Source organism: Anomaloglossus baeobatrachus, unplaced genomic scaffold, assembly GCF_048569485.1.
Source record: "Anomaloglossus baeobatrachus isolate aAnoBae1 unplaced genomic scaffold, aAnoBae1.hap1 Scaffold_396, whole genome shotgun sequence".
Lineage (NCBI taxonomy): Eukaryota > Metazoa > Chordata > Amphibia > Anura > Aromobatidae > Anomaloglossus > Anomaloglossus baeobatrachus.
This window is the reverse complement of record NW_027443298.1, coordinates 95902-167990: the sequence shown is the minus strand read 5'-3', so window position 1 is coordinate 167990 and position 72089 is coordinate 95902. Positions and strand designations below refer to the sequence as shown.

The 72089-nt window shown below is 47.0% G+C and overlaps 2 pseudogenes; one reads left to right on the top strand and one right to left on the bottom strand.

The window, feature by feature from the left end:
• Positions 1–46031: 46031 nt before the first annotated feature.
• On the top strand, positions 46032–46237 carry LOC142276292 (U2 spliceosomal RNA; annotated as a pseudogene).
• Positions 46238–71223: 24986 nt separating this feature from the next.
• LOC142276287 (U2 spliceosomal RNA) lies at positions 71224–71430 on the bottom strand (annotated as a pseudogene).
• Positions 71431–72089: the final 659 nt, after the last annotated feature.

Sequence of the window (72089 nt, the reverse complement as noted above, 5' to 3'; positions counted from 1 at the left end):
CCCCATCAGTGGCAGCACTTGGGCCCTAGTTGCAAACAGGATGTTTTGATTTGCATCAAGCACATTCAAAAATACGCCATAATTAACCGTCCCCAGGATGACACCGGGGTAGGTAGCAAAGTCTTTCCTGATCCCAGCTCTGTTCATCTTGGCTTCTTTTAAAAACACAGCAAGCAAGGGTTACTCCAAGCGGAGTCTCCCTTTTTTCCAAAAATTGGGCCACACAGACACCCACCCCATCAGTGGCAGCACTTGGGCCCTAGTTGCAAACAGGATGTTTTGATTTGCATCAAGCACATTCAAAAATACGCCATAATTAACCGTCCCCAGGATGACACCGGGGTAGGTAGCAAAGTCTTTCCTGATCCCAGCTCTGTTCATCTTGGCTTCTTTTAAAAACACAGCAAGCAAGGGTTACTCCAAGCGGAGTCTCCCTTTTTTCCAAAAATTGGGCCCCACACACACCCACCCCTTCAGTGGCAGCAGTTGTGCCCCAGTTGTACACTTCACAGCTACATTTGCATCAAGCACATTCAAAAATACGCTATTCTTAACCGTCCCCAGGATGACACCGGGGTAGGTAGCAAAGTCTTTCCTGATCCCAGCTCTGTTCATCTTGGCTTCTTTTAAAAACACAGCAAGCAAGGGTTACTCCAAGCGGAGTCTCCCTTTTTTCCAAAAATTGGGCCACACAGACACCCACCCCATCAGTGGCAGCACTTGGGCCCTAGTTGCAAACAGGATGTTTTGATTTGCATCAAGCACATTCAAAAATACGCCATAATTAACCGTCCCCAGGATGACACCGGGGTAGGTAGCAAAGTCTTTCCTGATCCCAGCTCTGTTCATCTTGGCTTCTTTTAAAAACACAGCAAGCAAGGGTTACTCCAAGCGGAGTCTCCCTTTTTTCCAAAAATTGGGCCACACAGACACCCACCCCATCAGTGGCAGCACTTGGGCCCTAGTTGCAAACAGGATGTTTTGATTTGCATCAAGCACATTCAAAAATACGCCATAATTAACCGTCCCCAGGATGACACCGGGGTAGGTAGCAAAGTCTTTCCTGATCCCAGCTCTGTTCATCTTGGCTTCTTTTAAAAACACAGCAAGCAAGGGTTACTCCAAGCGGAGTCTCCCTTTTTTCCAAAAATTGGGCCCCACACACACCCACCCCTTCAGTGGCAGCAGTTGTGCCCCAGTTGTACACTTCACAGCTACATTTGCATCAAGCACATTCAAAAATACGCTATTCTTAACCGTCCCCAGGATGACACCGGGGTAGGTAGCAAAGTCTTTCCTGATCCCAGCTCTGTTCATCTTGGCTTCTTTTAAAAACACAGCAAGCAAGGGTTACTCCAAGCGGAGTCTCCCTTTTTTCCAAAAATTGGGCCACACAGACACCCACCCCATCAGTGGCAGCACTTGGGCCCTAGTTGCAAACAGGATGTTTTGATTTGCATCAAGCACATTCAAAAATACGCCATAATTAACCGTCCCCAGGATGACACCGGGGTAGGTAGCAAAGTCTTTCCTGATCCCAGCTCTGTTCATCTTGGCTTCTTTTAAAAACACAGCAAGCAAGGGTTACTCCAAGCGGAGTCTCCCTTTTTTCCAAAAATTGGGCCCCACACACACCCACCCCTTCAGTGGCAGCAGTTGTGCCCCAGTTGTACACTTCACAGCTACATTTGCATCAAGCACATTCAAAAATACGCTATTCTTAACCGTCACCAGGATGACACCGGGGTAGGTAGCAAAGTCTTTCCTGATCCCAGCTCTGTTCATCTTGGCTTCTTTTAAAAACACAGCAAGCAAGGGTTACTCCAAGCGGAGTCTCCCTTTTTTCCAAAAATTGGGCCACACAGACACCCACCCCATCAGTGGCAGCACTTGGGCCCTAGTTGCAAACAGGATGTTTTGATTTGCATCAAGCACATTCAAAAATACGCCATAATTAACCGTCCCCAGGATGACACCGGGGTAGGTAGCAAAGTCTTTCCTGATCCCAGCTCTGTTCATCTTGGCTTCTTTTAAAAACACAGCGAGCAAGGGTTACTCCAAGCGGAGTCTCCCTTTTTTCCAAAAATTGGGCCACACAGACACCCACCCCATCAGTGGCAGCACTTGGGCCCTAGTTGCAAACAGGATGTTTTGATTTGCATCAAGCACATTAAAAAATACGCCATAATTAACCGTCCCCAGGATGACACCGGGGTAGGTAGCAAAGTCTTTCCTGATCCCAGCTCTGTTCATCTTGGCTTCTTTTAAAAACACAGCAAGCAAGGGTTACTCCAAGCGGAGTCTCCCTTTTTTCCAAAAATTGGGCCCCACACACACCCACCCCTTCAGTGGCAGCAGTTGTGCCCCAGTTGTACACTTCACAGCTACATTTGCATCAAGCACATTCAAAAATACGCTATTCTTAACCGTCCCCAGGATGACACCGGGGTAGGTAGCAAAGTCTTTCCTGATCCCAGCTCTGTTCATCTTGGCTTCTTTTAAAAACACAGCAAGCAAGGGTTACTCCAAGCGGAGTCTCCCTTTTTTCCAAAAATTGGGCCACACAGACACCCACCCCATCAGTGGCAGCACTTGGGCCCTAGTTGCAAACAGGATGTTTTGATTTGCATCAAGCACATTCCAAATCAACAAGCATTTACTCTCCCCAGGATGACACAGGGGTAGTAAATTCCTTCTGGATCCATGACTTGTTCATTTTGATGAACGTCAGTCTGTCCACATTGTCACTGGACAGACGCGTGCGCTTATCTGTCAGCACACACCCAGCAGCACTGAATACACGTTCAGAGACAACGCTGGCAGCTGGACACGACAAAATCTCCAAGGCGTAACTGGAGAGCTCTGGCCATTTTTCTAGGTTTGAAGCCCAAAAGGAGCAAGGCTCCAGTTGCACAGTCATGGCATCGATGTTCATTTGGAGATACTCAGATACTCCTGTATCATCCTCTCCAGCCGTTGAGTATGTGTCAGACTTGTTGTCTCTGGTGGCCTTGCAAAAGAGGGTCTAAAAAAATTATGAAAAGATTCCATAAAATTGCTGTTACCGGCACCAGATACGGTCCTACTGGTACGGGTAGACTGTTGAAGATGACGAGACCGTCCCATGTTTGTCAAGTTACAACTGGGAGATTCCCTCCCTGCACCTGCACGGTTGTTTGGTGGAAAAGCCGAGCTAAGATCGAGTAACAGCTTCTGCTGATACTCCTGCATACGTGCGTCCCTTTCTATGGCTGGAATTATGTCACAAAATTTGGACTTGTACCGGGGATCTAATAGTGTGGCAATCCAGTAGTCATCATCACTTCTAATTTTGACAATACGACTGTCATGTTGGAGGTAGTGCAACAAAAAGGCACTCATGTGTCTTGCGCAGCCATGCGGACCAAGTCCACGCTGTGTTTGTGGCATAGAGGTGCTACCCGTTCTTTCTTCCTCTGACATCTCCCCCAACCTCTTTCAACTGAAATTTGACCAAGGTCTCCCTCATCCGCTGAGTCTTCCATGTCCATGGACAGTTCGTCCTCCATTTCTTCATGTTCTCCTGCACCTTGCTCAACATTTCGCCTGCTACTATGCGCCCTTGTCGATCCCTGTTCCCCATGGTCCCATGCCTGCTGCGTTGGTGATGATGAACGTCTGGACCTTGGTGATGTTGTTGTCCCTTGCGCATATGAATCCTCCTGTAGTTCCTCCCCTTCATGTTGTCCCACCCCCTGACTCCGAATAGTGTTTAGCGTGTGCTCCAGCATGTAAATGACTGGAATCGTCATGCTGATAATGGCATTGTCAGAGCTAAACATATTCGTCGCCATGTCGAAACTGTGCAGAAGGGTGCATAGGTCCTTGATCTGAGACCACTCCATCAGGGTGATCTGCCCCACCTCTGCATCTCGTTGGCCCAGGCTATACGTCATGACGTATTGCACCAGGGCTCTGCGGTGCTGCCACAGTCGCTGTAACATGTGGAGAGTTGAATTCCAGCGTGTCGCCACATCGCATTTCAGGCGATGAACCGGCAGGCCGAAAGACTTCTGGAGCGATGCAAGTCGCTCTGCTGCGGCGCTTGAACGGCGGAAGTGAGCTGACAGTTTTCGTGCCCTGTTCAGAAGGCCATCTAGGCCGGGATAGTGTGTTAAAAATTGCTGGACGACAAGGTTCAACACGTGAGCCATACAAGGTACGTGTGTCACAATGCCCAGGCGAAGTGCCGCACCCAGGTTTGCAGCATTGTCGCACACGGCCTTACCAGGCTGCAGGTTGAGTGGAGACAACCATTTATTAAACTCGGACCGCAGAGCTGACCACAACTCCTCAGCTGTGTGACTCTTATTCCCAAGACATGTCAAGCTAAAGACCGCCTGATGCCGTTGCGCTCTGCTGCCAGCATAGTAATGAGGCGTGCGTGATTCCTTCTGCGCAGTGAGAATGCTGGTGGCCTGACCAGGCAGGCTTGGGGCGGAGGTGGAGGACCCAGATGAGGTGGAGGATGCAGAAGCTGTGGCGGAACTTGGACAGACAGAGGATTGACACACAAGTCGTGGGGACGGCAAGACTTGTGCAGCAGACCCTTCACCATCTATCACCATAGTTACCCAGTGCCCAGTTAGCGACATGTAACGTCCCTGTCCATGCTTACTGGTCCAAGTATCGGTGGTGAAATGCACCCGTTCACACACAGAGTTTCTCAAGGAAGCGGTGATGTTGTGTGCGACATGCTGGTGTAGCGCGGGCACACCTTTCTTAGAGAAGTAGTGGCGACTAGGCATCTGGTACTGGGGCACAGCGACAGACATAAGGTCTCTAAAATCCTGTGTGTCCACTAGGCGGAAAGGCAGCATTTCGGTAGCCAACAGCTTACAGAGGGATAGAGTCAACCTCTTAGCTTTGTCATGGGTCGGAGGAAGTGGCCTTTTATTTGACCACATCTGATGGACAGAGATCTGGCTGCTGTGTGTAGACGGTGTTGAGTAGGGTGTCCCTGGAAAAATGCAGGTTTGTGAGGAAAGTGCAGGCGGAGACATGATGTTGCCTTCATCCAACGTTGGTGCTATCGATGTCTGAGAGAGCTGTACACACTCACTTGTTTCCCCTTCCAAACCAACTGACGACCTTACAAGCAAACTGCCTGTTGCGGTTACAGTGGTGGAAGTTTGGCGTGGAAAAACAGGTGTGACAGCTGTCCCCACAGTCCTAGAAGATGAAGAGCGCGCGGATGCACTGGAAGGGGCGGGCGGTGGATGGTTCGCTCTTGCAGCATTGCAGCACAGTGAGCTTCCCACCGGGACCTATGATATTTATTCATGTGACGATTCATGGAAGAAGTTGTCAAACTGCTGAGGTTTTGACCTCTACTAAGAGAATCATGACAAATTTTACATATCACATGATTTGGGCGATCTTTTTCTATGTCAAAAAAGGACCAGGCTAGGCAAGGCTTAGAGGCCATGCGACCTGTTGATCCACCCCGAATAATGCTCATAGGCAGAGTGGTGGCTGAGGATGCAGTTGTAGACGTGCTACCAGTGCTCCGACTCTGTCCAGGAAGGCGCAAGGTAACTTCGTCGTCGGTTGCATCCTCCTCCACCGCCTCTGTTGACCTCCTCGAGTGCCTGACTGGGGGTTGACAGTAGGTGGAATCTAGAACTTCATCATCAATTGTTGTGTTTGCACTCCCCTCCCCCTCAGACCGAGCCTCTTCTTGCCCTGACCGAATATTTAAGTTGTCATCCCAATCGGGTATCTGCGTCTCATCTTCATCAGTATGTTCCTCATTGTCTATAACCACAGGTGTTACAGTTTGTGACAAAGGGTCAACATTATGCTCAGAAACTTGGTCCTCACGGCCTGAATCAGAGTCACAAAGGTTCTGGGCATCACTGCAGACCATTTCCTGTTCTGTACTCACTGTAGCTTGGGAGCAGACCTCTGATTCCCAGGCTATAGTGTGACTGAACAGCTCTGCAGACTCAGCCATCTCAGTTCCACCATACTGTGCAGGGCTGATGGAGACTTCAGAGCTGGGAGAAATCAAGTGTGATTGGGATGACAACTCAGAGGACTGGTGTTTTTTGGATGCGGTACTTGAAGTGGCTGAGAGGGCACTTGTTGGACCACTTGAGATCCATTCAAGCATTTTCCTTTTTTGCCCATCATCTACCTTTCTTCCTGTTGTTCGTGTCCGTAAAAAAGGGAGCACATCGGATTGTCCACGGTAAGTAGTAGACATCTTACTTTTTCTGGTAGATGGTCTATCTTCAGCAGATGATAATGGAGCTTTGCCACTTTCCCCACAGACAAAACCTTTTTTGCCTTTTCCACCACGCCTCTTCCCCTTTCCACCAGCATCTGTCATTTTGCCACTCATGTTGATTGCGACAAGATTGTGGACTGAAAATGTGGTAGTAAAAATTGAGAGGTGGTGAAGATTGCAGTGGTGGTCTAGCTTTATTAACAGCAGAATAATAAAGAATAAATATCCCTGACAATGCAACTTAGTTATAATGAGTTGGAGTGTGCAACGCAGGCAGATGCGCTCTGCAAATGTCTTGGCACTAGTGGGACTATAGCAAAGTCCAATAGCCACGTATAGGATGCCACTAGGTACACTGAGTGTTTGCTAGTATAATGGCTAAGTTAAAATTAGTTGGAGTGTGCAACGCAGACAGATGCGCTCTGCAAATGTCTTGGCACTAGTGGGACTATAGCAAAGTCCAATAGCCACGTATAGGATGCCACTAGGTACACTGAGTGTTTGCTAGTATAATGGCTTACTTATAATTAGTTGGAGTGTGCAACGCAGGCAGATGCGCTCTGAAAATGTCTTGGCACTAGTGGGACTATAGCAAAGTCCAATAGCCACGTATAGGATGCCATTAGGTACACTGAGTGTTTGCTAGTATAATGGCTAAGTTAAAATTAGTTGGAGTGTGCAACGCAGGCAGATGCGCTCTGCAAATGTCTTGGCACTAGTGGGACTATAGCAAAGTCCAATAGCCACGTATAGGATGCCACTAGGTACACTGAGTGTTTGCTAGTATAATGGCTTACTTATAATTAGTTGGAGTGTGCAACGCAGGCAGATGCGCTCTGCAAATGTCTTGGCACTAGTGGGACTATAGCAAAGTCCAATAGCCACGTATAGGATGCCACTAGGTACACTGAGTGTTTGCTAGTATAATGGCTTACTTATAATTAGTTGGAGTGTGCAACGCAGGCAGATGCGCTCTGCAAATGTCTTGGCACTAGTGGGACTATAGCAAAGTCCAATAGCCACAGATAGGATGCCACTAGGTACACTGAGTGTTTGCTAGTATAATGGCTTACTTATAATTAGTTGGAGTGTGCAACGCAGGCAGATGCGCTCTGCAAATGTCTTGGCACTAGTGGGACTATAGCAAGGTCCAATAGCCACGTATAGGATGCCACTAGGTACACTGAGTGTTTGCTAGTATAATGGCTTACTTATAATTAGTTGGAGTGTGCAACGCAGGCAGATGCGCTCTGCAAATGTCTTGGCACTAGTGGGACTATAGCAAAGTCCAATAGCCACGTATAGGATGCCACTAGGTACACTGAGTGTTTGCTAGTATAATGGCTTACTTATAATTAGTTGGAGTGTGCAACGCAGGCAGATGCGCTCTGCAAATGTCTTGGCACTAGTGGGACTATAGCAAGGTCCAATAGCCACGTATAGGATGCCACTAGGTACACTGAGTGTTTGCTAGTATAATGGCTTACTTATAATTAGTTGGAGTGTGCAACGCAGGCAGATGCGCTCTGCAAATGTCTTGGCACTAGTGGGACTATAGCAAAGTCCAATAGCCACGTATAGGATGCCACTAGGTACACTGAGTGTTTGCTAGTATAATGGCTAAGTTAAAATTAGTTGGAGTGTGCAACGCAGGCAGATGCGCTCTGCAAATGTCTTGGCACTAGTGGGACTATAGCAAAGTCCAATAGCCACGTATAGGATGCCACTAGGTACACTGAGTGTTTGCTAGTAAAATTGCTTATTTTAAAAAAGTTGGAGTGTGCAATGCAGGCAGACGTGCTCTGCAAATGTCTTTGCACTAGTGGGACTATAGCAAAGTCCAATAGCCACAGATAGGATGCCACTAGGTACACTGAGTTTTTGCTAGTATAATGGCTTACTTATAATTAGTTGGAGTGTGCAACGCAGGCAGATGCGCTCTGCAAATGTCTTGGCACTAGTGGGACTATAGCAAGGTCCAATAGCCACGTATAGGATGCCACTAGGTACACTGAGTGTTTGCTAGTATAATGGCTTACTTATAATTAGTTGGAGTGTGCAACGCAGGCAGATGCGCTCTGCAAATGTCTTGGCACTAGTGGGACTATAGCAAGGTCCAATAGCCACGTATAGGATGCCACTAGGTACACTGAGTGTTTGCTAGTATAATGGCTTACTTATAATTAGTTGGAGTGTGCAACGCAGGCAGATGCGCTCTGCAAATGTCTTGGCACTAGTGGGACTATAGCAAAGTCCAATAGCCACAGATAGGATGCCACTAGGTACACTGAGTGTTTGCTAGTATAATGGCTTACTTATAATTAGTTGGAGTGTGCAACGCAGGCAGATGCGCTCTGCAAATGTCTTGGCACTAGTGGGACTATAGCAAGGTCCAATAGCCACGTATAGGATGCCACTAGGTACACTGAGTGTTTGCTAGTATAATGGCTTACTTATAATTAGTTGGAGTGTGCAACGCAGGCAGATGCGCTCTGCAAATGTCTTGGCACTAGTGGGACTATAGCAAGGTCCAATAGCCACGTATAGGATGCCACTAGGTACACTGAGTGTTTGCTAGTATAATGGCTTACTTATAATTAGTTGGAGTGTGCAACGCAGGCAGATGCGCTCTGCAAATGTCTTGGCACTAGTGGGACTATAGCAAAGTCCAATAGCCACAGATAGGATGCCACTAGGTACACTGAGTGTTTGCTAGTATAATGGCTTACTTATAATTAGTTGGAGTGTGCAACGCAGGCAGATGCGCTCTGCAAATGTCTTGGCACTAGTGGGACTATAGCAAAGTCCAATAGCCACGTATAGGATGCCACTAGGTACACTGAGTGTTTGCTAGTAAAATTGCTTAGTTTAAAATAGTTGGAGTGTGCAATGCAGGCAGACGTGCTCTGCAAATGTCTTTGCACTAGTGGGACTATAGCAAAGTCCAATAGCCACAGATAGGATGCCACTAGGTACACTGAGTGTTTGCTAGTATAATGGCTTACTTATAATTAGTTGGAGTGTGCAACGCAGGCAGATGCGCTCTGCAAATGTCTTGGCACTAGTGGGACTATAGCAAAGTCCAATAGCCACGTATAGGATGCCACTAGGTACACTGAGTGTTTGCTAGTAAAATTGCTTAGTTTAAAAAAGTTGGAGTGTGCAATGCAGGCAGACGTGCTCTGCAAATGTCTTTGCACTAGTGGGACTATAGCAAAGTCCAATAGCCACAGATAGGATGCCACTAGGTACACTGAGTGTTTGCTAGTATAATGGCTTACTTATAATTAGTTGGAGTGTGCAACGCAGGCAGATGCGCTCTGCAAATGTCTTGGCACTAGTGGGACTATAGCAAAGTCCAATAGCCACGTATAGGATGCCACTAGGTACACTGAGTGTTTGCTAGTAAAATTGCTTAGTTTAAAAAAGTTGGAGTGTGCAATGCAGGCAGACGTGCTCTGCAAATGTCTTTGCACTAGTGGGACTATAGCAAAGTCCAATAGCCACAGATAGGATGCCACTAGGTACACTGAGTGTTTGCTAGTATAATGGCTTAGTTATAATGAGTTGGAGTGTGCAGAGGACAGGAGGGTACAGTGGCAGGATTGTGGTGCTCTGGGTAGAGGAATGGAAGCCTGCCTTTCTATTCCCTCCTAATGGTGAAATGCAGGGAGGAAATCCCTGACCTTGGCTACACAGATGCTGTTGCTGTTTGCAGGACCTGTCACCTATGGCTCTCTGACCCTGCCGGTTTGAGCCCTTAAAAGGACTGCTATAAAGTGCTCTCCCTATGCTGTCTAACGCTGTGTATGCAGCGCATACAGCTGTATCGGCTATAGGACTCAGGAGGACGGAGCTGCGACAGTGATGTCTGACACCAAAGACGCAGAAGGCAGATAATGGCGTCCGTGAAGAAAATGTCCGGTTTTATAATGCAGGGACATGTGACATGCAGATCCTATCACACATGCCGTTGCTTCTCTGGCTCAAAGTCAACTTAGCTGTGTGTGTGTCTGTGATTGGCTGACATGCTGGCCCGCCCCACAAGACGCGCGCACTTAGGGAAGGAAGACAAGAAAAAAAAAAAAAAAATGGCGATCGCCATTATAGAAACAGCAGTGATCTGAAGGCGCTGTTCACGCACACTATACACTGAAATGTGATAATAGTTTGATTCACAGAGTGACTTACACTATTACAGCAGAAACCAAGCTATGATTTAGCTGTTTTTTGGCTGCTAGAACCGTTCTCGAACGTTTCTAGAACTATCGAGCTATTGCAAAAAGCTCGAGTTCTAGTTCGATCTAGAACATGCCCCAAAATCACTCGAGCCTAGAACTGGAGAACCACGAACCACGAACCGCACTCAACTCTATCCAGGAGCTTTGGTTCCCTGAGTTTCCAATAGCAAATGTCTAGAAAAAACTCTGTCCATTGGCACAACTCAGCAAGAAAACGAGAAGACCGAGAAGATATATTTCATTTATCTTAATGCCACCTTATTAACAGCACTAAACCCTTCTATTATGTCCCTTAGCCTTTTGAGCTTATCCTCTGGTAAGCGGAAGACCATGCCTCTGGTATCGATCTCAGTGCCTAAAAACTGTATTATAGTAGCCAATCAGAATACAAAAGGATGCATAGGAAGCGTGACTTTATTTCAATATTTTAAAACAATCCAATAAAATGAAGAAAAGTCACTCATACAAGATCCACAGAAGTTGTATAATACATACATAAATCAAAACACTATAAGGCCTGTTTCACACGTCAGTGATTCTGGTACGTTTGTGCTTTTTTTTAAACATAACAGAATCACTGAGATACGCAGATCCATTATAATGAATGGGTCTGCTCACACATCAGTGATTTTTCACTGCACGTGTCTCCGTGCGGCGTACCCGCGTGTCCGTGATTGCTGCACGGAGACATGTCCATTTTTTTCTGGCATCACTGATAGGATGTCCATAAGGTGGCAGCAGAGCATAACAGAAAAAGGTGCCTATTGTGCACTGAAAAGACCCAATGTGATGCACCAGACATATAGAGCCCTAATGGATTCACAAATATAAGATATATCATGAATGACTACTGCATAATGAACGCTAGCATGAAAAAAGAAAGGAATCCATAAAAATAAATAATAAATGGTGCACATATGTTAGAGCCCCACCGAAGGACAAAAAAAGTCTGATGGAAATAGAGAGCATATAGGAACAATAAGAATGTGCAACAGAGAGGAAGGTGAGAATGCAGGATCAATCACTGCCTGTCAGATATTAATAATCAGGGAAATAACTCTGGAGCAGACGCACAAATTAGGGTCTTACCTGGTAAGGTAACAAATAATTAATAGTAGTTGCACTCACCTATTAAGGTTGTGCCAGTCACAACCCCTAAATGCACGTTACAAATGGCGACAGCCGCAGCCCCTAGTAGAAGAGCAATAACGTATAGGAGGAAAATCGGGTGCGTGCCGCGCTGTCACCAAAGGAAACTGATGTTAATTATTTCATCTCTTTATTCTTTTTTCCGGTCAATGTGTTTCAGAGATCACTGTCTCCTTCATCAGGGCAAAAAAAGAACAGTATGCAATCAAAGGAGGAAGAACCTCTATATATACACATATGGAGCTACGTCAGAGGACTGACTGCTGTATTTCAAATACTGCCGGGATGGTCAACTGTTACAATACCGGCCATAAAAGTTCTCAAGTGATATATTGAGAAACATTTATAAAATCACTGGGGTATAGTGTTTCAAATTTCATCAGCTTTTTGAGACAAAAATCAGAAAAAGAAGAAGAAGAAGGACAAAATGAAAAAAAGAAAAAAAAGAAGAAAAAAAAACCAAAAAGGGAGCATTGAGCTCCAGACCCTGTATTGAGTCTTAGAAGTGTAGTGACAAGTGCATCTGTCCACAACCCTGTAAGGGTGAACGGGATGACGGACAAGAAAAATTATGTTCGTGGCAAAAAATGGTGGTGTTGCTATATAAAATTGCATTAAGAATAAAGAAAGGAAAAATTTCTTTATAAAAGTAGTGAAGAAAAAAGTGGAAAAAAGGGGAGTGTAAGCCATTTTACTAATAAATAGTGATGAGCGAGCATGCTTGTTACTACTCGGTACTCGCACGAGTATCACTGTACTCGGTCTACTCGACGGGGACCGAGTAATCTCGCGATACTCGTGCTGTACTCGTGGTCTTCATCCCTGCATGTTGGCGCTCTTTTGAGAGCCAGCCCTCATGCAGGGATTGGCTGGCAGACCACTGCAATGCCACAGCCCTGTTAGTTGTGGAATTGCAGTGATTGGCCGGCCTGCACAGCGTGACCGAGCCTTTATACCGGCGGGCGCGCTGTGCTCTGCTCACAGCTATCCAGACAGTCAGTGCAGGGAGAGGGTCGCTGCTTCAGGGAAAGGTTTGCGGCCCTTTATAGCTATTTCCGTAGCAGGGCTGCAAACAGTGTGACCAAAAGTCCTTCTCAGGACTATTCTAGTTGTATACAGGCAGGCAGGGTATAGCCAGGTCGGAGTACAGTAGCAGAGTCCTTCTCAGGACTATTGTTGCTGTATACAGGCAGGGTATAGCCAGGTTGGAATACAGGCTAGTGACCAAAAGAGTCCTTGTCAGGACTATTGTAGCAGTATACAGGCAGGCAGGCAGGCAGGCAGGGTATATAGCCATTCCTAGTGGTGACCGTATACCAGCCTTCATCATATCTGGGGCTGGTGTACACAGTCTAAAACAGTCCTGATAGTGTCAGACTTCTCAGCAATTGTCGCTCCTAAAACCTGTTAGGTTCTTAGTGCGTCCGTGCTTGCATTTAAAAACCGCACGTGTGTGCCTGTCAGTGGCAGCGTACAGGTGCACAATTTGCACAAACTTTGATATAACGCCCAAGTCTAGTGAATACACGTCAGCACAGCATTGCAAAATGCGCAAGGGCGTTGGCAAGGAACAAGGAAGTGGACGTGATGGTGGTGCAGGCAGAGGCCGAGGTCGTGGGCAAGCTCTAATTTTGCCACAACAAAGGGCCACATCTAGTCGCTCGCACGTCCTGTCCCAAATTCTTGGGGACCGCAGCAGTACACCGCTCTTGAACCAAGACCAGTGTCAACAGGTTGTTAGTTGGATAGCGGATAATGCTTCCAGTCAGATTGGCACCACCACAAACACTCTGTCTTCCACACGGTCAAGTGTCAGTAGCCGTGATACTGCACCGCACATTTAAGAACCTGATCCTCCTTCCTACCACAAGGCTGAGTACACGTCCTCGGACATTAATGATCCCACACTTGGACACTCGGAAGAGCTGTTCACGTTTCCATTCGCACATTCTGGCCTCTCGCCAGCTCATGTTGAAGTGGGTCATGAGGAGATCGTATGTACAGATGGCCAAATATTTGAGCAGCCACGTTCTCACGAAGTTGGCAACGTGTCTCAACAAGGGGTGGACGATGATGAGACACAATTGTCAGGAAGTCAGGAGGAGGAGCAGGGTGCGGAAGAGGAAGACGACGTGGTGGATGATCCAGTAACTGACCCAACCTGGCAGGAGGATATGCAGAGCGAGGACAGCAGTGCACAGGGGGAGGGAGGCGTAGCATCCCAACAGGCAGTAAGAAGCAGGGTGGTGGCTCCAGGCAGAAGTCAGGCAACCGTTCCCCGGAACAACAACACGACACAAGGTGCCTGTACAAATGTTAGGTCTTCCCGAGTCTGGCAGTTTTTTAAGTTGGATCCAGATGATTCTAAAAAGGCCATTTGCAACACCTGCCGTGCCAGCATCAGCAGGGGTACCAAAACTAGCAGCCTGACCACCACCAGCATGATCAGGCACATGTCAGCCAAGCACCCGACTTTGTGGGAAGTACAACAGAGTCGAGGAGCAGTGCTTGCTAATGTCACTGCTACGTCTTCGCTGGTTGTGCATGCGAGCCAATCCCCTGTCCATGCTGCCTGCGAACAAGCCTCCTCCGGTCCTGCACCTGCAGTTGCCTACTCAGAAATAACACCATCATCAAGCACGTCCTTGTCCCAGCTCAGCGTTCAGTTATCCATTCAGCAAACCTTTGAACGCAGGCGCAAATACACTGCCAACACCCCACATGCCACAGTTCTAAATGCTAACATTTCGCGACTGCTTGCGCTGGAAATGTTGCCTTTTAGGCTGGTGGAGACAGAAGCATTCCGCGACCTGATGGCGGCAGCTGTCCCACGTTACTCGGTCCCCAGCCGCCACTATTTCTCCCGGTGTGCCGTCCCCGCGTTGCATAACCACGTGTCACAAAACATCACACGTGCCCTGAACAACGCTGTTTCACCCAAAGTCCACCTAACCACAGACACGTGGACAAGTGCTTGTGGGCAAGGCCGCTACATCTCGTTGACGGCACACTGGGTTAATATTGTGGAAGCTGGGACCCAGTCTGAGCGAGGGACGGAACACGTCCTTCCCACACCAAGGTTTGCAGGCCCTACCTCAGTCAGTGTTTCACCCACACTCTACAGCTCCGGAATGTCATGCTCTTCAGCCTCCTCCTCCTCCTGCGCATCCTCATCCACTGTACCCTCCACACCAGTCCCAAGCTGGAAGCACTGCAGCACTGCCTCGGCGAAGCGGCAACAGGCTGTGCTGAAGCTAATCTGCATAGGTGACAAACCCCACAATGCAGAAGAGCTGTGGACAGCTCTGAAACAGCAGGCAGATCACTGGCTCACACCTCTGAACCTAAAGCCAGGAAAGGTCGTGTGTGACAATGGCCGGAACCTGGTGGCGGCTTTGAGGCGAGGCCAGCTGACACATGTTCCATGCGTGGCCCATGTGCTCAACCTCGTGGTTCAGCGGTTTCTAAAGTCATACCCAGAGCTGTCTGATCTGCTGGTAAAAGTTCGCCGCCTGTCTGCACATTTTCGAAAGTCACCTACTGCTTCAGCCGGCCTTGCCGGCTTTCAGCGCAGTTTGCATCTTCCGGCTCACAGACTGGTGTGTGATGTCCCCACGCGTTGGAATTCAACTCTGCACATGTTGGTCAGGATATGTGAGCAGAAGAGGGCAGTTGTTGAGTACCAGCATCACCTAAGCCGTCGGGAAATGGGTCAAACTCCACACATAACACCTGAGGAGTGGAGATGGATGTCCGACCTATGTACCATCCTCCAAAACTTTGAGGACTCCACCAAGATGGTGAGTGGTGATGACGCCATTATTAGTGTCACCATACCGCTACTCTGCCTTCTAAAACGGTCTCTGCTCAAAACCAAACATGATGCATTGCAGGCGGAGCGCGATGAGTTGCAGCAAGAAACAGTAGTGGGTGTGGGTGATAACACACAGCCCAGCCTCGTCTCATCACAACGTGCAGTGGAGGACTATGACGAGGAGGAGGATGAAGACATGGAGCAAATCTCCGGCCAAATTGAGGATATGACATGCACACCAGTCATATCCTCGGTTCAGCGTGGCTGGCCAGAGGACAGGGTAGATGAGGAGGAGGAGGAGGAGGAGGAGGACAGCATGTTCAGTCAACGTGTTGGTCAGGCTACTGAAGTCCTGGCTGTTAAGAGTCTGGCGCACATGGCTGACTTTATGGTAAGCTGCCTGTCTCGTGACCCTCGCGTTAAGAACATCTTGGCCGACAATCATTACTGGTTGGTAACACTGTTAGACCCACGCTACAAGGAGAACTTTATGTCTCTTATTCTCCAGGCGGAGAGGTCAACCAAAATGCAGCAGTTCCGGAAGGCCATAGTCACGGAAGTAGGCAAAGCATTCCCCTCACAAAACGCTAGCGGCATAGGTCAGGAATCAGTGGACAACCAAGGCGTACAGCCGAGAGAGGCACAAGTCCAATCCGCCAGAGGTAGGGGAACAGTCTTTAAGATGTGGGACAGTTTTCTCAGCCCCTCACGTACCACAGCCCCTGAGGTGCGGGGTAGTGCCACAAGAAATCCTAAGTTTGCCCAGATGCTCAAGGAGTACCTTGCAGATCGAACAACTGTACTCCGACATTCCTCTGTGCCTTACAATTATTGGGTATCCAAGGTGGACAAGTGGCATGAATTGGCTCTCTACGCCTTGGAAGTCCTGGCCTGCCCTGCCGCTAGCGTTTTGTCAGAGCGTGTTTTTAGTGCCGCAGGTGGAATCATTACAGATAAACGCACCCGCCTGTCAACTGAAAATGCTGACAGGCTGACTCTGATCAAGATGAACAAGGGTTGGATTGGGCCAGACTTCACCACACCACCAGCAAATGAGAGCGGAATTTAAAGTTTGTAACGGGAATTTGCCATGTACCTCCAGTCACCCATGGGTACACACTTCTGGACTTTGGATAATCGCTGGACTGCTCCTCCTTCTCCTCATGCGCCACCATGATGACCGTTACAAGAGTTAGGCCTTTGTTTCAGGTATACCCCCAGTGGTAAATTTTTTCGCCCATTCTTTGCAGAATGGACATTACAACGACAGGAGACCCGCTCCTTTGCAATGGGAACAATGTTTTGAGGCCCTCATGCACGTCTCTATGCAGGGACAACGTGGAGCCTCCCAATTTTTGGCTGCCCTGCCAAAGGGCTATACTATAATACACCCACTTCCTGACAATGGACACTTAATGTTTTGAGGCCCTCATGCACGTCTCTATCCAGGGACAACGTGGAGCCTCCCAATTTTTGGCTGCCCTGCCAAAGGGCTATACTACAAAAGACCCACTTCCTGACAATGGACACTTAATGTTTTGAGGCCCTCATGCACGTCTCTATCCAGGGACAACGTGGAGCCTCCCAATTTTTGGCTGCCCTGCCAAAGGGCTATACTATAATACACCCACTTCCTGACAATGGACACTTAATGTTTTGAGGCCCTCATGCACGTCTCTATCCAGGGACAACGTGGAGCCTCCCAATTTTTGGCTGCCCTGCCAAAGGGCTATACTACAAAAGACCCACTTCCTTCCAATGGGCACTTCAGGTTTACAGGCCCTCATGCACGTCTCTATCCAGGGACAACGTGGAGCCTCCCAATTTTTGGCTGCCCTGCCTAAGGGCTATACTATAATACACCCACTTCCTGACACTGGACACTTAATGTTTTGAGGCCCTCATGCACGTCTCTATCCAGGGACAACGTGGAGCCCCCCAATTTTTGGCTGCCCTGCCTAAGGGCTATACTACAATAGACCCACTTCCTTACAATGGGCACTTCAGGTTTACAGGCCATCATGCACGTCTGTATGCAGGGGCATTGGTGAACCTCACAATTTTGGACTGCCCTGGCAAAGGAAAATACTACAAAGACTCAGTTCCTCAAAATGGGCACATTAGACTCAGAGGCCTTTATGTACGTCTCTTCTCAGGGACATCGGAGTGCCACACAATAGTATAGCCCTTAGGCAGGGCAATAAAAAAGGAATCTGAACACATTCGCGCAAAAATGAAATGACCACAATTTTCTCCAAAACTATAACAGATGCAAACTGTGGTGGAGATGAGATTTGATAAAGTAAGTGGAAATCCAGTAAAAGTTTCATTTGGCTACTTTGCACTCTCGAGATAATCGTCACCATGTGTCTGTGGTTAGGTGGACTTTGGGTGAAACAGCGTTGTTCAGGGCACGTGTGATGTTTTGTGACACGTGGTTATGCAACGCGGGGACGGCACACCGGGAGAAATAGTGGCGGCTGGGGACCGAGTAACGTGGGACAGCTGCCGCCATCAGGTCGCGGAATGCTTCTGTCTCCACCAGCCTAAAAGGCAACATTTCCAGCGCAAGCAGTCGCGAAATGTTAGCATTTAGAACTGTGGCATGTGGGGTGTTGGCAGTGTATTTGCGCCTGCGTTCAAAGGTTTGCTGAATGGATAACTGAACGCTGCGCTGGGACAAGGACGTGCTTGATGATGGTGTTATTTCTGAGTAGGCAACTGCAGGTGCAGGACCGGAGGAGGCTTGTTCGCAGGCAGCATGGACAGGGGATTGGCTCGCATGCACAACCAGCGAAGACGTAGCAGTGACATTAGCAAGCACTGCTCCTCGACTCTGTTGTACTTCCCACAAAGTCGGGTGCTTGGCTGACATGTGCCTGATCATGCTGGTGGTGGTCAGGCTGCTAGTTTTGGTACCCCTGCTGATGCTGGCACGGCAGGTGTTGCAAATGGCCTTTTTAGAATCATCTGGATCCAACTTAAAAAACTGCCAGACTCGGGAAGACCTAACATTTGTACAGGCACCTTGTGTCGTGTTGTTGTTCCGGGGAACGGTTGCCTGACTTCTGCCTGGAGCCACCACCCTGCTTCTTACTGCCTGTTGGGATGCTACGCCTCCCTCCCCCTGTGCACTGCTGTCCTCGCTCTGCATATCCTCCTGCCAGGTTGGGTCAGTTACTGGATCATCCACCACGTCGTCTTCCTCTTCCGCACCCTGCTCCTCCTCCTGACTTCCTGACAATTGTGTCTCATCATCGTCCACCCCTTGTTGAGACACGTTGCCAACTTCGTGAGAACGTGGCTGCTCAAATATTTGGCCATCTGTACATACGATCTCCTCATGACCCACTTCAACATGAGCTGGCGAGAGGCCAGAATGTGCGAATGGAAACGTGAACAGCTCTTCCGAGTGTCCAAGTGTGGGATCATTAATGTCCGAGGACGTGTACTCAGCCTTGTGGTAGGAAGGAGGATCAGGTTCTGAAATGTGCGGTGCAGTATCACGGCTACTGACACTTGACCGTGTGGAAGACAGAGTGTTTGTGGTGGTGCCAATCTGACTGGAAGCATTATCCGCTATCCAACTAACAACCTGTTGACACTGGTCTTGGTTCAAGAGCGGTGTACTGCTGCGGTCCCCAAGAATTTGGGACAGGACGTGCGAGCGACTAGATGTGGCCCTTTGTTGTGGCAAAATTAGAGCTTGCCCACGACCTCGGCCTCTGCCTGCACCACCATCACGTCCACTTCCTTGTTCCTTGCCAACGCCCTTGCGCATTTTGCAATGCTGTGCTGACGTGTATTCACTAGACTTGGGCGTTATATCAAAGTTTGTGCAAATTGTGCACCTGTACGCTGCCACTGACAGGCACACACGTGCGGTTTTTAAATGCAAGCACGGACGCACTAAGAACCTAACAGGTTTTAGGAGCGACAATTGCTGAGAAGTCTGACACTATCAGGACTGTTTTAGACTGTGTACACCAGCCCCAGATATGATGAAGGCTGGTATACGGTCACCACTAGGAATGGCTATATACCCTGCCTGCCTGCCTGCCTGCCTGCCTGTATACTGCTACAATAGTCCTGACAAGGACTCTTTTGGTCACTAGCCTGTATTCCAACCTGGCTATACCCTGCCTGTATACAGCAACAATAGTCCTGAGAAGGACTCTGCTACTGTACTCCGACCTGGCTATACCCTGCCTGCCTGTATACAACTAGAATAGTCCTGAGAAGGACTTTTGGTCACACTGTTTGCAGCCCTGCTACGGAAATAGCTATAAAGGGCCGCAAACCTTTCCCTGAAGCAGCGACCCTCTCCCTGCACTGACTGTCTGGATAGCTGTGAGCAGAGCACAGCGCGCCCGCCGGTATAAAGGCTCGGTCACGCTGTGCAGGCCGGCCAATCACTGCAATTCCACAACTAACAGGGCTGTGGCATTGCAGTGGTCTGCCAGCCAATCCCTGCATGAGGGCTGGCTCTCAAAAGAGCGCCAACATGCAGGGATGAAGACCACGAGTACAGCACGAGTATCGCGAGATTACTCGGTCCCCGTCGAGTAGACCGAGTACAGTGATACTCGTGCGAGTACCGAGTAGTAACAAGCATGCTCGCTCATCACTATTTATTAGTAAAATGGCTTACACTCCCCTTTTTTCCACTTTTTTCTTCACTACTTTTATAAAGAAATTTTTCCTTTCTTTATTCTTAATGCAATTTTATATAGCAACACCACCATTTTTTGCCACGAACATAATTTTTCTTGTCCGTCATCCCGTTCACCCTTACAGGGTTGTGGACAGATGCACTTGTCACTACACTTCTAAGACTCAATACAGGGTCTGGAGCTCAATGCTCCCTTTTTGGTTTTTTTTTCTTCTTTTTTTTCTTTTTTTCATTTTGTCCTTCTTCTTCTTCTTTTTCTGATTTTTGTCTCAAAAAGCTGATGAAATTTGAAACACTATACCCCAGTGATTTTATAAATGTTTCTCAATATATCACTTGAGAACTTTTATGGCCGGTATTGTAACAGTTGACCATCCCGGCAGTATTTGAAATACAGCAGTCAGTCCTCTGACGTAGCTCCATATGTGTATATATAGAGGTTCTTCCTCCTTTGATTGCATACTGTTCTTTTTTTGCCCTGATGAAGGAGACAGTGATCTCTGAAACACATTGACCGGAAAAAAGAATAAAGAGATGAAATAATTAACATCAGTTTCCTTTGGTGACAGCGCGGCACGCACCCGATTTTCCTCCTATACGTTATTGCTCTTCTACTAGGGGCTGCGGCTGTCGCCATTTGTAACGTGCATTTAGGGGTTGTGACTGGCACAACCTTAATAGGTGAGTGCAACTACTATTAATTATTTGTTACCTTACCAGGTAAGACCCTAATTTGTGCGTCTGCTCCAGAGTTATTTACCTGATTATTAATATCTGACAGGCAGTGATTGATCCTGCATTCTCACCTTCCTCTCTGTTGCACATTCTTATTGTTCCTATATGCTCTCTATTTCCATCAGACTTTTTTTGTCCTTCGGTGGGGCTCTAACATATGTGCACCATTTATTATTTATTTTTATGGATTCCTTTCTTTTTTCATGCTAGCGTTCATTATGCAGTAGTCATTCATGATATATCTTATATTTGTGAATCCATTAGGGCTCTATATGTCTGGTGCATCACATTGGGTCTTTTTAGTGCACAATAGGCACCTTTTTCTGTTATGCTCTGCTGCCACCTTATGGACATCCTATCAGTGATGCCAGAAAAAAATGGACATGTCTCCGTGCAGCAATCACGGACACGCGGGTACGCCGCACGGAGACACGTGCAGTGAAAAATCACTGATGTGTGAGCAGACCCATTCATTATAATGGATCTGCGTATCTCAGTGATTCTGTTATGTTTAAAAAAAAGCACAAACGTACCAGAATCACTGACGTGTGAAACAGGCCTTATAGTGTTTTGATTTATGTATGTATTATACAACTTCTGTGGATCTTGTATGAGTGACTTTTCTTCATTTTATTGGATTGTTTTAAAATATTGAAATAAAGTCACGCTTCCTATGCATCCTTTTGTATTCTGATTGGCTACTATAATACAGTTTTTAGGCACTGAGATCGATACCAGAGGCATGGTCTTCCGCTTACCAGAGGATAAGCTCAAAAGGCTAAGGGACATAATAGAAGGGTTTAGTGCTGTTAATAAGGTGGCATTAAGATAAATGAAATATATCTTCTCGGTCTTCTCGTTTTCTTGCTGAGTTGTGCCAATGGACAGAGTTTTTTCTAGACATTTGCTATTGGAAACTCAGGGAACCAAAGCTCCTGGATAGAGTTGAGTGCGGTTCGTGGTTCGTGGTTCTCCAGTTCTAGGCTCGAGTGATTTTGGGGCATGTTCTAGATCGAACTAGAACTCGAGCTTTTTGCAATAGCTCGATAGTTCTAGAAACGTTCGAGAACGGTTCTAGCAGCCAAAAAACAGCTAAATCATAGCTTGGTTTCTGCTGTAATAGTGTAAGTCACTCTGTGAATCAAACTATTATCACATTTCAGTGTATAGTGTGCGTGAACAGCGCCTTCAGATCACTGCTGTTTCTATAATGGCGATCGCCATTTTTTTTTTTTTTTCTTGTCTTCCTTCCCTAAGTGCGCGCGTCTTGTGGGGCGGGCCAGCATGTCAGCCAATCACAGACACACACACAGCTAAGTTGACTTTGAGCCAGAGAAGCAACGGCATGTGTGATAGGATCTGCATGTCACATGTCCCTGCATTATAAAACCGGACATTTTCTTCACGGACGCCATTATCTGCCTTCTGCGTCTTTGGTGTCAGACATCACTGTCGCAGCTCCGTCCTCCTGAGTCCTATAGCCGATACAGCTGTATGCGCTGCATACACAGCGTTAGACAGCATAGGGAGAGCACTTTATAGCAGTCCTTTTAAGGGCTCAAACCGGCAGGGTCAGAGAGCCATAGGTGACAGGTCCTGCAAACAGCAACAGCATCTGTGTAGCCAAGGTCAGGGATTTCCTCCCTGCATTTCACCATTAGGAGGGAATAGAAAGGCAGGCTTCCATTCCTCTACCCAGAGCACCACAATCCTGCCACTGTACCCTCCTGTCCTCTGCACACTCCAACTCATTATAACTAAGCCATTATACTAGCAAACACTCAGTGTACCTAGTGGCATCCTATCTGTGGCTATTGGACTTTGCTATAGTCCCACTAGTGCAAAGACATTTGCAGAGCACGTCTGCCTGCATTGCACACTCCAACTTTTTTAAACTAAGCAATTTTACTAGCAAACACTCAGTGTACCTAGTGGCATCCTATACGTGGCTATTGGACTTTGCTATAGTCCCACTAGTGCCAAGACATTTGCAGAGCGCATCTGCCTGCGTTGCACACTCCAACTAATTATAAGTAAGCCATTATACTAGCAAACACTCAGTGTACCTAGTGGCATCCTATCTGTGGCTATTGGACTTTGCTATAGTCCCACTAGTGCAAAGACATTTGCAGAGCACGTCTGCCTGCATTGCACACTCCAACTTTTTTAAACTAAGCAATTTTACTAGCAAACACTCAGTGTACCTAGTGGCATCCTATACGTGGCTATTGGACTTTGCTATAGTCCCACTAGTGCCAAGACATTTGCAGAGCGCATCTGCCTGCGTTGCACACTCCAACTAATTATAAGTAAGCCATTATACTAGCAAACACTCAGTGTACCTAGTGGCATCCTATCTGTGGCTATTGGACTTTGCTATAGTCCCACTAGTGCAAAGACATTTGCAGAGCACGTCTGCCTGCATTGCACACTCCAACTTTTTTAAACTAAGCAATTTTACTAGCAAACACTCAGTGTACCTAGTGGCATCCTATACGTGGCTATTGGACTTTGCTATAGTCCCACTAGTGCCAAGACATTTGCAGAGCGCATCTGCCTGCGTTGCACACTCCAACTAATTATAAGTAAGCCATTATACTAGCAAACACTCAGTGTACCTAGTGGCATCCTATCTGTGGCTATTGGACTTTGCTATAGTCCCACTAGTGCCAAGACATTTGCAGAGCGCATCTGCCTGCGTTGCACACTCCAACTAATTATAAGTAAGCCATTATACTAGCAAACACTCAGTGTACCTAGTGGCATCCTATACGTGGCTATTGGACCTTGCTATAGTCCCACTAGTGCCAAGACATTTGCAGAGCGCATCTGCCTGCGTTGCACACTCCAACTAATTATAAGTAAGCCATTATACTAGCAAACACTCAGTGTACCTAGTGGCATCCTATACGTGGCTATTGGACCTTGCTATAGTCCCACTAGTGCCAAGACATTTGCAGAGCGCATCTGCCTGCGTTGCACACTCCAACTAATTATAAGTAAGCCATTATACTAGCAAACACTCAGTGTACCTAGTGGCATCCTATCTGTGGCTATTGGACTTTGCTATAGTCCCACTAGTGCCAAGACATTTGCAGAGCGCATCTGCCTGCGTTGCACACTCCAACTAATTATAAGTAAGCCATTATACTAGCAAACACTCAGTGTACCTAGTGGCATCCTATACGTGGCTATTGGACCTTGCTATAGTCCCACTAGTGCCAAGACATTTGCAGAGCGCATCTGCCTGCGTTGCACACTCCAACTAATTATAAGTAAGCCATTATACTAGCAAACACTCAGTGTACCTAGTGGCATCCTATACGTGGCTATTGGACCTTGCTATAGTCCCACTAGTGCCAAGACATTTGCAGAGCGCATCTGCCTGCGTTGCACACTCCAACTAATTATAAGTAAGCCATTATACTAGCAAAAACTCAGTGTACCTAGTGGCATCCTATCTGTGGCTATTGGACTTTGCTATAGTCCCACTAGTGCAAAGACATTTGCAGAGCACGTCTGCCTGCATTGCACACTCCAACTTTTTTAAACTAAGCAATTTTACTAGCAAACACTCAGTGTACCTAGTGGCATCCTATACGTGGCTATTGGACTTTGCTATAGTCCCACTAGTGCCAAGACATTTGCAGAGCGCATCTGCCTGCGTTGCACACTCCAACTAATTTTAACTTAGCCATTATACTAGCAAACACTCAGTGTACCTAGTGGCATCCTATACGTGGCTATTGGACTTTGCTATAGTCCCACTAGTGCCAAGACATTTGCAGAGCGCATCTGCCTGCGTTGCACACTCCAACTAATTATAAGTAAGCCATTATACTAGCAAACACTCAGTGTACCTAGTGGCATCCTATACGTGGCTATTGGACCTTGCTATAGTCCCACTAGTGCCAAGACATTTGCAGAGCGCATCTGCCTGCGTTGCACACTCCAACTAATTATAAGTAAGCCATTATACTAGCAAACACTCAGTGTACCTAGTGGCATCCTATACGTGGCTATTGGACTTTGCTATAGTCCCACTAGTGCCAAGACATTTGCAGAGCGCATCTGCCTGCGTTGCACACTCCAACTAATTATAAGTAAGCCATTATACTAGCAAACACTCAGTGTACCTAGTGGCATCCTATACGTGGCTATTGGACCTTGCTATAGTCCCACTAGTGCCAAGACATTTGCAGAGCGCATCTGCCTGCGTTGCACACTCCAACTAATTATAAGTAAGCCATTATACTAGCAAACACTCAGTGTACCTAGTGGCATCCTATCTGTGGCTATTGGACTTTGCTATAGTCCCACTAGTGCCAAGACATTTGCAGAGCGCATCTGCCTGCGTTGCACACTCCAACTAATTATAAGTAAGCCATTATACTAGCAAACACTCAGTGTACCTAGTGGCATCCTATACGTGGCTATTGGACTTTGCTATAGTCCCACTAGTGCCAAGACATTTGCAGAGCGCATCTGCCTGCGTTGCACACTCCAACTAATTATAAGTAAGCCATTATACTAGCAAACACTCAGTGTACCTAGTGGCATCCTATACGTGGCTATTGGACTTTGCTATAGTCCCACTAGTGCCAAGACATTTGCAGAGCGCATCTGCCTGCGTTGCACACTCCAACTAATTTTAACTTAGCCATTATACTAGCAAACACTCAGTGTACCTAATGGCATCCTATACGTGGCTATTGGACTTTGCTATAGTCCCACTAGTGCCAAGACATTTTCAGAGCGCATCTGCCTGCGTTGCACACTCCAACTAATTATAAGTAAGCCATTATACTAGCAAACACTCAGTGTACCTAGTGGCATCCTATACGTGGCTATTGGACTTTGCTATAGTCCCACTAGTGCCAAGACATTTGCAGAGCGCATCTGCCTGCGTTGCACACTCCAACTAATTTTAACTTAGCCATTATACTAGCAAACACTCAGTGTACCTAGTGGCATCCTATACGTGGCTATGGGACTTTGCTATAGTCCCACTAGTGCCAAGACATTTGCAGAGCGCATCTGCCTGCGTTGCACACTCCAACTCATTATAACTAAGTTGCATTGTCAGGGATATTTATTCTTTATTATTCTGCTGTTAATAAAGCTAGACCACCACTGCAATCTTCACCACCTCTCAATTTTTACTACCACATTTTCAGTCCACAATCTTGTCGCAATCAACATGAGTGGCAAAATGACAGATGCTGGTGGAAAGGGGAAGAGGCGTGGTGGAAAAGGCAAAAAAGGTTTTGTCTGTGGGGAAAGTGGCAAAGCTCCATTATCATCTGCTGAAGATAGACCATCTACCAGAAAAAGTAAGATGTCTACTACTTACCGTGGACAATCCGATGTGCTCCCTTTTTTACGGACACGAACAACAGGAAGAAAGGTAGATGATGGGCAAAAAAGGAAAATGCTTGAATGGATCTCAAGTGGTCCAACAAGTGCCCTCTCAGCCACTTCAAGTACCGCATCCAAAAAACACCAGTCCTCTGAGTTGTCATCCCAATCACACTTGATTTCTCCCAGCTCTGAAGTCTCCATCAGCCCTGCACAGTATGGTGGAACTGAGATGGCTGAGTCTGCAGAGCTGTTCAGTCACACTATAGCCTGGGAATCAGAGGTCTGCTCCCAAGCTACAGTGAGTACAGAACAGGAAATGGTCTGCAGTGATGCCCAGAACCTTTGTGACTCTGATTCAGGCCGTGAGGACCAAGTTTCTGAGCATAATGTTGACCCTTTGTCACAAACTGTAACACCTGTGGTTATAGACAATGAGGAACATACTGATGAAGATGAGACGCAGATACCCGATTGGGATGACAACTTAAATATTCGGTCAGGGCAAGAAGAGGCTCGGTCTGAGGGGGAGGGGAGTGCAAACACAACAATTGATGATGAAGTTCTAGATTCCACCTACTGTCAACCCCCAGTCAGGCACTCGAGGAGGTCAACAGAGGCGGTGGAGGAGGATGCAACCGACGACGAAGTTACCTTGCGCCTTCCTGGACAGAGTCGGAGCACTGGTAGCACGTCTACAACTGCATCCTCAGCCACCACTCTGCCTATGAGCATTATTCGGGGTGGATCAACAGGTCGCATGGCCTCTAAGCCTTGCCTAGCCTGGTCCTTTTTTGACATAGAAAAAGATCGCCCAAATCATGTGATATGTAAAATTTGTCATGATTCTCTTAGTAGAGGTCAAAACCTCAGCAGTTTGACAACTTCTTCCATGAATCGTCACATGAATAAATATCATAGGTCCCGGTGGGAAGCTCACTGTGCTGCAATGCTGCAAGAGCGAACCATCCACCGCCCGCCCCTTCCAGTGCATCCGCGCGCTCTTCATCTTCTAGGACTGTGGGGACAGCTGTCACACCTGTTTTTCCACGCCAAACTTCCACCACTGTAACCGCAACAGGCAGTTTGCTTGTAAGGTCGTCAGTTGGTTTGGAAGGGGAAACAAGTGAGTGTGTACAGCTCTCTCAGACATCGATAGCACCAACGTTGGATGAAGGCAACATCATGTCTCCGCCTGCACTTTCCTCACAAACCTGCATTTTTCCAGGGACACCCTACTCAACACCGTCTACACACAGCAGCCAGATCTCTGTCCATCAGATGTGGTCAAATAAAAGGCCACTTCCTCCGACCCATGACAAAGCTAAGAGGTTGACTCTATCCCTCTGTAAGCTGTTGGCTACCGAAATGCTGCCTTTCCGCCTAGTGGACACACAGGATTTTAGAGACCTTATGTCTGTCGCTGTGCCCCAGTACCAGATGCCTAGTCGCCACTACTTCTCTAAGAAAGGTGTGCCCGCGCTACACCAGCATGTCGCACACAACATCACCGCTTCCTTGAGAAACTCTGTGTGTGAACGGGTGCATTTCACCACCGATACTTGGACCAGTAAGCATGGACAGGGACGTTACATGTCGCTAACTGGGCACTGGGTAACTATGGTGATAGATGGTGAAGGGTCTGCTGCACAAGTCTTGCCGTCCCCACGACTTGTGTGTCAATCCTCTGTCTGTCCAAGTTCCGCCACAGCTTCTGCATCCTCCACCTCATCTGGGTCCTCCACCTCCGCCCCAAGCCTGCCTGGTCAGGCCACCAGCATTCTCACTGCGCAGAAGGAATCACGCACGCCTCATTACTATGCTGGCAGCAGAGCGCAACGGCATCAGGCGGTCTTTAGCTTGACATGTCTTGGGAATAAGAGTCACACAGCTGAGGAGTTGTGGTCAGCTCTGCGGTCCGAGTTTAATAAATGGTTGTCTCCACTCAACCTGCAGCCTGGTAAGGCCGTGTGCGACAATGCTGCAAACCTGGGTGCGGCACTTCGCCTGGGCATTGTGACACACGTACCTTGTATGGCTCACGTGTTGAACCTTGTCGTCCAGCAATTTTTAACACACTATCCCGGCCTAGATGGCCTTCTGAACAGGGCACGAAAACTGTCAGCTCACTTCCGCCGTTCAAGCGCCGCAGCAGAGCGACTTGCATCGCTCCAGAAGTCTTTCGGCCTGCCGGTTCATCGCCTGAAATGCGATGTGGCGACACGCTGGAATTCAACTCTCCACATGTTACAGCGACTGTGGCAGCACCGCAGAGCCCTGGTGCAATACGTCATGACGTATAGCCTGGGCCAACGAGATGCAGAGGTGGGGCAGATCACCCTGATGGAGTGGTCTCAGATCAAGGACCTATGCACCCTTCTGCACAGTTTCGACATGGCGACGAATATGTTTAGCTCTGACAATGCCATTATCAGCATGACGATTCCAGTCATTTACATGCTGGAGCACACGCTAAACACTATTCGGAGTCAGGGGGTGGGACAACATGAAGGGGAGGAACTACAGGAGGATTCATTTGCGCAAGGGACAACAACATGACCAAGGTCCAGACGTTCATCATCACCAACGCAGCAGGCATGGGACCATGGGGAACAGGGATCGACAAGGGCGCATAGTAGCAGGCGAAATGTTGAGCAAGGTGCAGGAGAACATGAAGAAATGGAGGACGAACTGTCCATGGACATGGAAGACTCAGCGGATGAGGGAGACCTTGGTCAAATTTCAGTTGAAAGAGGTTGGGGGGAGATGTCAGAGGAAGAAAGAACGGGTAGCACCTCTATGCCACAAACACAGCGTGGACTTGGTCCGCATGGCTGCGCAAGACACATGAGTGCCTTTTTGTTGCACTACCTCCAACATGACAGTCGTATTGTCAAAATTAGAAGTGATGATGACTACTGGATTGCCACACTATTAGATCCCCGGTACAAGTCCAAATTTTGTGACATAATTCCAGCCATAGAAAGGGACGCACGTATGCAGGAGTATCAGCAGAAGCTGTTACTCGATCTTAGCTCGGCTTTTCCACCAAACAACCGTGCAGGTGCAGGGAGGGAATCTCCCAGTTGTAACTTGACAAACATGGGACGGTCTCGTCATCTTCAACAGTCTACCCGTACCAGTAGGACCGTATCTGGTGCCGGTAACAGCAATTTTATGGAATCTTTTCATAATTTTTTTAGACCCTCTTTTGCAAGGCCACCAGAGACAACAAGTCTGACACATACTCAACGGCTGGAGAGGATGATACAGGAGTATCTGAGTATCTCCAAATGAACATCGATGCCATGACTGTGCAACTGGAGCCTTGCTCCTTTTGGGCTTCAAACCTAGAAAAATGGCCAGAGCTCTCCAGTTACGCCTTGGAGATTTTGTCGTGTCCAGCTGCCAGCGTTGTCTCTGAACGTGTATTCAGTGCTGCTGGGTGTGTGCTGACAGATAAGCGCACGCGTCTGTCCAGTGACAATGTGGACAGACTGACGTTCATCAAAATGAACAAGTCATGGATCCAGAAGGAATTTACTACCCCTGTGTCATCCTGGGGAGAGTAAATGCTTGTTGATTTGGAATGTGCTTGATGCAAATCAAAACATCCTGTTTGCAACTAGGGCCCAAGTGCTGCCACTGATGGGGTGGGTGTCTGTGTGGCCCAATTTTTGGAAAAAAGGGAGACTCCGCTTGGAGTAACCCTTGCTTGCTGTGTTTTTAAAAGAAGCCAAAATGAACAGAGCTGGGATCAGGAAAGACTTTGCTACCTACCCCGGTGTCATCCTGGGGACGGTTAAGAATAGCGTATTTTTGAATGTGCTTGATGCAAATGTAGCTGTGAAGTGTACAACTGGGGCACAACTGCTGCCACTGAAGGGGTGGGTGTGTGTGGGGCCCAATTTTTGGAAAAAAGGGAGACTCCGCTTGGAGTAACCCTTGCTTGCTGTGTTTTTAAAAGAAGCCAAGATGAACAGAGCTGGGATCAGGAAAGACTTTGCTACCTACCCCGGTGTCATCCTGGGGACGGTTAATTATGGCGTATTTTTGAATGTGCTTGATGCAAATCAAAACATCCTGTTTGCAACTAGGGCCCAAGTGCTGCCACTGATGGGGTGGGTGTCTGTGTGGCCCAATTTTTGGAAAAAAGGGAGACTCCGCTTGGAGTAACCCTTGCTCGCTGTGTTTTTAAAAGAAGCCAAGATGAACAGAGCTGGGATCAGGAAAGACTTTGCTACCTACCCCGGTGTCATCCTGGGGACGGTTAATTATGGCGTATTTTTGAATGTGCTTGATGCAAATCAAAACATCCTGTTTGCAACTAGGGCCCAAGTGCTGCCACTGATGGGGTGGGTGTCTGTGTGGCCCAATTTTTGGAAAAAAGGGAGACTCCGCTTGGAGTAACCCTTGCTTGCTGTGTTTTTAAAAGAAGCCAAGATGAACAGAGCTGGGATCAGGAAAGACTTTGCTACCTACCCCGGTGTCATCCTGGGGACGGTTAAGAATAGCGTATTTTTGAATGTGCTTGATGCAAATGTAGCTGTGAAGTGTACAACTGGGGCACAACTGCTGCCACTGAAGGGGTGGGTGTGTGTGGGGCCCAATTTTTGGAAAAAAGGGAGACTCCGCTTGGAGTAACCCTTGCTTGCTGTGTTTTTAAAAGAAGCCAAGATGAACAGAGCTGGGATCAGGAAAGACTTTGCTACCTACCCCGGTGTCATCCTGGGGACGGTTAATTATGGCGTATTTTTGAATGTGCTTGATGCAAATCAAAACATCCTGTTTGCAACTAGGGCCCAAGTGCTGCCACTGATGGGGTGGGTGTCTGTGTGGCCCAATTTTTGGAAAAAAGGGAGACTCCGCTTGGAGTAACCCTTGCTTGCTGTGTTTTTAAAAGAAGCCAAGATGAACAGAGCTGGGATCAGGAAAGACTTTGCTACCTACCCCGGTGTCATCCTGGGGACGGTTAAGAATAGCGTATTTTTGAATGTGCTTGATGCAAATGTAGCTGTGAAGTGTACAACTGGGGCACAACTGCTGCCACTGAAGGGGTGGGTGTGTGTGGGGCCCAATTTTTGGAAAAAAGGGAGACTCCGCTTGGAGTAACCCTTGCTTGCTGTGTTTTTAAAAGAAGCCAAGATGAACAGAGCTGGGATCAGGAAAGACTTTGCTACCTACCCCGGTGTCATCCTGGGGACGGTTAATTATGGCGTATTTTTGAATGTGCTTGATGCAAATCAAAACATCCTGTTTGCAACTAGGGCCCAAGTGCTGCCACTGATGGGGTGGGTGTCTGTGTGGCCCAATTTTTGGAAAAAAGGGAGACTCCGCTTGGAGTAACCCTTGCTTGCTGTGTTTTTAAAAGAAGCCAAGATGAACAGAGCTGGGATCAGGAAAGACTTTGCTACCTACCCCGGTGTCATCCTGGGGACGGTTAAGAATAGCGTATTTTTGAATGTGCTTGATGCAAATGTAGCTGTGAAGTGTACAACTGGGGCACAACTGCTGCCACTGAAGGGGTGGGTGTGTGTGGGGCCCAATTTTTGGAAAAAAGGGAGACTCCGCTTGGAGTAACCCTTGCTTGCTGTGTTTTTAAAAGAAGCCAAGATGAACAGAGCTGGGATCAGGAAAGACTTTGCTACCTACCCCGGTGTCATCCTGGGGACGGTTAATTATGGCGTATTTTTGAATGTGCTTGATGCAAATCAAAACATCCTGTTTGCAACTAGGGCCCAAGTGCTGCCACTGATGGGGTGGGTGTCTGTGTGGCCCAATTTTTGGAAAAAAGGGAGACTCCGCTTGGAGTAACCCTTGCTTGCTGTGTTTTTAAAAGAAGCCAAGATGAACAGAGCTGGGATCAGGAAAGACTTTGCTACCTACCCCGGTGTCATCCTGGGGACGGTTAATTATGGCGTATTTTTGAATGTGCTTGATGCAAATCAAAACATCCTGTTTGCAACTAGGGCCCAAGTGCTGCCACTGATGGGGTGGGTGTCTGTGTGGCCCAATTTTTGGAAAAAAGGGAGACTCCGCTTGGAGTAACCCTTGCTTGCTGTGTTTTTAAAAGAAGCCAAGATGAACAGAGCTGGGATCAGGAAAGACTTTGCTACCTACCCCGGTGTCATCCTGGGGACGGTTAATTATGGCGTATTTTTGAATGTGCTTGATGCAAATCAAAACATCCTGTTTGCAACTAGGGCCCAAGTGCTGCCACTGATGGGGTGGGTGTCTGTGTGGCCCAATTTTTGGAAAAAAGGGAGACTCCGCTTGGAGTAACCCTTCCTTGCTGTGTTTTTAAAAGAAGCCAAGATGAACAAGTCATGGGTCAGCAAAGACTTTATCTACCTACCCCGGTGTCATCCTGGGGACGGATAAGAATGGCGTATTTTTGAATGTGCTTGATGCAAATCAAAACATCCTGTTTGCAACTAGGGCCCAAGTCCTGCCACTGATGGGGTGGGTGTCTGTGTGGCCCAATTTTTGGAAAAAAGGGAGACTCCGCTTGGAGTAACCCTTGCTTGCTGTGTTTTTAAAAGAAGCCAAGATGAACAGAGCTGGGATCAGGAAAGACTTTGCTACCTACCCCGGTGTCATCCTGGGGACGGTTAATTATGGCGTATTTTTGAATTTGCTTGATGCAAATCAAAACATCCTGTTTGCAACTAGGGCCCAAGTGCTGCCACTGATGGGGTGGGTGTCTGTGTGGCCCAATTTTTGGAAAAAAGGGAGACTCCGCTTGGAGTAACCCTTGCTTGCTGTGTTTTTAAAAGAAGCCAAGATGAACAGAGCTGGGATCAGGAAAGACTTTGCTACCTACCCCGGTGTCATCCTGGGGACGGTTAATTATGGCGTATTTTTGAATTTGCTTGATGCAAATCAAAACATCCTGTTTGCAACTAGGGCCCAAGTGCTGCCACTGATGGGGTGGGTGTCTGTGTGGCCCAATTTTTGGAAAAAAGGGAGACTCCGCTTGGAGTAACCCTTGCTTGCTGTGTTTTTAAAAGAAGCCAAGATGAACAGAGCTGGGATCAGGAAAGACTTTGCTACCTACCCCGGTGTCATCCTGGGGACGGTTAAGAATAGCGTATTTTTGAATGTGCTTGATGCAAATGTAGCTGTGAAGTGTACAACTGGGGCACAACTGCTGCCACTGAAGGGGTGGGTGTGTGTGGGGCCCAATTTTTGGAAAAAAGGGAGACTCCGCTTGGAGTCACCTTGCGGTGTTTTACATGATTTTAGAATGGCGTGCCATGCCTATATCTGTGTGTCCTCCTCTTTTCCTTGTCCAGCTGTTTTGTTTTCGCATGAGTATATGTCCTTGTCACTTTCCCATGTGTTTGTGTTGTGTTGTGAGCTGTTTGTCACCTTTTGGACACCTTTGAGGGTGTTTTCTAGGTGTTTTACTGTGTTTGTGATTGCCTGCCATTGTTTCCTATTGGCTCGAGTTCGGTTCGTCGAACGTTCGACGAGCCGAACTCGAACGGGAGCTCCGTTCGGCGAACCGACCTCGAGCCGAACCGGGACCGGTTCGCTCATCTCTACTCCTGGACATAGCATTCGAATTACCAGGTCCCTGAAGGCTGAAATGCGTAGTGGCCGGAAATCATGAACAATTACAATGGGCGTATGTGCTGTAGATCCTGCGTCAGTTGTAGCTTGGAACTTTGTCTTTTCACGGATTTGCCCGTCTCTCATGGTGTTGGGCTATTTTCGGATCAAAATGGTGTGTCCCTCCTTGGCCCGTATCATGGGTTATTTCAGGGGCAAATTTAACTCTCTTAGCACTTTTCTCCTTAATTGTGGCCGTTGAATTGTGGGGTCAAGGTCTATCCAACCAGCATATTTGTTGTTTTTCAGACAATTTAGGGCTCGTGCATAGTAATAATAACACAGGTTTCCAAGGGTAAAAATTTTTGAAAGATGTGATTTTTTTCATACTTTCGATCATTGGACTCAGTAAAAATATTGAAAAATTATCATCACGTACAGTTTTTTCACAAACACTGATTCTATAGGTGTTAGGGCCAGGTGGACGGGCAGACCCAGGAGGTGGATCCACTGGGCCGAACACCTTAATGAAGGCAAGGGGTCCGGTAGCCGGAGCACTACGGGTAGCAGGACAGTCCGTGCAAAAGAGTGGAATGGAGAAGTCCCTGGGACCACGGAGTCACTGATGGTAGTCCGGGTGACGGAGCTCAGGTTCGGAGGCCGAGATGTCAGGCAGAGTCCGGAACCGATGGAGCGAGAGGACGGGTCACCACAGGGATCAGAGATGGTACGGACTGACGGGATGGCAGATAGTCAGCGTTCGGGGTTCGGGAATCGGCAGGACCGGATGGCGAGGCAGGAGCGGCTCTAGAAGAGAGATAGGTAAGTATATCACAGAGACACAAGGAGACCTGACTCCTAGCTTAGGAAACACGAAGAACAGGCCCCGCCCACTTGGACATTAAACCCCTTTATACCCTGTACCTGTGTGTTCAATTTCCTGTCAGTGGACGCTGGCCCTTTAAGAGAGGGTCAATGACCGCGCGCGCGCCCTAATGCGCATGCGCGAGGCCCGGGTGCCAGAAGCCAGGGCAGGGAGCGGTGTATAGGAAGCAGGGGAGCCGGCCTGGAGCAGGGCTGCCGACGGGCGCCGGGAGCGGGGACCGGGCCGCCTGGGGACCGCAGGTGGTGGAGGCTGGAGACCGTGGAGCGGGGGATGTCTGCCAGAGGAGCCGGGGAGCGAAGCAGGGAAGCCGGGGAGCGTGGCAGGTGAGCCGGGGGGCAGAGCAGGGGACCCGGAGAGCGTGACAATAGGTTTCCAAAAGGTTAGAATTCTGAAAAGATTCCCTCCATACTTTTCTGAAGATGGTGCTCTAGTGTATTCAAGCGATGTTCCTGTGCTGATGGAAAATGTAACATTAAGTACAATGTGAGCGAGTGGAGACACGTCATTGTTTCATCCAAAAAGTCTGAAAGCTGTGCTACTGCTCAATGGCAGTAAGTATTCTTCAGTGTGTGTAGGGCATGTGTCGCGGGCAGAGGGGCCACGCACGCTACGCTCGGGTTCGGGGACTTCTGCTGCTGCTGCTGCTCGGTGGCTCGAGCGGAGGGCCAGATCCGGGGACTCGAGCAGCGCTCCTCGCCCACGAGTGAAAAGGGGGTGGTTTGTTTGGGGAGATAGTTAGTGACGTCACCCACAGGTCGTGGTGATAATGGGCACCACCACTGCTGGTGACGGGGATCCCGGGAGCGATGGCAGGGAGCAGCTAGGATGTTGGTTCCCCCTCCGTGGGTAGGGGTTGGTGATCCCGGGGCCCGGTGGCGGTACGGGGAGGCTGGATGGCTGGGGTGTACGTACCGAGGGAGCCCGTTTGCCCGCAGGCGCTGGCCCTTGGATCTCTAGCCTATGGCGGTGGCTTTTTATCCTCACGGTGTGGACGGTTGCCTTCTGTCGGGTCTTGGGTGTTAGGGAACCCCTGGGATTCCGGTCACTCTCGGATTTGACCATTGTCGGCGGCTCCTAGCCTGGTCAGGGTCCAATGGCCCTGCCTTTGTGCTTGGTACAGATCCGCTCACCGGTTCAGTTCCCCTCGGGTCACCGCCCGTCCCCGGTCCTACGGTTCAGCTGACTTGTACCACCTCCTGCAGACGGCCACCACCGTCTGCCGACCTTGCTGACAGTGCCTGGGCTCCTACCCAGACACTAACAGTTTCTGTCCTCTCACTTTCCACTACAAAACTAAACTAACTGCTTTTTCCCGCCTCCGGGCCTGTGAACTCCTCGGTGGGTGGGGCCAACCGCCTGGCTCCGCCCCACCTGGTGTGGACATCAGAGCCTGGAGGAGGCAACAAGGATTTTGTGTGACTGATGTAGACTATCCAGGGGAGGGTGTGTGTGTGATTTTGTGTTTGTGACTACCTGGCTAGTCCAGGGCGTCACACATGCTATGCACTTGGAAGAAAGCTGTGAGAATTTAGACTTTATTCTCAAGAAACTTAACTACAAGGAGCATGGATGGTCAATATGTGGTGGTCTAAAAATGTTCTCATTGCTTCTTGGGCAGCAAGGAGGATATATTAAATACCCATGCTGTTCTGCCTCATGGCAGCCTGCTAATAGTCATTCATTGAAATTTCTGTTACAATCCCTAGAGGTCATTGTTATTCTTTTGAATTGCTGAGTTTCCCTTTAAGCTAAAGGTATTCTGGGTAAGGAATGCCTCCCTGAGCTGAGAAGAAGCCTGCAGCCATTTTTTCTTTGGATTTGTCAGGAAAGGACATGCCGACTTACCTCTCTGTACATTCACCCCTGCCTAGTGTAATCCGGTGAGCAAAGCAAATTACATGTGTTAGTGATAGAATCCTAGATGGAAGAGTGTAGTAAATGCATTGTACATTGTACTTCTACACCTTTAGTGTCATCCCTGTCTTGTTTGTCTAGATAAGATTTCTATGTATTGCAGATGCAGTGACCTTTCACCTACATTCTCGTAAGAACTGCATCTCATGTACTGTTATGCTATGTTAACTCTGTATTAACACTGTACTGACTGTAATCATTTTCTTGTTATAGTTTTTACCCGTATAAAACAGTATCTTGGATATACCGTATTCTGTCTTCAACTGCATCTTGGATATTCCTATATTCACTGTATATTCCATGTATACTGCAATCAAGTTCACGTTACCAGCTAATAAATCAAGGCTATTGAACTTCACAGTCTGTTTATTTGAAATGTGAACTAGGGTTTAGCTGTATGCTAGAGATTCACAGCATTACGTAAAAGAAGGCAGAACACATGCTTTTTGTGTGAATTGGAAAGCCAGGTTAGGACTCTTCACTGGAGCAAAAAAAATTGGCCAACAAGAACATCTTTGTAACCGGGACTCAAGAACATTGTTGCATAAAGCTTAGTTGATCCCACCTAAAGTTCTCTTGCCACCACTCCACTGTAAGCTTGGACTGATGAAGCTGTTTGTGAAAGCGCTACTGAAAGAAGGAGAGATGTTTAAGTACCTGTGTACCAAGTTTCAGGGACTGTCAGAATCAAGTCTGAAGGAAGGTGTGATGCCCTGGCAAAACCAGGTAGTTACAGATAGGCCCCCGCACAACACCTTTCCTCACTTAGGAAACACACAGCCGACCTGAAACCCTAGTCACCTAGGACACTGAAGCCAGGACCGAAACCAGCGGCCTAGCTAATTAAATGATTGAGGGCAGGATTATAGGTCCTATCCCACCTAAAGTCCCTCAAAGAAGACAACAGCCCACTGATAGGGATAAGGCCACCGCCAGGGCCCTTAGATCCCACGGGCCAGCGCCTGCGGGCACGGCTCCTTAGGCCATATCCAGCCGGGAGCGGACTCCTGAGTTCCAGACCAGGCAGTCCACCATACACAAAAACAAGTGCAGAGTAAAGGACAGCGACCACCAGCCTGGGTGGGGGACCTGAATGCAACCGGCCGGGGCGGCAGGCCACCAGCACCTTTGGTTTACCGAAAGACTCGTGTGATTCATTTACTGTGAGTAACCAAACATCCCCCTGCTTGCTCAGGCGCGCCGGCCCTTGCCATCACCATACCCTGCACAAAGACACTGGGCCCCGGGGCAATCATCCCTACACACGGAGGGGTTAACATCCAGCTGCCACTACATCTCTCCCGGGTATCCCATAACGGCAGCGGTGGTGTCCCACCTCACCACACACCGTTGGTGGCGTCACAAACTTAATACGGCCTAGCCCATACATCTACATTCCTCCTTTTATTCGACATGTCCGCGAGACCCCCGGGTCGAGCCACTCTCTTAGAAGGTCTGGATCCGACCAACGGCGGCTGCTGGCACAGGGGCAGCACAAAAGCATTTTTGTGGGTTCGGATATTCAGAAACCCATGAATGAAGGATGACGTGTTTTAAACAATAATGAAAACTGTTGAAAAAAGGGCTTGGGACTCTTTGAAAGAAGCAATAAATACGTTTCTAGGTAACAACAAAGAATCAAAATTTAAGTCCATCGTGGAGAACATGCTGAAACGTTTCAAAGCCTTGGGTTGTCTAATGAATTTGAAGTTACATTTTTTACATTCCTATTTGGACTACTTGTCTGAAAACCTTGGTGCTGGTGGGAAGAACAAGAAGGTTTTCATCGGAATATCAAGGAGATGGAACGACGATACCAAAGTAAATGAAACGTGAACATGATTGCCGGATGCTTCACAGAGAAGATCCACAGGCCTTCTATAAGAGAAAAGGGGGATCTAGAGAAAAGGAAAAAGTGCAAGAATAAATTTCTAATAAAGTTGCAGAATGACTGTACAATAAATAAATGTATTTTATATATAAAATTGTGAATATTTTTGGTTACAATAAGTATTTTTCTTGTTCATGTCACTTGTATGTAACTTCACACATGGATTGTACAAAATCAATATTTGATGGTTAAAAAAAAATATTTATTTTTTTTTTTAAATCAGGACATTAGAAAACATAATAATCAGTCACTGGATTTGAAGTTTCATAAACCAAAATTTGACATAGCTGTGTAATTTGTCGGGCACCCACCGACAATAGAATAGCGCCAGATTTAGGAAGCTGGCTGAGGTCTGCAAAGTCTGTAGCCAGGTGACAAAATTGTCCAACCTGGGTTTCTTCCTTAAGTAGTCTCTGGTATGATGATATGGTATAATCCTGGCAGCCGGAGTCGAAATCCCTAGATTGCGGTTATGATCTCCAATCGGAATTGAAGCCCCTAGATTGAAGCCATGTAGCCAAGTGATCCTCTAGTTGAAGCCAAAGTCCCTAGACCGAGTCCACAAGGCATCCTGGTTCTGATCCCATAGCCAGCTCTTAAGAGCTTAGACTAGATCATGCAACATCCATCAACAACCTGGTGACTCCAAGAAGTCCCCTTTTATAGCCATAACCTTCCCTTAGGATATACTGTGCCCTTATCAGATTGGTTGTACAAGGTTGCTTCTCTTATTGGATGAATTTCAAGCTGCATGGATAATGTTCATTTAAATGATGTGGATAGAAAGACTGAAGATATCTACATGTAGTCTGAAATCCATCATGAATCAATACTATTTTACACAGTCATAAGCAGCCCATGGGCATTCACCTGCATTCAAACCAATAACAGCTCATAGACCAGACAATCCATCTACCACTGGACCAAAGACAGGAAGTTAAATCCACTGCCTGCGGTAACCAACTTAATCCTATAGGCTACTCACACAACAAACCCAACAGAAAGGAAAAAAACATGGCTTCGATTATCCATCCAATGAAAACGCATAACCATTGTGAGCCATTGGACAATGCAATTGGACACTTGGTGACATGGTGCACGGCCCAATGAATCAAGTCTTTACTTCATATTCACGGTTTAAGCCCTTGGGTTCTAATGTGCCCAGAGTACATATCCAGAAAGATTCTCTTTCTTTGAGCTAAACACAAGTCAACAATACATTGTAAGCAGATTCTATTACCAGTCCCACACCATTTTGTGACGCATAATCACACAGTGATCCAATTAAGATTCCAAGTCATCGAACATGTCCAAGCCATACGCAGAGGAGGCAATAGAATTAGGAAGCTCAAAGAAAGGGAATCTTTCTGGATATATACTCTGGGCACATTGGAACCCAAAGGCTTAAACCATGAATATGAAGTACAGACTTGATTCATTGGGCCATGCATGGACATAATGGACATAATTCTAATAGGCAGGACAGGTAATAAGGAGCACAAGTTATATGCTAAAATGTGTTGTGTGACAAGACAGACACAGGAAAGGACATGATAACAGGTGTAGGGACCAACAAGGTGAGACAAGGGGTATCAGGATAGGGTCAAGTAGGTATGAATGTAGTAATGGGGCAGGCATAGAGAATTGTATGTGAATGTGAATTACAATAAATCACTAAGGAAAGGAATATGTGAGTGTGTGCCTAATGTAAACTAATATTGTACTGGCAAAATTATAGATGGAAAGGGAGAAGGGGAGGGGGGAGAGAGGAGGCTGTAATTGACTACAAGGGTATGAGTTATGAGTGATCATAGGGATAGTGTTACATAAGTGGAAATACCTATGGAGGACCGGATGTGTAAGCGCATACCTTATACAAACCTATAGAGTGCTGATGGGTGAGAGTGTGATGTTAGATATAAGACATCCTATAGTGAATAGTGAGCCGTAATCAAGTGCAACAGGGATATTTCACGTGACTATGGGAACCTGGAAGGTAAAGAAAGGGGAGAAAAAACTGTTAGACAAGGTAATCAGACATAATGTAACCAGTTGATCAGACATGATCACCTGGTTTGAGACCCCCTGCCTTACACTATATAGATATCATGTTCATTCCCCATCTATCTTGCTCAGGAGAGCATCTCCCTCCCCCGGCACCAAGAGCAGCTCATACTGAATTGTTACATTGACTAGTAACACTGCACACAGAAATGCACCTTAATATTCCACTGTTAACCCTTTCCTCCCAGCAGTAACACACAACTCCTCACCTTGATATCATGGTGATTTATGGTCAGAATGACTTCAATGCGATCAGTGATTTCTATTCTAGCTCTGCTCACATAGATTTTATATCCACACTCAACTATAGGCCGTTCTTCATATTTTGGGGGCTTTTAGTCAGATATACTAGTTTGTGCCTGTATAGTATTGGTGTAGATGGGAGTGTAGGGCATGGGTTACATGGCACTGTGGTGGAATACTGATGGGAGGTATTGGTGCTGTGTTTGATGCTTCTACTGGGTATTTTCCTACAAATACTGGAACAGCTCACTGCTTAGAATGATCCTTCCCAGCTCTATAATATATTATATATACCCCACAATGCAGGCTCACACACACATTTGTCTCAAGTGTGTTGTAGGGACACAGATACAGTCTTGGTCATGTGACTAAAGGCTACTTTACACACTGCGATATCGGTCCCGATATCGCTAGTGTGGGTACCCGCCCCCATCTGTTGCGCGACACGGGCAAATCGCTGCCCATGCCGCACAACACCGACCAGACCCGTCACACATACTTACCTGCCCGGCGACGTCGCTGTGTCCGGCGAACCGCCTCCTTTCTAAGGGGGCGGTCCGTGCGGCGTCACAGCGACGTCACTGAGCGACCGCCCAATAGCAGCGGAGGGGCGGAGATGAGTGGCCGGAACATCCCGCCCACCTCCTTCCTTCCTCATAGCGGCTGGGAGGCAGGTAAGGAGAGGTTCCTCGTTTCTGCGGTGTCACACGGAGCGATGTGTGCTACCGCAGGAGCGACGAACTACATCGTTACTGCTGCAGTAACGATAATCGAGAATGGAGACCCATGTCACCGATGAGCGATTTTGCACGTTTTTGCAACGATGCAAAATCGCTCATCGGTATCACACGCAGCAACATCGCTAATGCGGCCGGATGTGCGTCACAAATTCCGTGACCCCAACGACTCCGCATTAGCGATGTCGCAGCGTGTAAAGCCCCCTTTAGTGGGAGTGGTGTACAGGGTCTTAGCAGTAAAGAGTATTCCATATTTCTGCCAGATACCCACAGAGATATTGAAATCTGAAAAAAGAGACTTCTGCTCATTGAAGGTAAGAACTGCTCACATAGCGTTCAACTCCACAGCAAACGAGTGCTCTAGCACTGGCATCTCAGCAGGGATATTCCCCTACTACACATGTGTGTCTAGGTCACTGTGACAGTTTACAGGACATAACTCAGGGCACCTAGACAGAAGGCAGAGGGACTACTTTCTATTTCTGGTGTAGAGCTTAGTACAATATATATATATTTATACTATTACATGGGACACATGTACCTTGTATTACCATTATTCGCTGTATATGAACCCCTTTTCTCCGGGCATTATTTGTCTATAGCATTTTTCACGAACCTGAGGCAACTGAGAACCCTTCAGTGAAGGAATTCCACTAACCCTCACAATACCTACCAGGGGCCTCCCTGCAGTAACTCAGGTAGTTGTACCCATTCTCTTTCCGCATTCTATGTGTTCTTCTTCTTTCTTCTTTTTTTTCTTTTTTCTTCTTTTTATTTCTATCATGTAGTTCAGGGGTTTATAGATATATGTCCTGCATCTCATATTTCCTTTAGTGGTGCTTCTTACCCATTCTCATATCATTTACCCTAGTATTTCATGATCCTGAGGCGACTGAGAACCCTTTAATAAAGGAATCCTTTTTCACCTGAATTGTCAAGTGATACTTACCAGTGACTATCACGTAATGTTACAGGTAGTTCCATTTTCTTCCTCTTCTTTCTCTCCTTTCTTCTTTGTCACACGGTCCATTGTGTTATAGCCCACGTGTCATAATAACACTTGTACCATCTTTTCATTTAGATTCCACCTACAATTATTTACCGATTCCAGTTCTGGAATAGGCTTTCATCATCTACTCACTAGAATTCTCAAGTTCATAAGGTACTGAGACATATACATGTTCACACCATTATAAAGAACAAAGTATAAACATTGAGGTTTTTCTCACACCCATGTTCCTGTGTTCTTTGATATGATATGTGTTCATTTCCTTCACTATATAGGATTGCAAGTTTTCCATTTGTACCTTAATGGCAATGACGCTATACAATTGAACACATATCATCCTGTTATCCATATAGGTGTGTATTTACCTGCTTGACTATTTTTGGTTGTTTGATCCAGAATGTTTCTCCAGATAGGTCATGTGGAAATTTTCTTTCCTCAGTACAAATGTTTTCACTATGGCTTTGGAAAATTTTTTTGTATGTGCATCATGGTCATTTGACCCATTGTACTCTCAAGTAGCAATATATTGTACTGTTATGTTGTACTATGTACTAATTACGTGTTTATATGGTTTTGTAACCCTTTATGATCTTAGATAACTTTATCCTTGATAAAGACCTAAAAACAAGCTCGAAACGTTGGATGAATTATCCTTTTGCACAAATAAAGAATTTTCAGCATTCTAAGAGTTCTTTTCTTACGTTATTGATCACTATAGTGTGCCAGAGCTATTTCTATTGAATTAACTCTTATTTTTTCTGAGCACCTGCTATATACACAGTGAGCCAGACATATTCAATTTTCATTCAGAAGGCAGAGGGAAGCCTTAGCAGCTGAGCCTATATCTTGGCTTGTGAGCATTAGAACAGGCCGGCGATTACAGGGTAACATGAAAAATGTCCAGCTTGCATTATGACTAGAACATGACAATATCCTTTTAAGTACTAACCTATGATGCGTTCCTAAGCAGTTGATGTTATATGTTCTACATTTCATTTTCTGCATACTTTACAAGTAGTAGAATTTGCTTTGATATAGGCAACTGGATTTTCACAATGAAAAGGCAAAGGATAACGCCCGAAAAAGACGCCATACATTATGTCAGTGCCATCACTGACAAACCTGGATTGACCATGAAATACATCAATCCCCTTAAAGGTGAGTTAAAACAAGTTTTAACTAAATTGCCTTAATATTGTCATGCATTAGAATGACTGTCTTAGGTAATGATAAATATTTTCTACAGGAAGAGGAGTGTTTGCTGAAACTGAAATCGAAAAAGGGAGTTTTGTTGCAGAATATCGAGGTGAGCTCACGTATGCACTTACGATGGTAGACAACTACTCGAGATTTATGGTTGTGGTACAAGTCAAAGATCTAATGGCCCATACTGCAGCGAAGGTCTTCCAAGCACACTTATGCAGACCTCATGGCTACTCAGAGAGAGTCCTCACAGATCAAGGCACTGCCTTTGAAGCGGAAATCTTCAAGGACTTCTGCAGCTTTTACCGATGCAGGAAGATGCGTACTACACCCTACCATGCTCAAACCAATGGTTATCAATCTGCTCAGGACTTTACCCCATATTCCAGATGTGGCCTTACAAGTGATTTATAGAGGGGTAACAATACGTTGGGATCATCGGATCTAATCTCCCTTTTTATACACCCTAAAATCTTGTTTGCGTTAGAATAAACAATAACATCATAAAGGTATAGCAGTACCGTTTCAAAGTTTCGGTGTCCCAAGCAGCATTCCATCAGCCTCTGGAAGGTTCCTGGCAAATTGCACAGCTCGAAGGGCATGCTTTTGAACTCGCAGAGACCCATCGGGGTGGCAAAGGCGGTCTTCTTCCGGTCTGCCTCAGCAACGGACACTTGCCAATAGTGACTAGTGAGATCAAGGGTAGAAAAATAATTTGCAGTTGTCAATGCAGCTAGCTATTCCTCAATACAGGGGAGTGGTGCTGTCCTTCTTCTTTAACAGGACCAACGGAGCTGCCCAGAGGCTACAACTGTCACGGATAACCCCAGCCTCCTTCATGTTGCTCAATATGTCCTTGGTACACTGGTAATGTGCAGGTAGATTTGGCTTATATCTCTCTTTGATGGGTGGGTGTGCACTTGTGGGGATGTAGTGTTTGACCCCTTTTATTTTTCAAAAGTCTAGCGGATGTTTGCTGAAGACTTGCTCGTATTCTTGCACTAGCCTGTAGACCCCCTTCTTGTGATGTGAAGGTGTGGAGTCAGTGCCTACGTGTAATTCCTTACACCACTCCTCTGGCTGACTTGGTGAGCTGTCACTGAATGGGTGGGCTGAAGCAATGGTGGATGCTGCTGTTTGGATAGCATGTGTATCTACTGAGAACAGCTTATCAATGGTGGCAAATCGGAGCAGCTTAATCTTTTGCTCTCCGCAGTTCAACACTCTCATGGGCACTCTTCCCTTCCATATTAATGAATAAAACTATGATGTAAATAGCATATAGATACCCCACAAATGCAGATAAAAGTAGGTTATGGGAAAAGGGGGAAGAGAGAAACAGGAAAATAGTGGAATAAAGTATAACTTCCAGGTGGGAGAGGAAATGGCAGCACAGCCAGTGGAGGTGAAGCAAGGGGAGCCTGCAACTAAAGAGTTGAGAGCGTTATCACATGGTGACTGAGCCTGATTGTAACGGGAGCATAGAGGTGCCGATCCTGTCTTACCTGCGTTGGTGTAGAAGTGGGTGTCCTGTGGTGGAGTCAGCTATGTGCAGTGGTGGCCGTGGGTTCTTTTATGTGCGACCGTAGTAATAGCTGTGCCCACTTCCTGTATGGGAGTGGAATGCAGTGAGGCTAATGGAACGCACGCCTGCGCATTTGTGTTTAACGTCGCGCATGTGCAGAACGGAGAAAAGGCTGCGCTCACTTCCTAATGAAAGGGAGTGAGACGCAGCTGGGAAGGGAAGGGAAAAGATTAGGGTTTGGGGATGATGAAAGGGCTTTCTACGGGCAAGGATGGCAAAGGGTGGCAGTGACGGAAAGTCAGGCAGATGGTCCTGTCCTGTCCTGTCCGTCCGTCTTTTTGTATCATGAATTGGAAAGACTGCAAGGGGGAGGGGAGGTGCTTGTGCCCAAAAGGAGGAGTTATTCAGATTCATTGCAGTGGGCGGCGGCTGCAAAAAGTACCATTCTCCTTGTTTTTGCTCTGCAAAACAGCCTTTTCAAGGGTTTGGCTTGGGTGACAAAATGTCTTCTGTAGGCGTGGGTTTGTCTCCCTCTCCCTAAGATGTGTCCGGTATAGGCCAGGGTGCCACTCAAGGCCGTAACCAATTCGGGTTATAGCTTCTCAGCCTTTTGGCTAAGATCAAGTGTAGTTTCGGAGGACGCTACCTTGGTCGGTACTGGAAGGTGCCTGGGATTGCACGTCTGCCGGCCTTGAGGGAGTGTGTGCGCCTTCTGGTGACACATAGCCCTCTTGTGCCTGGACGGTTCCCAGGCAACGGGAGGCGATCACCTTTGTTATTTTGAAGTCCTACTGATAAACAGAAAAAAAAAAAATTAAATCTGTTCTTATCAGTTTAATATCTGATACGTCCCCTCTCTAGGGACCATATATTAAATGGATTTTTAGAACAAGGAGATGGAAAAAATCTTGCTCTGTCCACTCCACGCATTGACCTGGTATTGCAGTACCTCCAGGACCGGTGCACCCCTTCTTAACCGAGTTTCCAAAAGCAGAACTCAATTCACCTGATTCAAATGAGCCTCATTAGTGAATTGAAAGAAAGCAAAAACTTTATATGCACCTCAATTTGGCCAATTCACTTTTCACACTTTCACCCTTTTTTTTTATCTTTCACACCTTTTACTTGCTTTATTGATGCAAAAGCTGTGCCAAATAGCAAACTCATCTCCACTCAACTTGACCAACTCTGCTATGTCCCGTGCAGTATCTTATTCTCAGTCTTATCTAGATCATTTGCAATTGAATAGAATAGATCCCTTTTGGACACATTGGATTCAGCTGCTGCAGTGACTGCAGGTGTTAGAAGATGCAGACTTGGCATCAGGTGCTGGCTATCAGATTCCACTCCAATTAAAGCTTCCATTGTTTTTCGGTGTTTTCTTTGAGCAATGATGATGTCTTTAGTGATCTGTTGGCTCCCTCTCCTGGAGGAAGAGTTTGCTTGCTCTTGGACTTTCAAAAAGAGAGGTCATGATAGACATTTAGCTTCTGAGCCCAATTGGGGACAGTCATGGGTGATGAATGTTTTGCAACCTGCTGCGAAGCCTGATACCGCAATATAAGGAACGTCAAATACTAAGAATGGGCGGCCTATGAAAGAATTAGTACTTTCATTAAGCATACTTAAACGGCTAATTGGGAATAGACAAACTGTAAAAAGCCCTCTGAGAAAGCCCCTCTCTATCCTTTGTCAGTAAGCTTTTCTGTAGTCTGCCTGTTGATGTATTTTCCGTTTGAACAGTGCACAACATGAAGTGACGGAACACTGGCTTGTCACAATGTCCCCCGCTGACATCACAATAGCGCTGCTGCCTAGAAAGCCAGCTGCGCAGCAGAAGTTGCTCTTTGGGTGGGATGGTGGGCTAATGTATCTATTCCTGCTTGGTGAGAGTTTGACATGATCTAGAGCAACGAGTTCCAGCGGCTAGCGGTTGATTATTGGCTGTAATGGGGCTTTCTGGCTGGTGCTAGCCTTTCTTCTTAGCACACAGGAACCACAATCCCTACACCATGCTTCGATGGATTCTCTCATCCCAGCCCAGTAAAACTACATATTTCACACAGTTATAGGCAGCCCATGGGCATTCACCTGGATTAAAACCCATAACAGCTCATAGACCAAACAATCAATCTACCACTGGACCAAAGACAGGAAGCTAAATCCACTGCCTGCGGTAACTAACTTAATCCTATAGGCTACTCACACAACAAACCCAAGAGAAAGGAAAAAAACATGGCTTCGATTATCCATCCAATGAAAACGCATAACCATTGTGAGCCATTGGACAATGCAATTGCACACATGGTGACATGGTGCACGGCCCAATGAATCAAGTCTGTACTTCATATTCACGGTTTAAGCCCTTGGGTTTTAATGTGTCCAGAGTACATATCCAGAAAGATTCCCTTTTTTTGTGCTAAGCACAAGTCAACAATACATTGTAAGCAGATTCTATTACCAGTCCCACACCATTTTGTGACGCATAATCACACAGTGGCCCAATTAAGATTCCAAGTCATCGAACATGTCCCAGCCATACGCAGAGGAGGCAATAGAATTAGGAAGCTCAAAGAAAGGGAATCTTTCTGGATATATACTCTGGGCACGTTGGAACCCAAGGGCTTAAACCATGAATATGAAGAACCGACTTGATTCATTGGGCCGTGCACATTTTTTCTAACGCCCGGTTCTTTTTCGTGTTCACACTATATATGGTTCCACTATGTATGGAGTTCCATTCTTCCTTGTTTTTTATTTGTCATGTTTGTCATGTCTGATCAACTGGTTACATTATGTCTGATTACCTTGTCTAACAGTTTTTTCTCCCCTTTCTTTACCTTCCATGTTCCCATAGTCACGTGAAATATCCCTGTTGCACTTGATTACGGCTCACTATTCACTATAGGATGTCTTATATCTAACATCACACTCTCACCCATCAGCACTCTATAGGTTTGTATAAGGTATGCGCTTACACATCCGGTCCTCCATAGGTATTTCCACTTATGTAACACTATCCCTATGATCACTCATAACTCATACCCTTGTAGTCAATTACAGCCTCCTCTCTCCCCCCCTCCCCTTCTCCCTTTCCATCTATAATTTTGCCATATATACTAGCAAACACTCAGTGTACCTAGTGGCATCCTATTCGTGGCTATTTGACCTCGCTATAGTCCCACTAGTGCCAAGACATTTGCAGAGCGCATCTGCCTGCGTTGCACACTCCAACTAATTATAAGTAAGCCATTATACTAGCAAACACTCAGTGTACCTAGTGGCATCCTATACGTGGCTATTGGACCTTGCTATAGTCCCACTAGTGCCAAGACATTTGCAGAGCGCATCTGCCTGCGTTGCACACTCCAACTAATTATAAGTAAGCCATTATACTAGCAAACACTCAGTGTACCTAGTGGCATCCTATACGTGGCTATTGGACCTTGCTATAGTCCCACTAGTGCCAAGACATTTGCAGAGCGCATCTGCCTGCGTTGCACACTCCAACTAATTATAAGTAAGCCATTATACTAGCAAACACTCAGTGTACCTAGTGGCATCCTATACGTGGCTATTGGACCTTGCTATAGTCCCACTAGTGCCAAGACATTTGCAGAGCGCATCTGCCTGCGTTGCACACTCCAACTAATTATAAGTAAGCCATTATACTAGCAAAAACTCAGTGTACCTAGTGGCATCCTATCTGTGGCTATTGGACTTTGCTATAGTCCCACTAGTGCAAAGACATTTGCAGAGCACGTCTGCCTGCATTGCACACTCCAACTTTTTTAAACTAAGCAATTTTACTAGCAAACACTCAGTGTACCTAGTGGCATCCTATACGTGGCTATTGGACTTTGCTATAGTCCCACTAGTGCCAAGACATTTGCAGAGCGCATCTGCCTGCGTTGCACACTCCAACTAATTTTAACTTAGCCATTATACTAGCAAACACTCAGTGTACCTAGTGGCATCCTATACGTGGCTATTGGACTTTGCTATAGTCCCACTAGTGCCAAGACATTTGCAGAGCGCATCTGCCTGCGTTGCACACTCCAACTAATTATAAGTAAGCCATTATACTAGCAAACACTCAGTGTACCTAGTGGCATCCTATACGTGGCTATTGGACCTTGCTATAGTCCCACTAGTGCCAAGACATTTGCAGAGCGCATCTGCCTGCGTTGCACACTCCAACTAATTATAAGTAAGCCATTATACTAGCAAACACTCAGTGTACCTAGTGGCATCCTATACGTGGCTATTGGACTTTGCTATAGTCCCACTAGTGCCAAGACATTTGCAGAGCGCATCTGCCTGCGTTGCACACTCCAACTAATTATAAGTAAGCCATTATACTAGCAAACACTCAGTGTACCTAGTGGCATCCTATACGTGGCTATTGGACCTTGCTATAGTCCCACTAGTGCCAAGACATTTGCAGAGCGCATCTGCCTGCGTTGCACACTCCAACTAATTATAAGTAAGCCATTATACTAGCAAATACTCAGTGTACCTAGTGGCATCCTATCTGTGGCTATTGGACTTTGCTATAGTCCCACTAGTGCCAAGACATTTGCAGAGCGCATCTGCCTGCGTTGCACACTCCAACTAATTATAAGTAAGCCATTATACTAGCAAACACTCAGTGTACCTAGTGGCATCCTATACGTGGCTATTGGACTTTGCTATAGTCCCACTAGTGCCAAGACATTTGCAGAGCGCATCTGCCTGCGTTGCACACTCCAACTAATTATAAGTAAGCCATTATACTAGCAAACACTCAGTGTACCTAGTGGCATCCTATACGTGGCTATTGGACTTTGCTATAGTCCCACTAGTGCCAAGACATTTGCAGAGCGCATCTGCCTGCGTTGCACACTCCAACTAATTTTAACTTAGCCATTATACTAGCAAACACTCAGTGTACCTAGTGGCATCCTATACGTGGCTATTGGACTTTGCTATAGTCCCACTAGTGCCAAGACATTTGCAGAGCGCATCTGCCTGCGTTGCACACTCCAACTAATTATAAGTAAGCCATTATACTAGCAAACACTCAGTGTACCTAGTGGCATCCTATACGTGGCTATTGGACTTTGCTATAGTCCCACTAGTGCCAAGACATTTGCAGAGCGCATCTGCCTGCGTTGCACACTCCAACTAATTTTAACTTAGCCATTATACTAGCAAACACTCAGTGTACCTAGTGGCATCCTATACGTGGCTATTGGACTTTGCTATAGTCCCACTAGTGCCAAGACATTTGCAGAGCGCATCTGCCTGCGTTGCACACTCCAACTCATTATAACTAAGTTGCATTGTCAGGGATATTTATTCTTTATTATTCTGCTGTTAATAAAGCTAGACCACCACTGCAATCTTCACCACCTCTCAATTTTTACTACCACATTTTCAGTCCACAATCTTGTCGCAATCAACATGAGTGGCAAAATGACAGATGCTGGTGGAAAGGGGAAGAGGCGTGGTGGAAAAGGCAAAAAAGGTTTTGTCTGTGGGGAAAGTGGCAAAGCTCCATTATCATCTGCTGAAGATAGACCATCTACCAGCAAAAGTAAGATGTCTACTACTTACCGTGGACAATCCGATGTGCTCCCTTTTTTACGGACACGAACAACAGGAAGAAAGGTAGATGATGGGCAAAAAAGGAAAATGCTTGAATGGATCTCAAGTGGTCCAACAAGTGCCCTCTCAGCCACTTCAAGTACCGCATCCAAAAAACACCAGTCCTCTGAGTTGTCATCCCAATCACACTTGATTTCTCCCAGCTCTGAAGTCTCCATCAGCCCTGCACAGTATGGTGGAACTGAGATGGCTGAGTCTGCAGAGCTGTTCAGTCACACTATAGCCTGGGAATCAGAGGTCTGCTCCCAAGCTACAGTGAGTACAGAACAGGAAATGGTCTGCAGTGATGCCCAGAACCTTTGTGACTCTGATTCAGGCCGTGAGGACCAAGTTTCTGAGCATAATGTTGACCCTTTGTCACAAACTGTAACACCTGTGGTTATAGACAATGAGGAACATACTGATGAAGATGAGACGCAGATACCCGATTGGGATGACAACTTAAATATTCGGTCAGGGCAAGAAGAGGCTCGGTCTGAGGGGGAGGGGAGTGCAAACACAACAATTGATGATGAAGTTCTAGATCCCACCTACTGTCAACCCCCAGTCAGGCACTCGAGGAGGTCAACAGAGGCGGTGGAGGAGGATGCAACCGACGACGAAGTTACCTTGCGCCTTCCTGGACAGAGTCGGAGCACTGGTAGCACGTCTACAACTGCATCCTCAGCCACCACTCTGCCTATGAGCATTATTCGGGGTGGATCAACAGGTCGCATGGCCTCTAAGCCTTGCCTAGCCTGGTCCTTTTTTGACATAGAAAAAGATCGCCCAAATCATGTGATATGTAAAATTTGTCATGATTCTCTTAGTAGAGGTCAAAACCTCAGCAGTTTGACAACTTCTTCCATGAATCGTCACATGAATAAATATCATAGGTCCCGGTGGGAAGCTCACTGTGCTGCAATGCTGCAAGAGCGAACCATCCACCGCCCGCCCCTTCCAGTGCATCCGCGCGCTCTTCATCTTCTAGGACTGTGGGGACAGCTGTCACACCTGTTTTTCCACGCCAAACTTCCACCACTGTAACCGCAACAGGCAGTTTGCTTGTAAGGTCGTCAGTTGGTTTGGAAGGGGAAACAAGTGAGTGTGTACAGCTCTCTCAGACATCGATAGCACCAACGTTGGATGAAGGCAACATCATGTCTCCGCCTGCACTTTCCTCACAAACCTGCATTTTTCCAGGGACACCCTACTCAACACCGTCTACACACAGCAGCCAGATCTCTGTCCCTCAGATGTGGTCAAATAAAAGGCCACTTCCTCCGACCCATGACAAAGCTAAGAGGTTGACTCTATCCCTCTGTAAGCTGTTGGCTACCGAAATGCTGCCTTTCCGCCTAGTGGACACACAGGATTTTAGAGACCTTATGTCTGTCGCTGTGCCCCAGTACCAGATGCCTAGTCGCCACTACTTCTCTAAGAAAGGTGTGCCCGTGCTACACCAGCATGTCGCACACAACATCACCGCTTCCTTGAGAAACTCTGTGTGTGAACGGGTGCATTTCACCACCGATACTTGGACCAGTAAGCATGGACAGGGACGTTACATGTCGCTGACTGGGCACTGGGTAACTATGGTGATAGATGGTGAAGGGTCTGCTGCACAAGTCTTGCCGTCCCCACGACTTGTGTGTCAATCCTCTGTCTGTCCAAGTTCCGCCACAGCTTCTGCATCCTCCACCTCATCTGGGTCCTCCACCTCCGCCCCAAGCCTGCCTGGTCAGGCCACCAGCGTTCTCACTGCGCAGAAGGAATCACGCACGCCTCATTACTATGCTGGCAGCAGAGCGTAACGGCATCAGGCGGTCTTTAGCTTGACATGTCTTGGGAATAAGAGTCACACAGCTGAGGAGTTGTGGTCAGCTCTGCGGTCCGAGTTTAATAAATGGTTGTCTCCACTCAACCTGCAGCCTGGTAAGGCCGTGTGCGACAATGCTGCAAACCTGGGTGCGGCACTTCGCCTGGGCATTGTGACACACGTACCTTGTATGGCTCACGTGTTGAACCTTGTCGTCCAGCAATTTTTAACACACTATCCCGGCCTAGATGGCCTTCTGAACAGGGCACGAAAACTGTCAGCTCACTTCCGCCGTTCAAGCGCCGCAGCAGAGCGACTTGCATCGCTCCAGAAGTCTTTCGGCCTGCCGGTTCATCGCCTGAAATGCGATGTGGCGACACGCTGGAATTCAACTCTCCACATGTTACAGCGACTGTGGCAGCACCGCAGAGCCCTGGTGCAATACGTCATGACGTATAGCCTGGGCCAACGAGATGCAGAGGTGGGGCAGATCACCCTGATGGAGTGGTCTCAGATCAAGGACCTATGCACCCTTCTGCACAGTTTCGACATGGCGACGAATATGTTTAGCTCTGACAATGCCATTATCAGCATGACGATTCCAGTCATTTACATGCTGGAGCACACGCTAAACACTATTCGGAGTCAGGGGGTGGGACAACATGAAGGGGAGGAACTACAGGAGGATTCATATGCGCAAGGGACAACAACATCACCAAGGTCCAGACGTTCATCATCACCAACGCAGCAGGCATGGGACCATGGGGAACAGGGATCGACAAGGGCGCATAGTAGCAGGCGAAATGTTGAGCAAGGTGCAGGAGAACATGAAGAAATGGAGGACGAACTGTCCATGGACATGGAAGACTCAGCGGATGAGGGAGACCTTGGTCAAATTTCAGTTGAAAGAGGTTGGGGGGAGATGTCAGAGGAAGAAAGAACGGGTAGCACCTCTATGCCACAAACACAGCGTGGACTTGGTCCGCATGGCTGCGCAAGACACATGAGTGCCTTTTTGTTGCACTACCTCCAACATGACAGTCGTATTGTCAAAATTAGAAGTGATGATGACTACTGGATTGCCACACTATTAGATCCCCGGTACAAGTCCAAATTTTGTGACATAATTCCAGCCATAGAAAGGGACGCACGTATGCAGGAGTATCAGCAGAAGCTGTTACTCGATCTTAGCTCGGCTTTTCCACCAAACAACCGTGCAGGTAGGGAATCTCCCAGTTGTAACTTGACAAACATGGGACGGTCTCGTCATCTTCAACAGTCTACCCGTACCAGTAGGACCGTATCTGGTGCCGGTAACAGCAATTTTATGGAATCTTTTCATAATTTTTTTAGACCCTCTTTTGCAAGGCCACCAGAGACAACAAGTCTGACACATACTCAACGGCTGGAGAGGATGATACAGGAGTATCTCCAAATGAACATCGATGCCATGGCTGTGCAACTGGAGCCTTGCTCCTTTTGGGCTTCAAACCTAGAAAAATGGCCAGAGCTCTCCAGTTACGCCTTGGAGATTTTGTCGTGTCCAGCTGCCAGCGTTGTCTCTGAACGTGTATTCAGTGCTGCTGCACTTTCCCCACAGACAAAACCTTTTTTGCCTTTTCCACCACGCCTCTTCCCCTTTCCACCAGCATCTGTCATTTTGCCACTCATGTTGATTGCGACAAGATTGTGGACTGAAAATGTGGTAGTAAAAATTGAGAGGTGGTGAAGATTGCAGTGGTGGTCTAGCTTTATTAACAGCAGAATAATAAAGAATAAATATCCCTGACAATGCAACTTAGTTATAATGAGTTGGAGTGTGCAACGCAGGCAGATGCGCTCTGCAAATGTCTTGGCACTAGTGGGACTATAGCAAAGTCCAATAGCCACGTATAGGATGCCACTAGGTACACTGAGTGTTTGCTAGTATAATGGCTAAGTTAAAATTAGTTGGAGTGTGCAACGCAGGCAGATGCGCTCTGCAAATGTCTTGGCACTAGTGGGACTATAGCAAAGTCCAATAGCCACGTATAGGATGCCACTAGGTACACTGAGTGTTTGCTAGTATAATGGCTTACTTATAATTAGTTGGAGTGTGCAACGCAGGCAGATGCGCTCTGCAAATGTCTTGGCACTAGTGGGACTATAGCAAAGTCCAATAGCCACGTATAGGATGCCACTAGGTACACTGAGTGTTTGCTAGTATAATGGCTTACTTATAATTAGTTGGAGTGTGCAACGCAGGCAGATGCGCTCTGCAAATGTCTTGGCACTAGTGGGACTATAGCAATGTCCAATAGCCACGTATAGGATGCCACTAGGTACACTGAGTGTTTGCTAGTATAATGGCTTACTTATAATTAGTTGGAGTGTGCAACGCAGGCAGATGCGCTCTGCAAATGTCTTGGCACTAGTGGGACTATAGCAAAGTCCAATAGCCACGTATAGAATGCCACTAGGTACACTGAGTGTTTGCTAGTATAATTGCTTAGTTTAAAAAAGTTGGAGTGTGCAATGCAGGCAGACGTGCTCTGCAAATGTCTTTGCACTAGTGGGACTATAGCAAAGTCCAATAGCCACGTATAGGATGCCACTAGGTACACTGAGTGTTTGCTAGTATAATGGCTTACTTATAATTAGTTGGAGTGTGCAACGCAGGCAGATGCGCTCTGCAAATGTCTTGGCACTAGTGGGACTATAGCAAGGTCCAATAGCCACGTATAGGATGCCACTAGGTACACTGAGTGTTTGCTAGTATAATGGCTTACTTATAATTAGTTGGAGTGTGCAACGCAGGCAGATGCGCTCTGCAAATGTCTTGGCACTAGTGGGACTATAGCAAAGTCCAATAGCCACAGATAGGATGCCACTAGGTACACTGAGTGTTTGCTAGTATAATGGACCTGACATTACCTCTCTACTAACCAGAATCCCACAATGTCTGTCTGCTATTTCATCCTTCTTCTCTGTGCGATTCCTAAAACTTAACATGGACAAAACAGAATTCATTGTCTTTCCTCCTCCTCACTCATCTCCTCCAACAAGCCTTTCCATCAAACTCGATGGTTGCTTACTCTCCCCAGTCTCACAAGCTCGTTGCCTTGGAGTGACCCTCGACTCTGCTCTATCCTTCAAGCCACACATCCAAGCCCTCTTCACCTCATGCCGATTACAACTCAAAAACATCTCCCGGATCCGTGCTTTCCTTAACCAAGAATCATCAAAAACATTAGTGCATGCCCTCATCATCTCCCGCCTCGACTACTGCAACCTCCTGCTCTCTGGCCTCCCTTCCAACACTCTTGCACCCCTCCAATCTATCCTAAACTCTGCGGCCCGCTTAATCCACCTCTCCCCTCGCTACTCCCCAGCCTCGCCACTCTGCCAATCCCTTCACTGGCTTCCCATCACCCAACGACTCCAGTTCAAAACACTAACTATGACATACAAAGCCATGCACAACCTGTCTCCTCCCTACATCTGTGACCTAGTCTCCCGGTACCTACCTGCACGCAACCTCAGATCCTCACAAGATCTCCTTCTCTGCTCCTCCCTTATCTCCTCTTCCCACAATCGCGTACAAGATTTCTCCCGTGCATCCCCCATACTTTGGAATGCTCTACCTCAGCACATCAGACTCTCCCCTACCGTGGAAAGCTTCAAGAGGAACCTCAAGACCCACCTCTTCCAACAAGCCTATAACCTACAACAGCCCTCAGTCCAGTAGACCACTGCGCAACCAGCTCTGTCCTCACCTATTGTACCATCACCCATTCCCTGTAGACTGTAAGCCCTCGCGGGCAGGGTCCTCTCTCCTCCTGTACCAGTCTGTTATGTACTGTTAATGATTGTTGTACGTATACCCTTTCACTTGTAAAGCGCCATGGAATAAATGGCGCTATAATAATAAATAATAATAATAATAATAATGGCTTACTTATAATTAGTTGGAGTGTGCAACGCAGGCAGATGCGCTCTGCAAATGTCTTGGCACTAGTGGGACTATAGCAAGGTCCAATAGCCACGTATAGGATGCCACTAGGTACACTGAGTGTTTGCTAGTATAATGGCTTACTTATAATTAGTTGGAGTGTGCAACGCAGGCAGATGCGCTCTGCAAATGTCTTGGCACTAGTGGGACTATAGCAAGGTCCAATAGCCACGTATAGGATGCCACTAGGTACACTGAGTGTTTGCTAGTATAATGGCTTACTTATAATTAGTTGGAGTGTGCAACGCAGGCAGATGCGCTCTGCAAATGTCTTGGCACTAGTGGGACTATAGCAAAGTCCAATAGCCACAGATAGGATGCCACTAGGTACACTGAGTGTTTGCTAGTATAATGGCTTACTTATAATTAGTTGGAGTGTGCAACGCAGGCAGATGCGCTCTGCAAATGTCTTGGCACTAGTGGGACTATAGCAAAGTCCAATAGCCACGTATAGGATGCCACTAGGTACACTGAGTGTTTGCTAGTAAAATTGCTTAGTTTAAAAAAGTTGGAGTGTGCAATGCAGGCAGACGTGCTCTGCAAATGTCTTTGCACTAGTGGGACTATAGCAAAGTCCAATAGCCACGTATAGGATGCCACTAGGTACACTGAGTGTTTGCTAGTATAATGGCTAAGTTAAAATTAGTTGGAGTGTGCAACGCAGGCAGATGCGCTCTGCAAATGTCTTGGCACTAGTGGGACTATAGCAAAGTCCAATAGCCACGTATAGGATGCCACTAGGTACACTGAGTGTTTGCTAGTATAATGGCTTACTTATAATTAGTTGGAGTGTGCAACGCAGGCAGATGCGCTCTGCAAATGTCTTGGCACTAGTGGGACTATAGCAAAGTCCAATAGCCACGTATAGGATGCCACTAGGTACACTGAGTGTTTGCTAGTATAATGGCTAAGTTAAAATTAGTTGGAGTGTGCAACGCAGGCAGATGCGCTCTGCAAATGTCTTGGCACTAGTGGGACTATAGCAAAGTCCAATAGCCACGTATAGGATGCCACTAGGTACACTGAGTGTTTGCTAGTATAATGGCTTACTTATAATTAGTTGGAGTGTGCAACGCAGGCAGATGCGCTCTGCAAATGTCTTGGCACTAGTGGGACTATAGCAAAGTCCAATAGCCACGTATAGGATGCCACTAGGTACACTGAGTGTTTGCTAGTATAATGGCTTACTTATAATTAGTTGGAGTGTGCAGCGCAGGCAGATGCGCTCTGCAAATGTCTTGGCACTAGTGGGACTATAGCAAAGTCCAATAGCCACAGATAGGATGCCACTAGGTACACTGAGTGTTTGCTAGTATAATGGCTTACTTATAATTAGTTGGAGTGTGCAACGCAGGCAGATGCGCTCTGCAAATGTCTTGGCACTAGTGGGACTATAGCAAGGTCCAATAGCCACGTATAGGATGCCACTAGGTACACTGAGTGTTTGCTAGTATAATGGCTTACTTATAATTAGTTGGAGTGTGCAACGCAGGCAGATGCGCTCTGCAAATGTCTTGGCACTAGTGGGACTATAGCAAAGTCCAATAGCCACGTATAGGATGCCACTAGGTACACTGAGTGTTTGCTAGTATAATGGCTTACTTATAATTAGTTGGAGTGTGCAACGCAGGCAGATGCGCTCTGCAAATGTCTTGGCACTAGTGGGACTATAGCAAGGTCCAATAGCCACGTATAGGATGCCACTAGGTACACTGAGTGTTTGCTAGTATAATGGCTTACTTATAATTAGTTGGAGTGTGCAACGCAGGCAGATGCGCTCTGCAAATGTCTTGGCACTAGTGGGACTATAGCAAAGTCCAATAGCCACGTATAGGATGCCACTAGGTACACTGAGTGTTTGCTAGTATAATGGTTAAGTTAAAATTAGTTGGAGTGTGCAACGCAGGCAGATGCGCTCTGCAAATGTCTTGGCACTAGTGGGACTATAGCAAAGTCCAATAGCCACGTATAGGATGCCACTAGGTACACTGAGTGTTTGCTAGTAAAATTGCTTAGTTTAAAAAAGTTGGAGTGTGCAATGCAGGCAGACGTGCTCTGCAAATGTCTTTGCACTAGTGGGACTATAGCAAAGTCCAATAGCCACGTATAGGATGCCACTAGGTACACTGAGTGTTTGCTAGTATAATGGCTTACTTATAATTAGTTGGAGTGTGCAACGCAGGCAGATGCGCTCTGCAAATGTCTTGGCACTAGTGGGACTATAGCAAAGTCCAATAGCCACGTATAGGATGCCACTAGGTACACTGAGTGTTTGCTAGTATAATGGCTAAGTTAAAATTAGTTGGAGTGTGCAACGCAGGCAGATGCGCTCTGCAAATGTCTTGGCACTAGTGGGACTATAGCAAAGTCCAATAGCCACGTATAGGATGCCACTAGGTACACTGAGTGTTTGCTAGTATAATGGCTTACTTATAATTAGTTGGAGTGTGCAATGCAGGCAGATGCGCTCTGCAAATGTCTTGGCACTAGTGGGACTATAGCAAAGTCCAATAGCCACGTATAGGATGCCACTAGGTACACTGAGTGTTTGCTAGTATAATAACTTACTTATAATTAGTTGGAGTGTGCAACGCAGGCAGATGCGCTCTGCAAATGTCTTGGCACTAGTGGGACTATAGCAAAGTCCAATAGCCACAGATAGGATGCCACTAGGTACACTGAGTGTTTGCTAGTATAATGGCTTACTTATAATTAGTTGGAGTGTGCAACGCAGGCAGATGCGCTCTGCAAATGTCTTGGCACTAGTGGGACTATAGCAAGGTCCAATAGCCACGTATAGGATGCCACTAGGTACACTGAGTGTTTGCTAGTATAATGGCTTACTTATAATTAGTTGGAGTGTGCAACGCAGGCAGATGCGCTCTGCAAATGTCTTGGCACTAGTGGGACTATAGCAAAGTCCAATAGCCACGTATAGGATGCCACTAGGTACACTGAGTGTTTGCTAGTATAATGGCTTACTTATAATTAGTTGGAGTGTGCAACGCAGGCAGATGCGCTCTGCAAATGTCTTGGCACTAGTGGGACTATAGCAAGGTCCAATAGCCACGTATAGGATGCCACTAGGTACACTGAGTGTTTGCTAGTATAATGGCTTACTTATAATTAGTTGGAGTGTGCAACGCAGGCAGATGCGCTCTGCAAATGTCTTGGCACTAGTGGGACTATAGCAAAGTCCAATAGCCACGTATAGGATGCCACTAGGTACACTGAGTGTTTTCTAGTATAATGGTTAAGTTAAAATTAGTTGGAGTGTGCAACGCAGGCAGATGCGCTCTGCAAATGTCTTGGCACTAGTGGGACTATAGCAAAGTCCAATAGCCACGTATAGGATGCCACTAGGTACACTGAGTGTTTGCTAGTAAAATTGCTTAGTTTAAAAAAGTTGGAGTGTGCAATGCAGGCAGACGTGCTCTGCAAATGTCTTTGCACTAGTGGGACTATAGCAAAGTCCAATAGCCACGTATAGGATGCCACTAGGTACACTGAGTGTTTGCTAGTATAATGGCTTACTTATAATTAGTTGGAGTGTGCAACGCAGGCAGATGCGCTCTGCAAATGTCTTGGCACTAGTGGGACTATAGCAAGGTCCAATAGCCACGTATAGGATGCCACTAGGTACACTGAGTGTTTGCTAGTATAATGGCTTACTTATAATTAGTTGGAGTGTGCAACGCAGGCAGATGCGCTCTGCAAATGTCTTGGCACTAGTGGGACTATAGCAAAGTCCAATAGCCACAGATAGGATGCCACTAGGTACACTGAGTGTTTGCTAGTATAATGGACCTGACATTACCTCTCTACTAACCAGAATCCCACAATGTCTGTCTGCTATTTCATCCTTCTTCTCTGTGCGATTCCTAAAACTTAACATGGACAAAACAGAATTCATTGTCTTTCCTCCTCCTCACTCATCTCCTCCAACAAGCCTTTCCATCAAACTCGATGGTTGCTTACTCTCCCCAGTCTCACAAGCTCGTTGCCTTGGAGTGACCCTCGACTCTGCTCTATCCTTCAAGCCACACATCCAAGCCCTCTTCACCTCATGCCGATTACAACTCAAAAACATCTCCCGGATCCGTGCTTTCCTTAACCAAGAATCAGCAAAAACATTAGTGCATGCCCTCATCATCTCCCGCCTCGACTACTGCAACCTCCTGCTCTCTGGCCTCCCTTCCAACACTCTTGCACCCCTCCAATCTATCCTAAACTCTGCGGCCCGCTTAATCCACCTCTCCCCTCGCTACTCCCCAGCCTCGCCACTCTGCCAATCCCTTCACTGGCTTCCCATCACCCAACGACTCCAGTTCAAAACACTAACCATGACATACAAAGCCATGCACAACCTGTCTCCTCCCTACATCTGTGACCTAGTCTCCCGGTACCTACCTGCACGCAACCTCAGATCCTCACAAGATCTCCTTCTCTGCTCCTCCCTTATCTCCTCTTCCCACAATCGCGTACAAGATTTCTCCCGTGCATCCCCCATACTTTGGAATGCTCTACCTCAGCACATCAGACTCTCCCCTACCGTGGAAAGCTTCAAGAGGAACCTCAAGACCCACCTCTTCCAACAAGCCTATAACCTACAACAGCCCTCAGTCCAGTAGACCACTGCGCAACCAGCTCTGTCCTCACCTATTGTACCATCACCCATTCCCTGTAGACTGTAAGCCCTCGCGGGCAGGGTCCTCTCTCCTCCTGTACCAGTCTGTTATGTACTGTTAATGATTGTTGTACGTATACCCTTTCACTTGTAAAGCGCCATGGAATAAATGGCGCTATAATAATAAATAATAATAATAATAATAATAATGGCTTACTTATAATTAGTTGGAGTGTGCAACGCAGGCAGATGCGCTCTGCAAATGTCTTGGCACTAGTGGGACTATAGCAAGGTCCAATAGCCACGTATAGGATGCCACTAGGTACACTGAGTGTTTGCTAGTATAATGGCTTACTTATAATTAGTTGGAGTGTGCAACGCAGGCAGATGCGCTCTGCAAATGTCTTGGCACTAGTGGGACTATAGCAAGGTCCAATAGCCACGTATAGGATGCCACTAGGTACACTGAGTGTTTGCTAGTATAATGGCTTACTTATAATTAGTTGGAGTGTGCAACGCAGGCAGATGCGCTCTGCAAATGTCTTGGCACTAGTGGGACTATAGCAAAGTCCAATAGCCACAGATAGGATGCCACTAGGTACACTGAGTGTTTGCTAGTATAATGGACCTGACATTACCTCTCTACTAACCAGAATCCCACAATGTCTGTCTGCTATTTCATCCTTCTTCTCTGTGCGATTCCTAAAACTTAACATGGACAAAACAGAATTCATTGTCTTTCCTCCTCCTCACTCATCTCCTCCAACAAGCCTTTCCATCAAACTCGATGGTTGCTTACTCTCCCCAGTCTCACAAGCTCGTTGCCTTGGAGTGACCCTCGACTCTGCTCTATCCTTCAAGCCACACATCCAAGCCCTCTTCACCTCATGCCGATTACAACTCAAAAACATCTCCCGGATCCGTGCTTTCCTTAACCAAGAATCAGCAAAAACATTAGTGCATGCCCTCATCATCTCCCGCCTCGACTACTGCAACCTCCTGCTCTCTGGCCTCCCTTCCAACACTCTTGCACCCCTCCAATCTATCCTAAACTCTGCGGCCCGCTTAATCCACCTCTCCCCTCGCTACTCCCCAGCCTCGCCACTCTGCCAATCCCTTCACTGGCTTCCCATCACCCAACGACTCCAGTTCAAAACACTAACCATGACATACAAAGCCATGCACAACCTGTCTCCTCCCTACATCTGTGACCTAGTCTCCCGGTACCTACCTGCACGCAACCTCAGATCCTCACAAGATCTCCTTCTCTGCTCCTCCCTTATCTTCTCTTCCCACAATCGCGTACAAGATTTCTCCCGTGCATCCCCCATACTTTGGAATGCTCTACCTCAGCACATCAGACTCTCCCCTACCGTGGAAAGCTTCAAGAGGAACCTCAAGACCCACCTCTTCCAACAAGCCTATAACCTACAACAGCCCTCAGTCCAGTAGACCACTGCGCAACCAGCTCTGTCCTCACCTATTGTACCATCACCCATTCCCTGTAGACTGTAAGCCCTCGCGGGCAGGGTCCTCTCTCCTCCTGTACCAGTCTGTTATGTACTGTTAATGATTGTTGTACGTATACCCTTTCACTTGTAAAGCGCCATGGAATAAATGGCGCTATAATAATAAATAATAATAATAATTATAATAATGGCTTACTTATAATTAGTTGGAGTGTGCAACGCAGGCAGATGCGCTCTGCAAATGTCTTGGCACTAGTGGGACTATAGCAAGGTCCAATAGCCACGTATAGGATGCCACTAGGTACACTGAGTGTTTGCTAGTATAATGGCTTACTTATAATTAGTTGGAGTGTGCAACGCAGGCAGATGCGCTCTGCAAATGTCTTGGCACTAGTGGGACTATAGCAAAGTCCAATAGCCACAGATAGGATGCCACTAGGTACACTGAGTGTTTGCTAGTATAATGGCTTACTTATAATTAGTTGGAGTGTGCAACGCAGGCAGATGCGCTCTGCAAATGTCTTGGCACTAGTGGGACTATAGCAAAGTCCAATAGCCACGTATAGGATGCCACTAGGTACACTGAGTGTTTGCTAGTAAAATTGCTTAGTTTAAAAAAGTTGGAGTGTGCAATGCAGGCAGACGTGCTCTGCAAATGTCTTTGCACTAGTGGGACTATAGCAAAGTCCAATAGCCACAGATAGGATGCCACTAGGTACACTGAGTGTTTGCTAGTATAATGGCTTACTTATAATTAGTTGGAGTGTGCAACGCAGGCAGATGCGCTCTGCAAATGTCTTGGCACTAGTGGGACTATAGCAAAGTCCAATAGCCACGTATAGGATGCCACTAGGTACACTGAGTGTTTGCTAGTATAATGGCTAAGTTAAAATTAGTTGGAGTGTGCAACGCAGGCAGATGCGCTCTGCAAATGTCTTGGCACTAGTGGGACTATAGCAAAGTCCAATAGCCACGTATAGGATGCCACTAGGTACACTGAGTGTTTGCTAGTAAAATTGCTTAGTTTAAAAAAGTTGGAGTGTGCAATGCAGGCAGACGTGCTCTGCAAATGTCTTTGCACTAGTGGGACTATAGCAAAGTCCAATAGCCACAGATAGGATGCCACTAGGTACACTGAGTGTTTGCTAGTATAATGGCTTAGTTATAATGAGTTGGAGTGTGCAGAGGATAGGAGGGTACAGTGGCAGGATTGTGGTGCTCTGGGTAGAGGAATGGAAGCCTGCCTTTCTATTCCCTCCTAATGGTGAAATGCAGGGAGGAAATCCCTGACCTTGGCTACACAGATGCTGTTGCTGTTTGCAGGACCTGTCACCTATGGCTCTCTGACCCTGCCGGTTTGAGTCCTTAAAAGGACTGCTATAAAGTGCTCTCCCTATGCTGTCTAACGCTGTGTATGCAGCGCATACAGCTGTATCGGCTATAGGACTCAGGAGGACGGAGCTGCGACAGTGATGTCTGACACCAAAGACGCAGAAGGCAGATAATGGCGTCCGTGAAGAAAATGTCCGGTTTTATAATGCAGGGACATGTGACATGCAGATCCTATCACACATGCCGTTGCTTCTCTGGCTCAAAGTCAACTTAGCTGTGTGTGTGTCTGTGATTGGCTGACATGCTGGCCCGCCCCACAAGACGCGCGCACTTAGGGAAGGAAGACAAGAAAAAAAAAAAAAATGGCGATCGCCATTATAGAAACAGCAGTGATCTGAAGGCGCTGTTCACGCACACTATACACTGAAATGTGATAATAGTTTGATTCACAGAGTGACTTACACTATTACAGCAGAAACCAAGCTATGATTTAGCTGTTTTTTGGCTGCTAGAACCGTTCTCGAACGTTTCTAGAACTATCGAGCTTTTGCAAAAAACTCGAGTTCTAGTTCGATCTAGAACATGCCCCAAAATCACTCGAGCCTAGAACTGGAGAACCACGAACCACGAACCGCGCTCAACTCTATCCAGGAGCTTTGGTTCCCTGAGTTTCCAATAGCAAATGTCTAGAAAAAACTCTGTCCATTGGCACAACTCAGCAAGAAAACGAGAAGACCGAGAAGATATATTTCATTTATCTTAATGCCACCTTCTTAACAGCACTAAACCCTTCTATTATGTCCCTTAGCCTTTTGAGCTTATCCTCTGGTAAGCGGAAGACCATGCCTCTGGTATCGATCTCAGTGCCTAAAAACTGTATTATAGTAGCCAATCAGAATACAAAAGGATGCATAGGAAGCGTGACTTTATTTCAATATTTTAAAACAATCCGATAAAATGAAGAAAAGTCACTCATACAAGATCCACAGAAGTTGTATAATACATACATAAATCAAAACACTATAAGGCCTGTTTCACACGTCAGTGATTCTGGTACGTTTGTGCTTTTTTTTAAACATAACAGAATCACTGAGATACGCAGATCCATTATAATGAATGGGTCTGCTCACACATCAGTGATTTTTCACTGCACGTGTCTCCGTGCGGCGTTCCCGCGTGTCCGTGATTGCTGCACGGAGACATGTCCATTTTTTTCTGGCATCACTGATAGGATGTCCATAAGGTGGCAGCAGAGCATAACAGAAAAAGGTGCCTATTGTGCACTGAAAAGACCCAATGTGATGCACCAGACATATAGAGCCCTAATGGATTCACAAATATAAGATATATCATGAATGACTACTGCATAATGAACGCTAGCATGAAAAAAGAAAGGAATCCATAAAAATAAATAATAAATGGTGCACATATGTTAGAGCCCCACCGAAGGACAAAAAAAGTCTGATGGAAATAGAGAGCATATAGGAACAATAAGAATGTGCAACAGAGAGGAAGGTGAGAATGCAGGATCAATCACTGCCTGTCAGATATTAATAATCAGGTAAATAACTCTGGAGCAGACGCACAAATTAGGGTCTTACCTGGTAAGGTAACAAATAATTAATAGTAGTTGCACTCACCTATTAAGGTTGTGCCAGTCACAACCCCTAAATGCACGTTACAAATGGCGACAGCCGCAGCCCCTAGTAGAAGAGCAATAACGTATAGGAGGAAAATCGGGTGCGTGCCGCGCTGTCACCAAAGGAAACTGATGTTAATTATTTCATCTCTTTATTCTTTTTTCCGGTCAATGTGTTTCAGAGATCACTGTCTCCTTCATCAGGGCAAAAAAAGAACAGTATGCAATCAAAGGAGGAAGAACCTCTATATATACACATATGGAGCTACGTCAGAGGACTGACTGCTGTATTTCAAATACTGCCGGGATGGTCAACTGTTACAATACCGGCCATAAAAGTTCTCAAGTGATATATTGAGAAACATTTATAAAATCACTGGGGTATAGTGTTTCAAATTTCATCAGCTTTTTGAGACAAAAATCAGAAAAAGAAGAAGAAGAAGGACAAAATGAAAAAAAGAAAAAAAAGAAGAAAAAAAAAACAAAAAGGGAGCATTGAGCTCCAGACCCTGTATTGAGTCTTAGAAGTGTAGTGACAAGTGCATCTGTCCACAACCCTGTAAGGGTGAACGGGATGACGGACAAGAAAAATTATGTTCGTGGCAAAAAATGGTGGTGTTGCTATATAAAATTGCATTAAGAATAAAGAAAGGAAAAATTTCTTTATAAAAGTAGTGAAGAAAAAAGTGGAAAAAAGGGGAGTGTAAGCCATTTTACTAATAAATAGTGATGAGCGAGCATGCTTGTTACTACTCGGTACTCGCACGAGTATCACTGTACTCGGTCTACTCGACGGGGACCGAGTAATCTCGCGATACTCGTGCTGTACTCGTGGTCTTCATCCCTGCATGTTGGCGCTCTTTTGAGAGCCAGCCCTCATGCAGGGATTGGCTGGCAGACCACTGCAATGCCACAGCCCTGTTAGTTGTGGAATTGCAGTGATTGGCCGGCCTGCACAGCGTGACCGAGCCTTTATACCGGCGGGCGCGCTGTGCTCTGCTCACAGCTATCCAGACAGTCAGTGCAGGGAGAGGGTCGCTGCTTCAGGGAAAGGTTTGCGGCCCTTTATAGCTATTTCCGTAGCAGGGCTGCAAACAGTGTGACCAAAAGTCCTTCTCAGGACTATTCTAGTTGTATACAGGCAGGCAGGGTATAGCCAGGTCGGAGTACAGTAGCAGAGTCCTTCTCAGGACTATTGTTGCTGTATACAGGCAGGGTATAGCCAGGTTGGAATACAGGCTAGTGACCAAAAGAGTCCTTGTCAGGACTATTGTAGCAGTATACAGGCAGGCAGGCAGGCAGGCAGGCAGGGTATATAGCCATTCCTAGTGGTGACCGTATACCAGCCTTCATCATATCTGGGGCTGGTGTACACAGTCTAAAACAGTCCTGATAGTGTCAGACTTCTCAGCAATTGTCGCTCCTAAAACCTGTTAGGTTCTTAGTGCGTCCGTGCTTGCATTTAAAAACCGCACGTGTGTGCCTGTCGGTGGCAGCGTACAGGTGCACTTGTGTGCGTTTTTACCAAACTATTATATAACGCACAAGTGTAGTGTATAATACACGTCAGTCAGCAGTGGCTGATAGTGTCAGAGTTCTCGTCATTAATTTTTGCTCCTAAAACCTGTGTTAGGTTCTTAGTGCGTCCGTGCTTGCATTTAAAAACCGCACGTGTGTGCCTGTCGGTGGCAGCGTACAGGTGCACTTGTGTGCGTTTTTACCAAACTATTATATAACGCACAAGTGTAGTGTATAATACACGTCAGTCAGCAGTGGCTGATAGTGTCAGAGTTCTCGTCATTAATTTTTGCTCCTAAAACCTGTGTTAGGTTCTTAGTGCGTCCGTGCTTGCATTTAAAAACCGCACGTGTGTGCCTGTCGGTGGCAGCGTACAGGTGCACTTGTGTGCGTTTTTACCAAACTATTATATAACGCACAAGTGTAGTGTATAATACACGTCAGTCAGCAGTGGCTGATAGTGTCAGAGTTCTCGTCATTAATTTTTGCTCCTAAAACCTGTGTTAGGTTCTTAGTGCGTCCGTGCTTGCATTTAAAAACCGCACGTGTGTGCCTGTCGGTGGCAGCGTACAGGTGCACTTGTGTGCGTTTTTACCAAACTATTATATAACGCACAAGTGTAGTGTATAATACACGTCAGTCAGCAGTGGCTGATAGTGTCAGAGTTCTCGTCATTAATTTTTGCTCCTAAAACCTGTGTTAGGTTCTTAGTGCGTCCGTGCTTGCATTTAAAAACCGCACGTGTGTGCCTGTCGGTGGCAGCGTACAGGTGCACTTGTGTGCGTTTTTACCAAACTATTATATAACGCACAAGTGTAGTGTATAATACACGTCAGTCAGCAGTGGCTGATAGTGTCAGAGTTCTCGTCATTAATTTTTGCTCCTAAAACCTGTTAGGTTCTTAGTGCGTCCGTGCTTGCATTTAAAAACCGCACGTGTGTGCCTGTCGGTGGCAGCGTACAGGTGCACAATTTGCACAAACTTTGATATAACGCCCAAGTCTAGTGAATACACGTCAGCACAGCATTGCAAAATGCGCAAGGGCGTTGGCAAGGAACAAGGAAGTGGACGTGATGGTGGTGCAGGCAGAGGCCGAGGTCGTGGGCAAGCTCTAATTTTGCCACAACAAAGGGCCACATCTAGTCGCTCGCACATCCTGTCCCAAATTCTTGGGGACCGCAGCAGTACACCGCTCTTGAACCAAGACCAGTGTCAACAGGTTGTTAGTTGGATAGCGGATAATGCTTCCAGTCAGATTGGCACCACCACAAACACTCTGTCTTCCACACGGTCAAGTGTCAGTAGCCGTGATACTGCACCGCACATTTCAGAACCTGATCCTCCTTCCTACCACAAGGCTGAGTACACGTCCTCGGACATTAATGATCCCACACTTGGACACTCGGAAGAGCTGTTCACGTTTCCATTCGCACATTCTGGCCTCTCGCCAGCTCATGTTGAAGTGGGTCATGAGGAGATCGTATGTACAGATGGCCAAATATTTGAGCAGCCACGTTCTCACGAAGTTGGCAACGTGTCTCAACAAGGGGTGGACGATGATGAGACACAATTGTCAGGAAGTCAGGAGGAGGAGCAGGGTGCGGAAGAGGAAGACGACGTGGTGGATGATCCAGTAACTGACCCAACCTGGCAGGAGGATATGCAGAGCGAGGACAGCAGTGCACAGGGGGAGGGAGGCGTAGCATCCCAACAGGCAGTAAGAAGCAGGGTGGTGGCTCCAGGCAGAAGTCAGGCAACCGTTCCCCGGAACAACAACACGACACAAGGTGCCTGTACAAATGTTAGGTCTTCCCGAGTCTGGCAGTTTTTTAAGTTGGATCCAGATGATTCTAAAAAGGCCATTTGCAACACCTGCCGTGCCAGCATCAGCAGGGGTACCAAAACTAGCAGCCTGACCACCACCAGCATGATCAGGCACATGTCAGCCAAGCACCCGACTTTGTGGGAAGTACAACAGAGTCGAGGAGCAGTGCTTGCTAATGTCACTGCTACGTCTTCGCTGGTTGTGCATGCGAGCCAATCCCCTGTCCATGCTGCCTGCGAACAAGCCTCCTCCGGTCCTGCACCTGCAGTTGCCTACTCAGAAATAACACCATCATCAAGCACGTCCTTGTCCCAGCGCAGCGTTCAGTTATCCATTCAGCAAACCTTTGAACGCAGGCGCAAATACACTGCCAACACCCCACATGGGCGCCCTGGACAAGCCAGGTCGTCACAGGTACTACACCAACACACTCTACACTCCGGCTAGGCACACCGAAGCTAAACACAAATCCTAGTTGCCTTCCTCCAGGGGTTGATGTCCACACCAGGGGGTGGGCCAGGCGGTTGATCCCACCCACTGAGGAGTTCACAGTCCTGGAGGCGGGAAAAGGAGTCAGATTAGAGATCAGTTTTGGAGTTAGAGAAGTGAAGAGGAGAGGAGACTGACCGTGTCCGGGTGTGTGGCCCGGGCACTCAGCAAGGTTGGCAGACGGTGGTGACCTTCTGCAGGAGAGGCTGATTGGAGTGAACCGTACGGACCGGGGATGGGCGGTGGCCCGCCGGTACCAGATCGGGGAGTGAAGAGAAGCCAGCACCATCCGGCAGGGCCTACGGACCCCGACCAGGCTAGGAGTCGCCGTAAAACCGGTCAAATCCGTTAGCGACAGGAACCTCCAGGGTTTCCCAGCAGTCAAGACCCGATTGAAGGCAACAGCTCACACCGTAGAGGGAAGCACAGTCACCGCCAAGGCTACAGTTCCCAGGGCCAGAGCCTGCGGGCAAAAGGGGCTCCCTCAGCATCCATCCAAGCTGGGGAGCGGGTTACCGGTGGGAAGCCCGCTAGATTTTGGGGGAATAAAAGGGGTCCAACACCACATCCCCACAGGTGCACACCCACCCATCAAAGAGAGCTATAAGCCAATACCACCTTCACATTGCCAGTGTACCAAGTACATGTTGAGCAACATGAAGGCGGCTGGGGTTATCCGTGACAGTTGTAGCCTTTGGGCAGCTCTGTTGATCCTGTTAAAAAAGAAGGACGGCACCACTCCCCGTATTGAGGAATCGCTAGCTGCATTGAGAACTGCAAATTATTTTTCTACCCTTGATCTCACTAGTCACTATTGGCAAGTGTCCGTTGCTGAGGCAGACCGGGAGAAGACCGCCTTCGCCACCCCTATGGGTCTCTGCGAGTTCAAAAGCATGCCCTTCGAGCTGTGCAATGCGCCAGGAACCTTCCAGAGGCTGATGGAATGCTGCTTGGGACAAGATTTTAGGGTGTATAAAAAGGGAGATTAGATCCCGTGATCCCAACGTATTGTTACACCTCTATAAATCACTTGTAAGGCTACATCTGGAATATGGGAACCAGTTTTGGGCTCCACATTTTAATAAGGACATTCAGAAGTTAGAGTCAGTTCAAAGGTGGGCAACTAGACTACTACAAGGAATGGAAGGCCTCCCATATGATGACAAGTTGAAAAAGTTATTAAGTGATTATTGGCTGCAATGGGGCTTTCTGGCTGGTGCCAGCCTCTCTTCTTAGCACACAGGAACCACAATCCCTACACCATGCTTCAATGGATTCTCTCATCCCAGCCCAGTAAAACTACATATTTTACACAGTCATAAGCAGCCAAAAGGGATCTATTCTATTCAATTGCAAATGATCTAGATAAGACTGAGAATAAGATACTGCACGGGACATAGCAGAGTTGGTCAAGTTGAGTGGAGATGAGTTTGCTATTTGGCACAGCTTTTTGCATCAATAAAGCAAGTAAAAGGTGTGAAAGATAAAAAAAAGGGTGAAAGTGTGAAAAGTGAATTGGCCAAATTGAGGTGCATATAAAGTTTTTGCTTTCTTTCAATTAACTAATGGGGCTCATTTGAATCAGGTGAATTGAGTTCTGCTTTTGGAAACTGGGTTAAGAAGGGGTGCACCGGTCCTGGAGGTACTGCAATACCAGGTCAATGCGTGCAGTGGACAGAGCAAGATTTTTTCCATCTCCTTGTTCTAAAAATCCATTTAATATATGGTCCCCAGAGAGGGGACGTATCAGATATTAAACTGATAAGAACAGATTTAATTTTTTTTTTTTTCTGTTTATCAGTAGGACTTCAAAATAACAAAGGTGATCGCCTCCCGTTGCCTGGGAACCGTCCAGGCACAAGAGGGCTATGTGTCACCAGAAGGCGCACACACTTCCTCAAGGCCGGCAGACGTGCAATCCCAGGCACCTTCCAGTACCGACCAAGGTAGCGTCCTCCGAAACTACACTTGATCTTAGCCAAAAGGCCGAGAAGCTATAACCCGAATTGGTTACGGCCTTGAGTGGCACCCTGGCCTATACCGGACACATCTTAGGGAGAGGGAGACAAACCCACGCCTACAGAAGACATTTTGTCACCCAAGCCAACCCTTGAAAAGGCTGTTTTGCAGAGCAAAAACAAGAAGAATGGTGCTTTTTGCAGCCGCCGCCCACTGCAATGAATCTGAATAACTCCTCCTTTTGGACACAAGCACCTCCCCTCCCCCTTGCAGTCTTTCCAATTCATGATACAAAAAGACGGACGGACAGGACAGGACAGGACAGGCTGCCTGACTTTCCGTCACTGCCACCCTTTGCCATCCTTGCCCGTAGAAAGCCCTTTCATCATCCCCAAACCCTAATCTTTTCCCTTCCCTTCCCAGATGCGTCTCACTCCCTTTCATTAGGAAGTGAGCGCAGCCTTTTCTCCGTTCTGCACATGCGCGACGTTAAACACAAATGCGCAGGCGTGCGTTCCATTACCCTC